Source organism: Symphalangus syndactylus, chromosome 12, assembly GCF_028878055.3.
Source record: "Symphalangus syndactylus isolate Jambi chromosome 12, NHGRI_mSymSyn1-v2.1_pri, whole genome shotgun sequence".
NCBI lineage: Eukaryota > Metazoa > Chordata > Mammalia > Primates > Hylobatidae > Symphalangus > Symphalangus syndactylus.
Window position 1 is genome coordinate 85586873 of NC_072441.2, and position 71127 is coordinate 85657999.

The 71127-nt window shown below is 48.4% G+C and overlaps 1 protein-coding gene across 1 annotated transcript; it reads left to right on the forward strand.

Moving 5' to 3' along the window:
• The first annotated feature begins 29481 nt into the window (after positions 1-29481).
• Positions 29482-50660, forward strand: LOC134734871 (uncharacterized). Its single transcript, XM_063628229.1, has 7 exons — positions 29482-29717; positions 30258-30458; positions 37629-37644; positions 37737-37823; positions 39108-39501; positions 41384-41677; positions 50000-50660. The coding sequence occupies exons 1-7, from the start codon at positions 29482-29484 to the stop codon at positions 50317-50319; spliced, it is 1548 nt and encodes a 515-aa protein (XP_063484299.1). The 3' UTR covers positions 50320-50660.
• The last annotated feature ends 20467 nt before the right edge of the window (positions 50661-71127 follow it).

Sequence of the window (71127 nt, forward strand, 5' to 3'; positions counted from 1 at the left end):
TGAATTCTATCTGTGCATTCCTTTAACAGATACTGGTTGCGCACCTACTATGAACCAGGCACAGTGCTTTTCTGGGGGTACACAGATGATTGAAACACTGGTCTCCACTTCAAAGAGCTAATGGGAGAGGTAGGCCTATAAGCAGACAACTGTGACTCAATGTGGGAGCAGAGTGCAACGGTTTGGTAACATACCCAGTAGTCATTCCCAACCCTTTCTGGCTTCCAGAGCCCTCTTCCCATTATAAAAGTGAGAATGCTTTCGTATCTTTCCTTGTAACCAGGAAAAGGGCAGGTTACCAAATCCTGGTCAGTCTACTGGAAGGATTTTAGCCAAGATTTTTCACCTGAAAACAGAGAGGAACTCCTATCCCCGAATCTCCTTCTGTTATGGGCTGAATCATATTCTCTTAGAATTCATATGTTCAAGTCCTAACTCCCAGGACCTCAGAATGTGACTGTATTTGGAAATAAGGTCTTTAAAGAGGTAATGAGGTTAAAATAAGGCCATTAGGGTGGACCCTAATCCAGTATGACTGGTGTTCTCATAGGAAGAGGACATTAGAATACAGACATTCAACAGAGGGAAGACCACGTCAGGACACAGTGAGAAGAGGCCATCTATAAGCCAAGGAGAGAGGCGTCCAAAAGAGCCAATCCTGCCAATACTTTGATCTTGGACTTCTAGCTTCCAGTATTGTGAGGAAATAAAATTCCTGTTACTTAAGTCACCCACTCTATGGTACTTTGTTATGGCAGCTTTGGCAAGTGAATATACCTTTCCTGGTTTTAAATGTTGTCACGTAAGTTTGGAACGGCTGCAGCCATCCTGCAAAAGGGCTGAGAGAATTGCAGAGGTGCTGACTTAGAACCCTGATATCACTAAGCCAACCCTGGAATCATCTACTTTCAGACTTCTTGTGAAGAGACAATAAGTCCCTATTGTTTCAGTTGCTTTAGGTGTGGGAGTTCTGTTACTCACAACCACAAGCATCCTAATTGATACAAGCAAGGATAGAGACATTGCGGTATCTCAGGGACACCAAGAAGAGATGTCTAGATGACAATTAAGCTTGGGTCTTTAAAGATGTTCAGCAATTAATCAAATAAAGAACTGGACAAAGGGCATTTCAGGCGGAGGGGATAATAACAAGTGCAGAGAACACCAGATACGTGACAGAAACTTAGTTACAAGCCTTTGGGTGCTGTAGGATTTCAAGTGTGGAGCCAAAAGTGGCAAGAAATGAGGCTGCAAAGATTGGCAGGAGCTGGATAGTGGAGTGAGGCCTCAGTTGCTGCTATGAAGCTGTGACTTTTTCCCTATTGGTTTGGTCAGAATTATGTGAATGGAAGATAAATTTAAGGGGTCAAAATTGGAGGCAGGATTCTAACCAGAACTTTTATGAGCATTCAGGAGAGAGAGGAGGGAACAGAATCAGGGCAGTAGAATAGAGAGAGCAGTGACCGATATTAGAAAATTCACAAGGCATATTTTAAAGATGTTGCATATCAATATTATTGTGCTGTATGGCAATTAGGTGTAAAAGGTAAAGGGCTATAATTTATAATGTAGCTGAGAACAGAAAGCTGAACTTTATCCTGAATGCCACACTATTTTTATAATTTTTAATGAAAACTTTACAAAAATATACTATCCACTTCCTTGTTTTCTTCCACACGGTTTACTAGACGTAAACTAACCTTTTCTTGATGACTCATGGTCATCATTATGAAAAAGGGAGGCATGATGGTGTAGAGGAAAGGGCAAAATCATGGTGTAGAGGAAAGGAGCTTGCATTAGACATCATGCAATCTGGGTTTATTCCCAGCTTTGCCACTCGCTAATCTGTATGGTCATGAAAAAGTCACTAAGGCTCTCTGAGTATTTGTTTCTTGCTTGGCTGCCTGTTTCACTGTGTGGGAAAGGGCTTGCTAAAGCACCAGGCACCATACAGTGAGATGTTAGGATAGTTTTTCTAAGATGAAGTGACATATAACACAATGCTTGTCTACTTTTGAGTCCTATTGTCCTTTGCTCCTAAAGCAAATCTTTGAGGTTGTTTGCTGTCTCTTTGTTCTCAAAATGCTTCCTTCTCTAGAAGGACTTTCACTCACACCCCACCTTGCTCTTCAAGGGCCATGGTCTGGGAAGCCAGAGGTCAAACTTCTTAAATATTTTTTCCAATGTAACCCAGTAAGGCTCCATGTGGAGGCCTAAGGACCTGGCTTTGGTTCAATTCATGTCAGTTATTTTTGGTGCTTAAAGGCCTTTTTCACTTCCGGATTTGGTGCTGCATTCCACAGAATTGAGGTTGTCAGAGCTTAACTTACAGTTAAGCGGGTGTGACTATGGTGATTTTATGCTGCCAAATGAACTATTCAGTTTTAATCCTTCCTGTTGAATTATCTCTTTTATCTCTCTGTAACCAGTTTTCTATGATATCATGGACAGATCTATCCTCACCACCACCCACACATCATGACATAAATTAAGACAAAAGTCTTGACCATAAGTTTTCGACAGAGATTTCTTGCGTTCCCTCTTTTAAGGATTTAGGGTCCCTGAGTTTCCTCCTCCCTTCCCCTGCAATCTAAAGAAGTCCTTGAAAGCATTTTGAGGGGCTTTCAGCCCCCCAACACTGCTTGTGGGAGCCTAGGCATAAGAACATGAGTAGTTCATCTAAATCATAGTAGATAATTACATGAGAAGATGTATAGCATCATGCTTAAAGCTTGGACTTTTGAATTGGACCACTTGAGCTTGGGTGTGTTGCATAAGGCTCTCTGGGTCTCAGTTTCCTCTTCTGTAAAATAAGAGTAATACTTTCTGGCAAGGAGTCAATGTAATAATGCATATAAAGCACTTAGCACAGACCCTGGTACAAAATAAGTGCCCCTTAAATGGAAGGTGACCATATTGGTTAGAGACACCAGTCATAGGAGATAGTAGGGCTTACAGGAGAAGGATCTGGATTCCTTCAGACAAAAGGAGAAGATGGAAGTTGTTTGGAGATGGAGAGAAGAGGATCTCAGAAGAGGGTTAGGTGTTTGGGTAGAATGGGTTCTAGACAACAGGCTAGATTTTGGATTATCCATTGAGGGTAATTTCTGGGTTCTGACCAGGCCAAGTTAGGTCTGGGATGTGCAAAGGAGAGATACCTTGGGAGACTGAGGTGTTCACTACCTTCTTTAGTGACCTCAGCCAAGTCTGAAACTTCAACCATCACATCAAGAAACTCTAGTCTTCATTACCCCAGGCATTCTCCTTTCTCTCTCATACATCTTTCCTTCTGAATCCCCAACAAGTTACCTTGTGTGGTAGGTTAAAGATGGCATAAATTCTTTGACATGCCTCCCTTGAGAGGTGGGATCTATATCCCCTTCTCCTGAATTTTGGCTGGCCTCTGACTGCTTTGGCCAGTAGAATACAGCAGAAGTGACATTGTATGAGTTCTGAGCCTAGACTTTAAGAGGATTTGCAGCTCCCACCTTGCTCTCTTGTAATTCTCTTCAGCTGCTAAGAAGTTTGATTTCTCTACTAGGGAAAGCACATACACAGACTCTGAGACTACATGGAAAGGGGAAAGTACCCAGCTGAGTCCAGCCTCTCGCCACTTTAGGCAAGGTGGAAGACATATAAGCAAAGCCATCTTGGGCTGTCCAGCCCAGCTGAGCCACCAGCTGAATACCACTGTGTTAGTCCAGTCAATGCCTCGTGGAACAGAAGAATCATCCAGCTGAGCCTTGTCCAAATTCCTGACCTACCAAATCATAATTTACAATAAACTGGTTCCTGTTTTAGGCAGCTAAATTTTGGGGTAGTTTATTATGTAGCTATAGATAACAGAGCAAAATGACAAAGTAAGGTTTATTTACAGTTTTTTGAGTGGGTACAAGGGAACTTCAGGGATAAAAAGGGCTCCCCATGATCTCCATCAAAATATTTTCAGAGATAATTATTGGAATGAGGAGTACAATCAATCACATCATTGTTACCAGTGAAAGACCCAACGTTCAACTGACCTGGGAAAGGCAATTGACTAAAACTTACCTCACTCCTATAAGAATGGATTCTACCCTTCAAATTATTTCATGTTTAAATGAAAAAATTTAGGAAAATATTTGGGGGGCCTCCTCCCACTGAATAATGGAAGGGGGTAGAAGGGATCTGGGATAAAAGAATTGAAAAGAGGACTGCAGAACAGTTTCCAGAACTTGACAGTTTTGCTTAGAACCAGAGCTCCATTTTCCTTCAATCATAAGTGGAAAAAAAATAAAATCTCTGCCCCAGGTATCTTGGAGGGGCCAGCCATATACACAGCCTGGGGTGATAGGCACTATCCTCAAAACTCAGAACCAAACTCAGAAAAACTGAATTTGGAGAAGTTCCTTGCTCAGGAGCTGGAAATCAGATGCCAGCTCTCCTGGCTCTTTTTCTGAGGGATTTTTCTATTGCATTGTGGTGTTTCCTTCACCCATGTTGCCAAAGACAGAAGTACTTATAAATAGTGATTATCTTGCAGTTTTCTGGAACTCCAGTTCTCAGAAGTTCAACCTTCTTCTCAGAGTGGTAACCTTCTGTCATTTTGAGAAGGTGAGAAAGGGCAGGTGTGTTCCATTATCTTTGATGAAGATGGAAACTAAACATGGAGACGTGGGCTTGAACACAGCTCATGCTTCGGAGAGAGGCGTACTGATGTGGCGGGCAGAATTTCAAAGGGTTCAGTTGTCTGTCCTCAGGCATTTACCTTCTAGATGGAGATATGGCATCTGCTCCCTCTAAGCAGGATCCAAGCAACTGCAGTATAATGCTGCTCCAGAATCAAGGAGAGATGGGGTAGAGAAGGTACTAGCCAAAGGTGGTCTCACAAAGGAGGTGATAGGCATGAGCTGGGAAGGAAGAGTAAGGAAGGATATTCTAGGAGGAAATGCTCTGTGCAAAGTTTCAGAAGCAGAGACAAGCAACGTTCATGTTCAAGACATGATAAGAAAATTGCCTGAGATACAGCACAGGCCCTGGCTGAGGAGGCAGGAGAGGTATGATTAGGAAATTAGAGGGAGGGAAAGAGTGATTAATAATAAAGGGAGGCCTGCACTCTTTGGGCCTGTTTCTTTCTGTGGATCTCTGGACCTCCAGTAAGAGTCCTTTGGTCTCAAGACTAAGCCTCTAGCTCTTCCCAGTTCCATTTACATTCCTAACTCCCATCTGTATCTCCTGTCTCAGCAGTGATCACCGTAGCACTCATAGTAGCCACCATCTGTGGAGTGCTAGGCACTGCACAAAGCTCTTTCTCTACATTTCTCTTTTGACCCTCCTGGAAGCACTAAAAGGGGGCCTGCACTTTATAGATGAGGAATCGGTGAGACTGAGACAGAGCTGGGAGCAGGTTGAGAGATTTGGTAACTTGCCCCACAAATCCCTCATCAATCATAAGTGGCAGAGCCAGGAAGGAGCCCAGGCTGTTCAACATCAGGCTGTGTTTTCACTGTAACCTATGTGGGCTTTGGCTTTGTGGATGTATGCAGGGCCAGTTACGTAATGTGTGGGGCCTAGTGCAAAATAAAAATCTGGGGCCCTTTGTTCAAAAATTATTAAGAATTTCAAGATGAAGACAGTAAGCACAGGTCTGAGTGCAGGACCTTGTATGACTGTATGGGTTGCTAGCACATGAGGCTGGGCCTGATTGTGTAGGTCACTGCAGAGACGCGGGAGGGTCAGACACACTGGGCTCAGTGCTGTCAGCAGCCCCTTATGCCCCAGCCCCACTACCGGCTCCCCTCTTCTTCCTACTGGTAAATCTCTCAGCACTCTCCTATACAGAGGATAGGAAGGAAGGAAGGCCAAGGAATGGGTACTGCCAGTGGGGAGGGGTGGGCACAGCAGCCCTTTGGCTGATCTGTCTTCAAAGGACCCTCAGTCCCAGAAGCCCAGCGGGGAACTGCCTTCAGCTCACGTTTATGCTGAATTCAGGGTAATATATTGTATAGATATGCATCCATATAATAAGATATGAGCATGATTAATAATCTGGGAATTCCTGGCTCTGTAATGCCCTTTAAGTCTCTATTTATCTAAGGCGACTGAGTGCTAGCACTCTGCTAAGTGTTGAGAGAAGGAGGCAAAATAAGTAAAGGGAAAGTCAAGGTTCTTGCCCTCAAATTTTTTGCACTCTGATTGGGGACACGAGATTCCTAAACATTAAATAATTAGAAGACAAAGCCAAATAATATTTAATTACACTGTCAATTAAATATGACCAAGTGCCAAAATATATGTCACTTGCTGAGTGCTGTCTGAAGGAAGAGAAGCCAGGGCTGGCTTGAACAGCATGCAGGCAGTGCTTTGTGAGAAGGTGGTATTTCAGCTGGGTCTTGAACAGTGGGTAGGAATTGGAAAGGGGGATGGGACAGTTCAGAGGTGGTGTGTAGAGTGGGTGGGAGTGTTAACAAAGCAAGAAGGCAGAACACAGGGTGATTGCATGAGTCTGGGAGGTGACTAGATGGGCTGAGCTGAGGGTGGATGCTGGGCAAAAGAGAGAACTCTGGAGTCAGATAGACTCAGGTTTAAGTCTGGCTTTGCAGAGAACTAGCTGCCCAAACTTTCACATTACTTAACCTTTCCGATCCTCAATTTCCTCACAATATAATAGTATTTGCCATTCAGGGAAGGATTAAATGCAAGTAAAGCAATCAACATAGAGCCAGGCACAAAGTATGTTAAAAAAAGTTAGCTATTTACAGTTATTTTGCAGATAAAATTCCACCGGTGAGTAGGATCAGATTATAAAACAACTATCTTGCATTAAATCCTGGCTCCAATCCTTATTAGGTGAGCTAGCTTGGGCAATGTATTTGACCTCTCCGAACCTCAGTTTCTTCATCTGAAAATAAGGATGATAATGTCACCTCCATTGTGGGGGTTGTTGAAAGGATTAAATGACACTATACATATAAAACACTTAGGACAGGCATTGGTACATAATGAGAGCTAATAAATTTTAGATATTATGACCGCCAATCCTCCCTAAATGCAGCAAGGATTTTTTTTTTTTTTTTTTTTTTTTTTATCATTCCCATATTGTTGTTGAGGAAACAAAGGCTCAGAGGTTGAGGAACTTGTCCAGGGCCACCCAGCCAGTCCCCAGAGAGCCACAGCTCCATTCCTTCCACAAAGGAGAAACAGAAACAATCCAGCCTTCCTTCTTCAGCCTTCAAATTGAAATCCATCCCTCTGGTTGCCAGAGCCCTCTGCGCTTCTAGAATAGCGCTTATTATGGCCTGACTTACGCTCTGATGAGTCCCTCTGGGGCAAGGCTGGTGTCTTACTCATCTTTTGTGTACCAGCACCTGACATCAGCCAGCCCCTGGAAGGTGCTGGGAAATGTTTGTTGACTTGAAATGAAATGAGGTGATTGGGGTCAGAGCCCCGGCAAAGGCAGGGCTTGATATGAGCCTGTATCTGATGTGTCAGAGTAAAGAGTCAAAGATGTCTGCAAGGTTTCAAGTCTGGGTGACAGGAAAATGGTAGAACTGTTGGCAGAGAATGGGAAGCTGGGAGAAGCAGATGGCCTGGGTTTGAGAAGAAAGTGGGGGGAGGGGTCATGCAAAGTTCAGATCCAGACAGGTTTTGATGGAGAGATGAGGGCCATGTAATCAGGATTCTGTACTGTAAACATCCACCTGGCAGTTCCCCACCCTGGCCTGTGTGCTGGCTTGTGACCTGACATTCAGGTCCCTGCCCTGGAGTTGCTCCTAATGGGAGAGACCTGAGCCACACCCAGGAAACCACAGCGCTTAGAACACTTACACAGCCACCTATCAATGCCCAGAACACAAAGAGTATTTGGTTATGGTGGTGAGGATGAGGAGCCCTGGAGTGAGTTGCGGGGAGGGTCAGTCTCGGAGAGCTTCTTGGAGGAGGAAGAGAAGGAGGGCTTGGCTTTGGCCAGGAAGGGAGCATTAGCAGCACAGGAACGGATGAGAATGAGGGTGGGGCTTGCTCACTGCAGGGAAGATGGGGCTTCCTGCCCTCGGCTGGGATTCTGGGCATGGTCCCCTAATCCATCAGCAGGAGTGCTGGAAGAGGAGTAGTCACAGCTGCTGCGAAGGGGCCTGTGATGAGATCTCTAGGGAAACGAGGACAAGAATAACTATTCTAATGCCCAGGATGGCTCCATAGCTCAGCTGCCTTCTTATCTCTGTGCCATGTGGACACCTCACACTCCCAGCCCCTTGTTCATCCATTTCCCTCCTTCCCACGCCCTCAGGCTGTGGGAGGAGAGCACTGCCACCTCCCAGCTGTGTGTGGGGACAGTGGGCCTGGCCACCTGTCTCCTCCTTCACCTCGGCCCCATCAGGGTCCCTTCCTTCTGGGCTGGCAGGGCCCATTCTGTTCCCGACAGACAAATCAGCAGCTTTCCCTGTCTCCCACCACCCCTCTCCCTCTGCTCTGCCCCCAGCCCTCACCCTCTCCCCTGAGCTGACTGATAGCGATAAAACCCTGATACTCAGGAAGAATGGAGAGGGTGAATGCTCTCTTGGGCTTCTGGCTCCCCTGTCTCATCCCCTGGTATCCCCCAGCCCCCTCCCCCACCTCCCAGCCCCTCCTCCTTGGTGGCCACAGCCCCAGCTCTTCCCTTGAGGCCCCTCAGCCCTGCCCTCCACCGCTACCCACCTCTGCCTGCAGGAGGGCACAGCAGCACTCCTGCCCTGGCCTGGGCAACCCTGTCCTTGGGGGCAGGGCAGCTCAGCTTCTGGGATTTCCCCAGCCTACAGCCAGAAGGAAGTCTGACTTGGAGAGGGGAAACCTTACTCTTGGCCTCTGTCCAGCTCCTGACAAGACCAAAGTTCAGGGGTGGAGCTGGTTTCCCTGGTCAGCTGGGGACTACCATTGACCTCTACTTATCGGGATTCGGGGTTTAGGTCTCTGAGCCTGTTGAGCAGGTCAGGGGCCGGGAAAAGAGGGGGAGGAGGGTGAGAGCTGGAGGGCAGTGTGGTGAAGGAGCTGCTGTGCCAAGGCCCCTGCCCACTTCCCCCAGGCCTGGCTTTTCCTGTCCCTGAACCCTGTTGAATGGTGGGGCGGGGGCTCTTGGGACTGTCTCCCTCTCCTGAGCTGGGCATGTGTGCAGGTGGGGCGTGGCTGGCTTCACAGTGTCTGCATCCTCAGGGCTGATAAGGGGCCTGCAGCAGCACCACCCTCTCCCGCCCTCTGGGGAACCCCAGCTGTGGCTCCGGAGAAGAGCGGGTTTGGGGCACAATGCACCCGTGGTCTCATTTCGAGACATACAGGGGCGGGAAAGGCGGGTGGCTGGAAGCTGGTCTTCACTGGTGCCTCAGTTTCCCATTCCCTGGGGCTGTTGCTGGGGGAAAGTGATAAATTCTATGAATGGGGTGGTGGAGGAACGGCCTCCTTTTCCAGGGGCTCTGGCCCAGCAAAGGCTTCACAGTCAACACGAGCTTCTCTATCTATCTCCTCGCTGAGTCTCTCCTCTGCCCTTACCCCTGGTTGCCCTGTTCACAGGCTCCAAATGGGCCCCTGGGGACCCCTCAGCAGCCAACACAACAGGGAACGAGCAAGAGCCAGCCTCCAGGGAGGACGGGCAGACAACACTGGTGACTCTGCACATTCCACACCCCGCCCACCCTGCCGCCGGGTCACCTTTCCCGTCCCCTGTCCTTCCTCTGTCCCTCAGACCCAGGCTGGGGTCCCTTTTTCAGGGCTCTTCTTGGGGGCCGGGCTCTCCCGCCTCATACTCAGGGCAGAGGGAAGAGAGAGAAACTGAGGCAAAAGGGGGCAAGCACGGGTGGGAAACACCGGGTGGGGTGGAGTCAGGGTCGGAGTCCGGTGGGGGCAGCAAGCACTCCAGAGCCGAGGAGCGGGAGTTTCTGGTGAGGGAGAAGCTGTGCAAGGGGCCAGCGCCCCTTGGTGGTAAGTGTTGTAGCGACAGCCACCGCATGCTGGATCGCCCAGGCTGGCTGTTGCGGTCACGGGGGCTGTCTTTCCTGGACACTTGGGGGTGGTATTAGTAGAGTCCAGAGGAAGGAGGAGCACAGCCTTGCACAGAGTCCAGGCAATATCCGCTTTAGCAAGAGTTGGATTTAAGAAGGACTGTCCAGGAGCCCTTTTCTATTCTGGTGCCCCTTGGGGGAAGTTCCTCTACCCTGCCCATTTCATTTTCTTTTTTTTTTTTTTTTTCTTTTTTTTACTTTTTTTTATTAATTTTTTTGCATACAAAAACAATAAACATTTTCTAAAAATACATACAAACAAAAAGATGCGTATCAAACATATTAGGAAGGTTGCACATGGGAAGTCGGGGAATAGAAATGGGGGGTGGGAGTTAAAATAAATGAGAGAGGGACTTTATATGGATCAGTGATAATAACTCAATCCTCTATTTGACAAAGAAGAGGGAGAAGGAAGAGGAAGAAAAAGAAAGTGGGATAAAGGATCAGAAAGGGAGGAAAATAGAAAAAATTAGAGTATGACTCCAGGGTAGACCTGTTTTGTTGTCACTGAGTTGGTTGGTTGGTTTGTCTGTTGTATTCTTCATGTTTCGCCAAGTTGGCCAGACTGGTCTCGAACTCCTAGCCCGAAGTGATCAACCCGCCTCACCCCCCAGAGTGCCGGGACCACAGGCGTGAGCCACCACGTCCAGCCCCCACATTGCTTCTGGCCTCCGTGGTAGACCTCCCAGACGGAGCGGCCAGGCAGAGGAGCTCCTCACTTCTACCCAGACACGGGGCGGCCGGGCAGAGGAGCTCCTCACTTCCCAGACGGGGCGGCCAGGCAGAGACGCTCCTCACTTCTTCCCAGACGATAGGTGGCCGGGCAGAGGCGCTCCTCACCTCCCAGACGATGGGTGGCCGGGCAGAGGCGCTCCTCACCTCCCAGACGATGGGTGGCCGGGCAGAGGCACTCCTCACTTCCCAGATGGGGCGGCCGGGCAGAGGCGCTCCTCACCTCCCAGACGATGGGTGGCCGGGCAGAGGCGCTCTTCACTTCCCAGACGATGGGTGGCCGGGCAGAGGCACTCCTCACCTCCCAGACGATGGGTGGCCGGGTAGAGGCGCTCCTCACCTCCCAGACGATGGGTGGCCGGGCAGAGGCGCTCCTCACTTCCTCCTGGACGGGGTGGCCGGGCAGAGGCGCTCCTCACCTCCCAGACGATGGGAGGCCGGGCAGAGGCGCTCCTCACTTCCCAGACGGGGCGGCCGGGCAGAGGCGCTCCTCACTTCTTCCCGGACGGGGCGGCCGGGCAGAGGCGCTCCTCACTTCTTCCCGGACGGGGCGGCCGGGCAGAGGCGCTCCTCACTTCTTCCCGGACGGGGCGGCCGGGCAGAGGCGCTCCTCACTTCCTCCCGGGCGGGGTGGCCGGGCAGAGGCGCTCCTCACCTCCCAGACGATGGGAGGCCGGGCAGAGGCGCTCCTCACTTCTTCCCGGACGGGGCGGCCGGGCAGAGGCGCTCCTCACTTCCTCCCGGACGGGGCGGCCGGGCAGAGGCGCTCCTCACTTCCTCCCGGACGGGGCGGCCGGGCAGAGGCGCTCCTCACTTCCTCCCGGATGGGGCGGCCGGGCAGAGGCGCTCCTCACTTCCCAGACGGTGGGTGGCCGGGCAGAGGCGCTCCTCACTTCCCAGACGGTGGGTGGCCGGGCAGAGGCGCTCCTCACCTCCCAGACGGGGCGGCCGGGCAGAGGCGCTTCCCACCTCCCAGATGGGGCGGCGGCCGGGCAGGGGCTGCAATCCCAGCACCCTGGTAGGCCAAGGTAGGCGGCGGGGGGGCGGGGGCTGCCGCGAGGCCAGACCACGCCACCGCGCTCCAGCCCGGGCAACACCGAGCACTGGGTGAGCGAGACTCCGTCTGCAGTCCCAGTACCTCGGGAGGCTGAGGCGGGCAGAGCACTCGGCGTCAGGAGCTGGCGACCAGCGTGGCCAAGATGGCGAACGCGTGCCTGCAGCGAAAAGGCAGGCGGTGGCGCGTGCCGGCAGTCCCAGGCAGTCCGCGGCGTGGGCAGCAGCAAGCCGAGTAGATTGCAGCCTGGGCCAGAGAGGGAAAAGAAGAAAGAAAGAAAGAAAGGAAGGAAGGAAGGAAGGAAGGAAGCGCCCATCTCATTTTCTTGTCTGTCCAGCGAGTGGTAGATTATCATGCCATCTCCAAGGCCCTTCTGGCTCTGGCATCTGGAGGTTCTAGGTCAGGAAGGAGCTGATGGTTTACGTGACCTCTCTGGTATGGGAATTTCCTTCCGCCGTGCTTGTGCTCACATCTGCTTCAGCCACACTGGCCTCCTGTTCCTGGAACACACCAGCATGTCCTGCCAGAGGGCCTTTACATAGGCTGATTTCTCTGCCCGGGAAGCTAGTCCTCAGATGCCTGCTTGGCCCTCGTTTACTTCCTTCCAGTTTTTTCCCTACTCTCCTTCTTCATGGAGACTGTTCTGACCATTTGATGTAAAATTGAAGCCACCCCTGGCTCCAGGTCCAGAACCTCACCACCATGTACCTTTTCCAGAGCCCTTGTCACATTCTAACATACTGTATCATTTCCTTATTTGTTAATTCTTTTAGATATGAGGTTTTGCTATGTTGCCCAGGCTGGTCTCAAACACATGGGCTCAAGCAATCCTCCTGCCTCTGCCTCCTGAAGTGCTGGGATTACAGGTTTGAGCCACCATGCCCACCTTCCTTATTTATTATGATTACAGTGAAGTTCTTTTCTCCTTCTAATAGGATGATCAGGGCAGGGAGTTTTGTAGGCTTCCTTTATAGATATATTCTAGGCACCTGGGACAGTGGCTGACACATAGTAGGAGCTCATTAGTTATATGTGGAGGGAATGAGTATATCACTGAAGAGGATCTGGGCTGGAGACAGACAGGCCCACCCTAATAGCTCATAGTTAGCGTGTAGGTATGATTGCACTACTGTGACACAAATGGGGTTTGATTGGAAGTGACCACATTGCTGATGAGGTAGGGCAAGTGAGAAGAAAGTGAGGGCGTGTAGAGGAGAGCAGAATATAGCTGGCTTCTGTCCTTTGCTGTATCAACAGACTGGCACCCAGTTTACTGAGACATTCTCAGCCTGATCCATGGACCATCAATTCTGAGAGATACTTCTTGAGAAAGGAGGAGAGAGGAAAGGTCAGATAAATTTGGAAAATGATACAGACCAGATCCTTTCTGAAATATTCATAGTCTCTAGTCCAGTAGGAAAATCAGCTTAAATTCTTTAATATGGTGTTTTGCAATATGTATGTCCACAGAGTTCTGCATTTCCACATTCCTTCCTTTCTTTTCTTTTTCTTTTTAAGCTGAGCTCCTGCTAAATTAGTGTTCTGACTCATCAGATACTTTGGGAAATGCTGACTTACAAGATGAGGCTTAACTCCCGAGCATGGCATTCAAAGCCGTCGTGGTTTCTTCCAGTGTCTCCAGACTAGTCTCAAACATGCCCGATGTTTTCCCCATCCCACACAGTTCCTATTTGTTCATGGTTCTTTCAGCGGCCCCCTGCAACTCCCACATCCCCGTCTCCAAAACTCCTTCCTGCCCCAGCTGGAGTGCCCCTTTCCCAACCCTGCCTGCGGGTATTGTCTACACCCCTCAGTGTGCTTTTCCCATCCCCCTGCTGGGTCCCAGTTGCTCTTTTTCCACTTTGGTTTGCTGCCTCCTGGAGCTGCTCCTTCCAGGCACGTGTGAGGTCTGCCCACTCTGCTTCCCCAGGGCCCACTCCTTGAGTGGCTTCAGTGGATGCAGGACCCACGCAGCTCTGTGGCTGCAGAGAGGGAAGGGACACCAGCTCATTGCCTCTCACACTCCAGAAGGGGGCCTTGCTGATACCTCTGTTAGCACTGACCTCTGAGTGTCTTTAGTATCTTCCTCTCTGTGGATCCTTCTGTCCTTTCAAAAGTGCTGAGCAGTTGCCATCCTAAACGTGACTGGATTTCTCCAATGGACAAATAGTCAATGGTATGTATAGATAATTCACAAAATTGAATACAACTAGTTGAACTTTTGAGAAAATGTTCTAACTTACCAGTAGTCATGGAAATACAAATTACATTTGATGCAACACTGTCAATAATGTGTACCAAGAACTGTAAGAATATGCAGGCCGGGCGCGGTGGCTCACGCTTGTAATCCCAGCACTTTGGGAAGCCGAGGCGGGCGGATCACGAGGTCAGGAGATCGAGACCACGGTGAAACCCCGTCTCTACTAAAAATACAAAAAATTAGCTGGGCGTGGTGGCGGGCGCCTGTAGTCCCAGCTACTCGGAGAGGCTGAGGCAGGAGAATGGCGTGAACCCGGGAGGCGGAGCTTGCAGTGAGCCGAGATTGCGCCACTGCACTCCAGCCTGGGTGACAGAGCGAGACTCCGTCTCAAAAAAAACAATATGCATACAATGTGCCTCAGTTACCCTCACTGTGAATAAATCCTAAGGAAGAAAACAAAAATATTGGGAACACAAGGCATTTTTAAAAGACCTTTTTAAATGTGAAAAATAACACACAGAAAAGTACATAATAAAACAAATGTAAAGCTTAATGAATTCTCATAAAGCAAACGCCCAACATAAGCACCACCACCTCACAAGATGGATACCACCAGCCCCTCGAGGCACCCTGTGTCTCTTGCCAATCATGAGGCCTCCCTGCCTCTGCCCTGAGAGAACCGCTGCTTGTTTTTGTTTAGAGTTTGACCCCTTTGGCACTCATCATGAACACGATGATTTGGCTTTGCATGTGTTTGGGATTCACACATACATGAAATCAAGTGTTTGTGTTCTTTTGTCTCCAGTTTCTTTCACTCAGCGTTACGGGAGCCTTTTCCACAAGTCCTGGGGTGCAGGTGCATTCTGCCAGTGAAGTTAGGGGTTGAATCGCCGAGTCACAGGGATTATTAGTGATCATGTGTATAAGCCCCTAACACAGTGCCCAGTAAGTGGTGGGCACTTACTACCTATTTCATTCTTTCCTCTCCCCTATGGAGGAGGGCCCATCTCCATCCCTGGAGCAGGCTCCTCCTGCTCCCATACCCAGTACTGACTGGCTTCCCTTCCTGCTTCCACCACTTCTTGCCCCCAACCTGGTATCCCAATCCTCTCTTCTCAGGCTGCTGAGGACAGGGCTCCAGTCAGTGTTTCATCCTCTCTCCTGTGTACACAGCTCAGCCACTCCTGCAAGGGCTCCTCATGATTTGCTTTCAGGGACAAGAAAAAGCCGACCCAGGATGTGCCCGCTCCTGTGCCTCCCACTCCTCATTCTGCAGAGGCCCTTTGTAGCAGAGACAATGGCTGCTTCAAATTTCAGTCCGTCTGTCTGTACAAACAAATGGGAACTGTTTAATATGTACTTCACAGGAAGATGAATACTCAGGCTTTTTTTTTTTTTTAATTTTGGAAAGAAGATGAGCCCAGGTGAGCTGTCCAGGGATGGGAAATGTAGGGGTGAGAGGCATGGAAGCTGCCTGGCTTGGGCAGGGGCAATGATGGGCAAGACAGGGGCCTGAGAAACAGCCTTGGTGCATTAATCCCCTCTTTCTTTCATGCTCTGCTCTTTTAAAAAAATCACCTTTTGTCTCCGATGCTCATTTTCTGTGTCTTGTGCCATTTTGCAAGATGGGTCTTTTTGTGAACACGGCTGTTGTGTCTCAGGTTCAGGAACAATTCCTGAAAATTTATATGGACTAAGGAACAGGCTTTATTGGGGAGGCTTACCAAGACAGGTTGGTAAGAAGAAAAGAGGACTGTGACCGTGCTCATGTCATCATGCCATGGAAAGGCTTGGCTGGGCCTTGGTGATTTGCTGGACGCACAGACAGTGGGCTAGGTTCCAGAGGAGGGACCCTGTTCCCAGGCTGCTCTCCTTTCTTACAGGGCCAAGGGTGACAGTAGCCTGTAAGTGTGTTAAGCCTTTTCTGTGTGTTATTTTTCACATTTAAAAAGGTCTTTTAAAAATACAATGGGCCGGGTGCGGTGGCTCATGCCTGTAATCCCAGCACTTTGGGAGGCCGAGGTGGGTGGATCACGAGGTCAGGAGATCGAGACCATCCTGGCTAAGACGGTGAAACCCCGTCTCTACTAGAAATACACAAAATTAGCCGGGTGTGGTGTCGGGGTCCTGTAGTCCCAGCTAGTCGGGAGGCTGAGGCAGGAGAATGGCGTGAACCCGGGAGGCGGAGCTTGCAGTGAGCCGAATTCGCGCCACAGCACTCCAGCCTGGGGGACAGAGCGAGACTGTCTCAAAAAAAAAAAAAAAAAAAAAAAGTGATGGATAACTTTTGAGCCTTGCATTTCCAGTATTTTTGTTTTCTTCCTTAGGATTTATTCGCAGTGAGGGTAACTGAGGCACACCATATGCATATTCTTACAGTTCTTGACACACATTATTGACAATGTTGCATCAAATGTAAATTGTATTTCTATGACTACTGGTAAGCTAGAACATTTTCTCAAAAGTTTAACTAGCTGTATTTCAATTTTCTGAATTATCTATACATATCACTGACTATTTGTCCACTGGAGAAATCCAGTCATGTTTAGGATGGCAACTACCCGGCAAAGGGACAGACAGATCACTGACTCCAAGAGTTCGAGTTCAGTGTCAGCAACTAATAAGGTGTCTGGGAGAACCACCTGCCCAGCACAAGGGACCTGGGGGCATTTTAAGTGCTCGGGCCTGGGGAATAGAGCTGATTATCTCATGGAAAGTTGTCTGTGGGTACAGACTCTCCCAGGAGAAGGAAGAAGCCCTAATACAAGTTGAGTGTGTCCGTGAACCCCAGATTGAGTTCCAGAGCCATTTGCTCCCAGTTCTGCTCCTGGCTCCCTAGGAGTGCTGGAGACGGGCAAGCATGTTTTTTGCATCTCTGGATGAGTCTGTGCGCTTGGGTTTGAGGGAAACATCAGGACACGCGGCCTGCAGTCCCTGTCCCCAGTCCTGATCCTGCACCAGGTTCTGGGTCTCCATGTGTTGGGGCAGGTGCCAGGGAAGGTGCTGACAAGCTTAGGTTGGAGTGGCGGGAGGAACCTTCTCTGTGACAGCCCAGCAGGTGTCGGGACCTCTGGGACCTGGGTGGTCAGAAGGCTGGGAGCAGAGTTCCAAGCAGGCAGAAGCCTCTGAAGATGTACCGGAACCTGGAATTCTTTCTGAGAGAAAAGTAAGCTCAGCCCCTTGTCTGCAGCGATGTCCTGTGGGAAGAATTTTCCTTGTTTGAGGGGCTGTGTCATCTGATGAGCTTGGTTTCTAGAGGAGAATTGTCTCAATTCTACAGGCTTCCACCCTTAAAGCCTTTGGGTGGTGTGTCGTGTCACCCCCTGCAAATGTTTACTTGGCACCTGCTACCTGAAGGGCCAGTAGGAAGCCTAAGACACAAAGTTGAAATGATTGTCCTTGGCCTCAGGGACTTCGTTTCCTATGGAGGCTACAGTCCCTGCCCCTAGCCTGATGGTGTCCAAAGTCGTGGTGGGAGGGGAGGTGTTAGTTTTGTGCTCTTTTGTATTTTCATCCTGCAGATCTGATCTGTGACACTGGGCTTCTGTCCCCATCCCTGGATCCTGGCTGGCCTTAACCCCAGTATGCTTGGCTGTGGCTGTGCCTCCCTGTGTCGGGGTGCACCTCTCTTCTCCATGCCCCTCTTTCCTGGCTTCATCTTGCTCTGAGTTGTCAATGAAAAGAATCAAACTCTGCAAAATATTGGAAGAGATTTGTTCTGAGCCAAATATGAAGACTGTGGCCTGTGACACAGCCCCAGGAGATCATGAGACCAGTGCCCAAGGTGGTTGGGCTACAGCTTGGTTTTATATGTTTTAGGAAGACATAAGACATCAATCAGTGCGTGTAAGATGTATACTGGTTCTGTCCAGAAAGGTAGGACAACTTGAAGCAGGGGCTTCCAGGTCATAGGTAGAGTCAAAGATTTTCTGATTGGCAAGTGGTTGAAAGAGTTATTATTTAAAGACCTGGAATCAATAGAAAGGAATGTCTGGATTAAGACAAGGGATTGTGGAGACCAAGGTTTTATCATGCAGATGAAGCCTCCACGGAGCAGGCATCAGAGCTCTTATCAAACCTAAAAAGGCGCCAGACTCTTAGTTAATTCGCTCCTGGATCAGGGAAAAGACCTGGAGAGGGAAGAGGACTCTCTACAGAATGGGAATTTTCCCCACAAGAGACAGCATTACAGGGCCATTTCAAAATATGTCAAAGAAATATATTTTGGGGTAAAATATTTCAGTTTCTTTCAAGGCCTGCTATCTGTCTCATGATGCTATACTGGAGTCAGGTTGGAATTTGGTGTCTTATTGCTACACAGAATCTGTTTTATCAGTCTTAAGATCTCTGTTTGAATGTTAATGCTGGTCAGCTGTGCCTGAATTCCAACGGGAGGAGGGTATAATGAGGCATGTCTAACCCCACCTCTTCCCATCATGGCCTGAACTAGATTTTCAGGTTTACATTGGAATGCCCTTGGCTGAGGGGGGAATCCATCAATTGGTTGGGGGCTTAGAGTTTTATTTTTGGGTTTCAGAGTGGATGCTCTACCAGAAACCTGCTGCTACTGCATTCTGCTCTCACCCTTTCCATCGGCTCCTGCTGCCAAACATCAGCCTCCTAGTGCCTGCCATGGGGCCCAGCAGCCCTCCCCGACCCACAGCAACCGTCTGGACACTGAATCATGCAAAATGGAAGGGGGTGGTGGTGGGAGTCAGTTCTCCCCTCCTCAATCCTGTTTGCTTCCATCTCCTGGGCTGAGACCCCCATCATTATGAAGGTGGATCTGGGGACAACCTCAGGCCATGGGCTCATCCAATTCCCTTTTGTCCTTCCCCCACCAGACTGTTATGCTACTGGTAAATTTTTAATGTATGAGAAGCTCATTCTGCCCTTTTTCTTTTTTTTTGCTTTCTTGAGACAGAGTCTCACTCTGTTGGCCAGGCTGAAGTGCAGTGGTGCGATCTCGGCTCATTTCAACCTCTGTTCCCCGGGCTCAAGCAATTCTCCTGCCTCAGCCTCTGGAGTAGCTGGGATTACAGGCATGTGCCACCGTGCCCTGCTAATTTTTGTATTTTTAGTAGAGATGGGGTTTCACCATGTTGGCCAGGCTGGTCTCAAACTCCTGACCTCAGGTAATCCACCCACATCAGCCTCCCAAAGTGTTGGGATTACAGGCATGAGCCACCACTTCTGGCCTGCTCTTTTTCTTTTTAGAATAATTCCAAGGCCGTTGCTTTGGCCAGCCTCCAACAGCCCTCAGGACACTCAGGTGCAGACTCAGGAGTGTTCACTCACACCCGTGGGATCGGCCCCTCCAGTTTACCCGTGCCTTAGCCTCCACTGGGGCAGAAACCTGGACCTCAGGGCCCCTGAGCTGCATTCCTTCCCATTCCTGCAGCCCCTTCCCCTCCTGGTGACCTGTGGGCTGCACCTGCCCCCTGCAGGTGATCCTGCTCTCCTCCTCCAAGATGCCTTCCTGCTTTATTATTTCTGTTTTCACATGGGCTGCTGTCACTCCCTGACAAAAGAAAATGCTTCTTAAGGGCCTCTGTACTGTAGCACTTACACCTGGCACTGACATTTCTGCTTCCACGTTCCCACTAGCCCCCGGGGTCTTTTCAAGGGCAACGACTCTGCATCTCGGTCTTTGCATCCTAGCGGTGCTGGCACACAGTAGGCGCTCATCACACGTTGGTGCTTTGCTGACCTGATGGCCGAAGGCCTCTTTGCAGGAAATTCCTAGCGGCAGTTTGGTCTTCAGCCACCAGGTGGCACTAGTGCGCAGGTGCTGCCAGGAGCAGGATTGGAGGTGGCTTTGAGGGAGGTTTGGGCAGGGGGTGCAGCAGTGCTGAGGGGTAGTGGAGTCTCTCCCTTTCTCTTTGGAGTGACCACAGGGCAGATAGGAGCGGTTAGAGCCAGAGAAACTGGGAGCGGGTGGCAGGTGGAAGGCTGGGGCAGCCGTCCCGGTGTAAACATGTGACCCTGAATTCAGTGATCAGGAGCCAATTTCCAGGGCGGAATGGGTTCAGGTGAGAATCACCGGTGGGATTCCGATGTAGGAGGGGTCTAGGCTCAGGATTAGGGTGGTGCTCCCGAGGTTCACGTCTGAGATTGGGCTGGGTGAGAATTATTTTGGGCTAGGAGTGAGTGGATTATCACTGGTGCGGGGAGTGGGGTCCCCTTGAGGGGGTCTGTGCCTCAGATTTGAGTTCTTGAGGTAAAACAGCCTCAAAGAGGAGAAGGGGGCAACCGTGCTCACCCTCACCCCCAAGACAGACTCTGGGAACTGGGGGCCGATTGCCTAGGGGAGGGAGGATGCAAGACAGGTGTTTTCCTGGGTCTGGGAGGCTCATTCAGGGAAAATGTCCAGCCCTGGGGAGGATTTTCAGTCCCGGGGTGCGGGTCCTGCTTTGAAGGACTGAGAAAGGATGCCCAAGCCAGTAGCAAAGCCAGCTCCCTTAGTTTTGTCTTCGGCACCGTTTCCACCCTCACTTCCGCACCCCTCGGAGCTGGTTTTCTTTTCTGTAAAGTGGGCATGGCCGTCCCTGCCTCTCAGCCTGAGGTGGTGGACGTGCGGCACTTTTGAACCTGGACGGACTTTTTGCCTGGCGGCTGCCTGCTGGAGTTAGAATCTTGGCTTCCTCTAGCTGGCTGTATGACCTTGGGTAAGTCAGCTAATCTCTCTGTTCCTCAGATCTCTTCCAAGTCCAAGGACGTTAGTAACAGCATGGACCTGAACAAGCCTCAACAAATAATAGCCATTTAAAAAATAATCTAACATTTATTAGTTTAAATCTCAAAAAATTAATGACACAAAGAAAACAAATTGTGCCAAGTATCTCTGGCTGATAACTCCTGATGACAAAAATCATGTAATACACATATGATTATAAAATTCAGACATGGTCCAGGCGTGTTGGCTCATGCCTGTAATCCTAGCAATTTGGGAGGCCGAGGCGGGTGGATTGCTTGAACTCAGGAGTTTGAGACCAGCCTGGGCAACATGGTGAAACCCTGTCTCTACAAAAATACAAAAAAATTAGACAGGCATAGCGGTGCACACCTGTGGTCCCAGCTACTTAAGGGGCTGAGGTGGGAGGATCTCTTGAATCTGAGAAGTCGAGGCTGCAGTGAGCGAGACTGAGCTACTACACTCCAGCTTGGGTGGCAGAGCGAGACCCTGTCTAAAAAAAAAAAAAAAAAAAAAAAATCGGACACATGTTCACTTGCTGCAATAAAATTTCCCTTCCCTCTTGTTTCCCATGGCCCCTCTCCTCAAGGATAACCTCTCTCTGTCTCTCTCTTTTTTTTTATGATTAATAGAAATGACTGCATTTCACCAAATCTAGTGTGTACCCTTGACATTATGTGATAAAATGGCACTACATCTCTGTTGTCTTTAAAAAACCCATACCATAGTCCGATCATGAGAGAAACATCAGACAAATCCCAACTGAGGGACATTTTCTGAAAGACCTGACCAGTACTCCTCAAAACTGTCAAGGTGATCAAAAACTCAAAATCCAGGAAAGTCTGAGAAACTGTCACCGCTAAGGGAGCCTCAAGAGACTAAATGTAATATGGCAGCCTGACTGGGATCCTAGAACAGAAACAGGACATTAGATTAAAACTAAGGACATCTGGGTAAAGTATGGGCTTTAGTTAATAGTAATGTATCAATATTGGTTCATTAATTCTGATGAATGTACCATAATGATATATTAATTGAGAAACTTCACAATTTTTCTGTAAATCTAAAACTGTGCTAGCAAGTCCATTAAATTTTTTTATTCTTTAAATTTTCTAAAAAAGTTCTATTCCATTACCACCTACAAAGGTCTGTTGAGATTAATGAAAGATTTGTAACCTAAAGTTGCAAAATGCTTCCACGAAATGAAAGACAAAGTAACTGGATCCAGAGTAGACACTGTGGGTGGACACTGGGTTTCATGCCCTTTGGCCTCAGCCTGACTCAGGTGGGCATTGCTAGCAGGAGTGAGCCTGTGGGGTGGACCCGCTCACCGTTCTCAGGTGTGTTCAGCCTGGGTGAGGTTTAGAGCAAATCAAGAGAGACCTGTGTGGAGAGAAGACAACTTCCTTGAGGCCTCTCCATCCCGCATCCTCATCCTCTACCTCTGTTCCTCCCACACACCCTGCATCCCCTACCATACTTTTTCCTATAAGCAGCAGCCTTCAATATATACATAGAGATTTTGATTGTAAAAATATTTGCCTGCCTGGATCCAGGGAAGCTGGACCCCAGGTACCACAGATATGAAGGGGACCAGGGCTTTTTCCCACCAGAAATGGTTTTATTCACAGGAAAAGTGTCAGATACCTTTTAAGTGGCCCTTCAAGATGGACTTCATAAACCGCTTTCATTTCGACGTGTCTGATGTTGTTCTTCTGGGGTGTTAGACTATGACAAGTGTGTATAGGTGGGGATACCGGTCAGCATCATCTCTACCACTCTGAGATATTACATTTGAAAGAAATCTCCTGGAAGGTATGATTACCTTGACCACACAAGGCCATGGAACACATCCAACTTCATGAGAAACACCTGCTAACTGGTGTGGATTTAGCATTAGGGGACTCCAGGGTCTGCTACACAGAGGCCTCTGATGTTGCCCAGATTCCACTTTAACCACTGATTCCTGCAGGCTAGTGGCAATATTTTTCAAGTCATTAGAGCTGAGATTCTTTCCTCTGACACGATGCCAGCAGACAGTGGCATGGAGCAGACGACCAGGAAATTGATTAGCATCATTGAAACCCCCCTTGGCAATAAGTCTTCAAATTCCCTAAAACATATTCTGGAAGAATTGCCCTCCAGAAACCAAAAAGGTGAGAGCCACAGTTGGAACTGAACCCCTAGGAATCTTCAAAGTGTGCGGGCAGGCATGACACTGCTGGAGCTTGGCTGCAGCTTGGGGGCTTCTAAGGGAGCTGGTGTGAGAGGTCTTGTCCTTTTATAAGGCCAAACAAAACAAAGCAGCCAAACAGGGCTCTTTCCACCTCTTTGCTGTACTGTGGTATCTGTCTCCCATCGTGACTTCAATGGACTGGGGTCCCAGAAGCACTTGCTTGCCACAGTTTCTTTTGTCTCTTGGTTGGATGGGACCCATGGCCTCCCCCCTGCCTAATAGCATCTCAGTGCAGCCATTCTTGCCTTTGGGACAAGCCTCAGTTCTTTATAAAGAGCCCTGGCTTCTATCTGAACAGACCATCCCACCCTGTGGGCTGCCCAGCAGGTAGATCTGCTACTGCCCTCTGGTCGTTAAGTGTTCAGGGGGACCTTCAATTGGGAAAGGCCTGAAGCTGGCCTCAGTGGCACAGTAGTCGGAGGCTCCCAGCAGCTGTGCAGACAATGCTGCACATTCCAGGGCAAGATACTTCATAGGAGCCTCCTCCTCTTGAAGCTGTGACACATGCCTGTCTTGTGGGCCAACAGCCCCCCTGCCTCACTGCACAGATTCCCTGACCACTGCTTGCTGTCCTTCTGCAAAATGTGGCTTCCCCATACAGTTCCCCATACAGCTGAGCACCACAAAAGTGACAGGGTCCTGCTAGTCCCTGGGGAGAAGCCGATGCTTAAGACGGAGGCACTGTGCCACCTGATGCATGTCCTTCCCACACATCGTCATCACCTGGCCCACCCTAAACTCAAAGTCGGCTTGCTAGAGCCATTCAAAGCCCCTGATGGGGGATGAGGAAGGAATAAACAAAGAAAAGAGTGTTCTGAACACATAGGGCAGACAGCTAATTTCTTTTTTTTTTTTTTTTGAGATGGAGTCTCACTCTGTCGCCCAGGCTGGAGTGCAGTGGCACAATCTCGGCTCACTGCAAGCTCCGCCTCCCGGGTTCACGCCATTCTCCTGCCTCAGCCTGTCCGAGTAGCTGGGACTACAGGCGCCTGCCACCACGCCCGGCTAATTTTTTTTTTTGTATTTTTAGTAGAGACGGGGTTTCACCGTGGTCTCGATCTCCTGACCTTGTGATTCGCCCACCTCGGCCTCCCAAAGTGCTGGGATTACAAGCGTGAGCCACCGCGCCTGGCCCAGACAGCTAATTTCTAATATACCAAAGCTCTTACAAATGAATAAGGAAAAGATTAACAGCGCCCTAGAAAAATGGGGAAAGACTGAAGACTCAAGAAATACAAATGGCCATTTAATATATAAGAGAATTGAAAGTTTGCTGATTGCTGTAGACCGAGTTTTCTATCCTCCCTTCTTTCATAGGTTGAAACCTAATCCCTGATGAGATGGTTCTTGGAGGCAATTTTGGGAGGTGATTAGGTCATGAGGGCAGAGCCTCATGGATGGAATTAGGGCCCTTAGGAAAGACGGCCCAGAGAACTTCCTTGGCCCTTCCCCGTTTCCTTGTTTAATGCCTCTCCCACACTTGACCGCACAGGGTGTAGGCAGGAGCACTCACGCCACGCTCATCCTGGTCCCCTGGCTGTGCCTGGCACAGAGGCTGTGCTCAGTGAGTATCTCAGGAATGGATGTGGAGTCAGCCCCCGTGAACCGAGACTCCAAACAGAGCCCAATCAGTTTTCGGTTCTGCTTTTGTAGAGTCAGTAGTGGGAACAGGGTTTTATTTGGAACGAGAGTTCCTGGGTAAGAGAGGGGAGAAGCCTCACACACAGACCTGGCCGGCCTCTGTGGAAATGATGTCTGGACATGCCTGAGTATCTGTCACGAACTGTGGTAACAAGAAGGAACATGGGCCTAGGAGTGGCAGCACTTTAAATAAAATAACCTTTATATTGTATAAACGTTTAACATTACAGAAAAATTAGGCAGATAGTACCGAGAGTCCCACAGACTCCACACCTAGTTTCACCTTTTATCAACATCTTATGCTGTTAACATCTGTTACAATTAATGAACTGATATGGATACATTCTTTTGAACTCAAGTCCATACTTTCTTCAGACGTCCTTAGTTTTTACGCGATGTCCTTTTCTGTTCCCAGATCCCATCCTACACATCTCTGTAGGCTCCTCTGGGCTGTGACAGCTACTCAGACTTTCCTTGTTTTCGCTGACATTCGTGAGGGGTACTGGTCAGGTGTTTTGAAGAATGTTCCTCAATTGGGATTTGCCTGATGTTTCTCTCATGATGAGACTTGGGTTTTGGGTCTTGGTTTTTGGGAGGAAGACCACAGAAGAAACACCATTTTCATCACGTTTTATCACAGTACATCCTATCAACAGGACTTAATCTTATGTTGATGTTGATCACCTGTCAAAGATCGTGTTTGGCAGGTTCATCCACTGTCAATTTACCCTTTCCCCTTCCTTTCCATATTGTATGCCTTGGAAAAAGTCACTTCATGGAGCCCACACTGCAGGAGTGAGAGTTAGGTGCCACCTTCTTGAGGGCAGAGTATCTTCATAAGGTTTGGAATTATTCTCCACAGGAGATTGTTTCTTCTTGTCTAATTATTGATTCATTCAATTATGCATTGATATCAGTAGGAACTCATTGATATTTATTTTATATTTTGGGTTATTAATCAATACTACTTTATTTTGTGGCTCAAATAGTTTCCCATTTTGGCCATTGGCCGCTCTGTAGCAGGCTCCTGTTGTGTCTTTTTGTTGTTGTTGAGCACTTCCTTATGTTCTGGTTCTGGCACTACAAGACGCTCTGAGCTCACACTGTATATTTTGTTTCAGTCCCAGAATCAACAATCAGCCGTTTCTCCAAAAAGGCCTAGTTCTTTTTGCAGGGATTGGCTTTACAAACCAAGATCTAGACACAAAGTGTGCTTGTCTTCGAGCAGTAGGAGTGGAGAGAGGGATTTCCCATCTACAGACACAGATGCCACCTAAGTCCATAAGGTCTTATCATTTGCCTGCTTTGTTGGACATGGGCAGACTTTAAGGGCACAGATGGGTCAGAAATTCATCACAAACATCTTTAGAAGGGAATGAGAATGGCTGAAGTAACAGCCACTGAAGGAAATGTTATTTGGTCCATCCAAAATATGAAAAAGTTAGTGAATTCAGCAAAGAAAACATAGAGTCTGTTGTTTGCTACCGGACAAGCTCAGTAATAGTTGTCCTAGCGCAGATGTTATTGTAAAGGTGCGTTGAGAAAAGCAATCAAGATAGTATTGGGAGTGTAGGACAAGAACAAGTGCTTTGGGGCCAGACTGACCTAGGTTTGAATCCTCACTGTTATTTATCTGCCTAGGACTTTGGACAAATCACTGCTTCTCTAAACCTCACGTTCTCACCTGTAAAGTAGACATAATGATCATAATGTTTGGGGTTTTGTACATAGCAGAGCAGCTCCTTTGCTGTGAGCTATTGAAAGTCAGCCCTTGACACAAGGGTTTGTAAAAGAAAAAAGAAGAAGCAAAATAATAGAGTTGTTTGAGGATTCATGAGACGCATATCAAGTGTGTAGCCTCAGCCCCTGGCACGTGGTAAGTGCTTAATAAATATCAACTCTCTGATATATGGCAGGGGGCTCCTAGGCAGGAAACACCTAAGCAGATGTCTGAGGCCCATAAGGCCTGTTGGACACCTGCACGTATTATATTAGAAGAACAGATTTTGGCTTTTGGTGGAGACTGCTTTAGGAGATGGCTCAAAACTAATTTAAGCCCAAATACAGGAACACCCAGGGAGAGCAATTAGCAGTAGATATTTTTCCTAGATTGGGGTGGGGATGCCACTCTATTGCTTAGATTCTGATAAATGGACCTGTTTGTTCCAGTCTTTTAGATAGAAATATATAATTTATTCTGCTTATCCATTTGCTTAGGTTTAATGACATTTCATTCTGATGAGTGAAGAATCTACCGAGTTTATGGAGGGAAAAATGCCTTATAGATATACATTTACATTTTTCTTTCATTGTAAATGGGTTTTAGTGGCTCATATTTTAAAATACAAAAGCGAGTTGGCTGAGGAATTAGTGGGGGTATCTCTCCTCAGGTGTCTCCTATCTTCAAGGAGAGGTTTTTTTTTTTAATTTAAAAATTTTAGGAAGGACAGGGTCTTGCTATGTTTCCCAGGCTGGCCTTGAACTCCTGGCCTCAAGCAGTGCTCCCGCCTCTGCCACCTAAAGTGCTGGAATTACAGGTGTGAGCCACCGAGCCGGCCAATAATTTTATTTTGAAATAAAATTTGGAAAACGCAGAGCCACGAGGGGGCGCCCTGGACCCTGGCCTGGTGGTAAAGCCAGCACCTTCATAAAGGAGGAAGGATCTCCTAGATGTGGGGTTCAGAATGAAATAGGAGCATTGGCTGAACATCTGCTGGGGACCTCACTGGGGACGCACAGGGCCTCACTTACTAAACGCAGACACTCCCTGAAGTGGGTGCTTGTGCCCCATCGTGATGAGCTCACAGGCTCAGGCAAGTTCAGCAATCTGTCCCGGGTCACTAAGGTAATAAGTGGGAAATGAGATTCAGACCCAATTCCGTGCAGTTCTAAAGCCCGGGATTTCCCAGGCCAGCTGACTAAGGCTTTCCCAGGCCAGCTGACTAAGGCTCGGGCCATGTGGGGAGGGCTTGATACCTGGAAAGTGCTGGTCAGCGCGGAAGTGAGGCTGGTGGGCGCGTGTCCTCGGGACGAGGGTCACAGGCATCTGCCAACCAGGGAGGTGTTTGCAGCCGGGGTTAGGGATCTCGGGATGCTCCTGAATGTGGGAGAAACAGTCTCTCTCCCTGACCATCTCGGAGTCTGTGGTTGGGAAGAGACTTTGTTAATGGGAAGAGGGTGTCTCTGGCTTGGTACCTGTCCCCAGAGATGGGTGACTTTTATTGTAAATGAGGGACTTAGCATTCTGCTTTGTATATAATCTGGACTTAATTTTGTCACCATGAATGTGTCACTAGGAATTATTAAATTTTGTAAGAATGTAAAGTTTTTGAGCCTGAAGTAATGAGGATAAGATGGTGGACTTTCAAAATCTTTCTCTGAGAGGTAAAGTGTCTTGGGGGAATTAGTGCTCCTGAAAACAAGGATGAGAAGCTGTGGCCCTGGGGAGCTAATGAAGGGGGTCAGGAATCAGGAAGGTGATGTTTATCAGGATGAGGAGAGAAGGCTGGAAGAGCATCAGGAGCAAGATAAGGGCAACAAACGCTTTCCGAGCATTAATCTGAGGTTAAAATTTTCCTCCCCATTTTACACATGATGAAACTGATGCTTAGAGAAGTTACATAATTTGATTAGGATCAAACAGCTAATATTTGGCAAGGCTGGGACCTGAACCTGGTTTTCCAGATGCCAGTGCCCAGTCACTTTCCATAATGCCAAATGGCTTCTCAGAAACTCAACACCTCTTCTCTAAGTGCTTTCCCTGTTTTCCTCAAATCCAGGAACTGTTGGTCTTTTGGGCAATTCTGAGCACAGCCACTAAGTGGCGACATTGCCTGACTATGGCTCAGCCCTGTTTCTCCGGGGAAGAATAGGGGAGGGGAGGGGAGGGGAGGGGAGGGAGTCGGAGTTGCCCTGTTGTGTGTTGTGCTGTGTATGGGGCTTTCTTCTACCTATTTAGTCCTCCCAGCAACCCTGCAAAGGAGGTATTATCTCATTTTCCAGATGAGGCCATTGAGGATCTGCTGGATGACAGAGCTTAGCGGTAGAGGCAGGAACGGAATCAACGTCCAGCTGGATTCCACGTCCTGTCTCCCAGCATGCTGGGCTCCCAAAGGAAAAGCCTTTCTGTGCCCTCAGACTACACAGTCTTGTGGGGAAGTGGACAGTGGGGACCCCACGTGAATTTTAGGCTGGGACAGCCTAGCAGTGAGGGAGGAGGCTGGGTGAGGAGTAACCAAGCCTTAGCTTTGGTGATTGATGGGAAGAATTGGGTTCTGAGGTGGAAATCAATTACAGTTACAATCTCCTGTGTGGATCCCCTAGAGCGCTGCTCTCCTGGAGACCGACATTCAATCCCTCAGCAAGTGTCTCCTTCTGCTTGGGAAGAGGCTGTGTTTTCTTCCCGATGAAATGGTTGGCTGGTGTTGCGGGGCCATGCTATGTGAAAAATGTGTCCTGCATATTTAATTATTAGATCCACCCACAGACAGTGTGTGCTGGAGCCAGCTGGAGCCGGCTTGTGAGCTGGTTTTGTGCATCTCCTCACAAATCTGTGTTCATAGTCACGATGTTGGTGGTTGGAATTAGAAAGAGTGGGAATATTTACACCATGGAAATTGGCAATTACTAGAAACCAGGGCTTTTTCCTCCTGTGGAGCCAGTGGTTAAACTGCTACCTGCCCACCACTGCCTACCAGGCAGCAGAAGGTGCACATCTGAGAGGCAGGTGAGAGCAGAGAGATGGACCAGGGGCGCCGTGGATTTGTGGCTCCCATGTCATACTCACTTTGGGATCTGAGTAGAATTGCTGTACATTTAAATGGATATTTTTCCATCTCTCATATTTTTTTGCTGAGGGCAAATAACTGCATTTGAGAAGTTCAACCTGCATTTGAGGCGCCTCCCCTGGCAAGCAAGATGGCTGACGCTGGAGTGTGTCTTGGGGCCAGCCCTGAGCTGGAGCCCTGCTGGCTCCTAAGGAGGTGGGCACCACACAGCCAGGGTGGGCTGCTGTGTCAGCGATGGAACAACAGTGCACACCTGACTGCTCAGGGCCGCCTGATAACATTTAAAGGAGAGGAGCTCTCCTTCATTTTACCACAGAACGTGGGCCCCTTGTGGGCCGAGATGGCTGTCAGAAGGGGAGGTGCTGGGTGAGGCTGTGCTCTCTTTGAAACACCTAGGAGCTCAGTGACAGCAGCAGGTGGTGACTGGACAGGAAGGGAAGTCTCCTCCAGTGCCAGGCTCAGGTGTGCTCAGTAAATATGTGCTGCATGACAAGCAGTCCAGGCTGCCACCTGTAGCCTACGTGGAAGCTGCTTGTCTTGTTCCAGAGCATACATGACACCCTCAGGGTCTCCATGGACAACAGCTAAGAGTGCTGGGAGAGCCCAGAGCACCTAATTCACCTGGGGCAGGTTGGGGACGGCTCCCCAGGGCCATGTGAGCTGCATGTGGAAGGGACAGCAGACGTTTGACAGGGGATGGCAGGGAAGGCTCTTACTCAGGTACTGAGTGCAGGTGGGCAGGCGGAAGGCTGACGGGGCATCCTTCTGTTGTCCATAAGGAATGGGGCTAACCCCTCTAAATGAAGAGTTGTTTTCCCAATGAACAGCTTCCGCTGGGCTCTCCCTCCCCTCTGTGCGCCATCGAGAGGGTGCTCAAAGGTCTGTGGGCACATTCTGGGGTTGCAGTTGGGATCTGCAGAGACCACAGGCTTCCCTGGGGGGGGTGGAGCAGCTGTGGCCTGAGTCCCTAGTGGGTTTGGAGGTTGGATTGGGTGACGTGGCCTATCCTCCTCCTCTGCTGGACGAAAGAGAGATTCTGGAAACCAAGAACCGAGAAGGAACTCTTGAGATAAAGGAAGTCCTGCAGAAAGGCACCTGTCTGCTGTGGTTGGAGTGCAAATGTCACCAACACACTGACGTTGGGCGGGAGCTGGCCCTACCTTAGGCCTGAGCCGTCTCTCCATCAGTGGGGCCTTTCCCAAGTTCAAAAGGTAACGTAGTTGGCATGATTGAGGTGGCGAAGACTAGGATGAAAACACGTTGTGAAATGAGACCATAAGCCCCAAGGGAGGAGGGCAGGGCTGGCCACCTCCACCTTAGAGTGTGAGGGTCCCCAGTGAGACCACCGAGGCTTCTCAGGCCAGCATGTGTGCAGGGCTGTGCTGGGTGTGAGGCAGTGCAGGCCTGTTTGTGACTGGCAGAGTGTAGAGGGAAGTGGCTGTGGTTGGTCCAGGGCTGCCTTGGGGCCCAGAGGCTCTGGAGATGCAGCCACAGGCCTTGGTTCCTCTTCCTGGGAGTGGTGTGAGGGAGGTGAGATGCCGCCTGGGACAGGCCTGGCCTCCCTCTCCCTTGGTGTGGCTCTTCAAGGTCTGAAGCCATCCTAGTGTGGGAGACTCACTTCGCTGAGAGGGGACTTGAATTAGGAAAGACCATTGGTTTGGGAGGCCAGGGACCTGGTCCTAGGCCTGGCTCTGCCAGTTACTCACTTTCCACACCTTGGGTTTACCAGTTCATCTCTTTGGAACCTCAGTTTCCTCATCTGTAAAATGAGAAGGTGATCATAATGATACCCATGTGCCCCTCACAGGTGACGAGCCCCAATGTGTCCATGGGTCAGACTCCTCCCAGCCTCACCCCGTGGAACTTAGTTCAGGGCAGGCACCTGTCTCATTGCCATGGGCACAGGGGCCCAGTTCAGTGACCTAAGCGTAGGACCTCTCATCTGCTGCCTTTGGGGGGCCCTGACCCCCAGAATATTTTTCTCTGGCTGCTCAGCTTCACGAAGTAAAGGTAGTTTCCAATTGTCTCACAAAGAATGGTGAGGCTTTTGACATTTTCTCTTTTTTGTTATAGTAAATAAGTTACATAAGATATATTAGTGCCTTATGGCCTTCATACCAACACAGATCAGATAGAGAATTTCATATTGGCCGTTTTTCATTAGATCTTTTAGTGGCAGATGACAGCATCTTCTTTAGCTTTTTTCTTTAGGAGAAAATGTGTTATGAAAACATACATTTTAGTTCCATGATTTTTTGTTAGAATGAAAGAAACAAACTCATGCCAGAGATTCCAGAAATGGTGTCCAGAGCCACAATGCAGAATTGGGCTGTGGAGAGAGCTGCCACCTGTGCCGTGGACAGAAAAGAAAACTGCAAGGTCAGGGCTGGGCGTGATGGCTCATGCCCATTATCCCAGCACCTTGGGATGCTGAGGCAGATGGGTCACCTGAAGTCAGGAGTTCGATACTAGCCTGACTAACATGGTGAAACCCTGTCTCTACTAAAAATACAAAAATTAGCTGGGCCTGCTGGTGGGCACCTGTAATCCCAGCTACTTGGGAGACTGAGGCAGGTGAATTGCTTGAACCCGGGAGGCAGAGGTTACAGTGAACTGAGGTTGCATCATTGCACTCCAGCCTGGGCAACAGAGTGAGGTCAGGAGCTGCTGGTTGTGACCATGCCATTGCTGCCAGCCTTCCTTGCCCAAAACATGGCCTGCACCTTGCCTCCACCCCCATGTAACTCAGTCTCAGTAAAAGTTCTGTGTATGTGAAATGACCTGTGGGACCTCAGCTGAAATGTGTCTGAAAAACGTAGTTTTGAGCTTTTCATCTCTTGCAGTACAGGAAGGCATCCTAGGTCAGGGGCATAATGGGTGTTGGATGAGCCTGTTTAGGAAATGTGCCAGTTTGCCCTCAGAGATCTGCCCGAGCTTGGTTTGATCCCTGGCCAGGGCTTGACACAATGAAGCCACCCTATGCTCCTGAAAATGTCCAACTTTACTGTCTCATAGTCCCCCACTTTCTTTCCCTCCCAGTCTAACCCTTCACACCTGCACCCACACCTGCTGTCTTGGCTCTGTTCTGCCCTGGTTTCCAAGAAAACACCCAGTGGATCCAAGAAGGTGCTTGGTCATTGACTTCACTGCAGCTCTGGGTCTATCTCAGGGAGGCATCAGATCTCACTGGCCATAGACAGGCTTCCCCTCTTTGCTGTCACTTTCATATCTGCCTCCTTCCACAGCCCGAGTCATGACACAGGACCACCCTCCTGCCTGTGATGCCCTCTGGGCTGGGTGACTCAGTGACCCTTCCTCTAATTAGTTCTCTGAGGGAGCAGCCCGGCCAGCCTTGGTCTCCATCACCCTGAGATCCTGAGGGTGAGCGCAGATGAACTGCCCAGATTTTGATTCCACATAAGAAGGAGATTCTAACTCTAGAACTCGTGGACTGCCTTTTGCAGTAACTTCCCCATTACCAGGTAGGGTAGTGAGAATCAAGCCAGTCTTGAATATCTTCTCTCCTGGGAATCTGTGGAGCAGTTCTAGGTGAGAGCACAGAGTGCACTCAAGGTGACGTGCTTGGGGACACACAGTGGGATGGGAGAGTGGCTGTGATGTCAGCGATGAGTCCTGAGCTTGTGGTCAGGAGTCCAGACCCTGTTCCTTGATTAGCTGTGTGACCTTTCACAGGTTCATAACCCCTCTGAGGTGTGGGTTTCACATCCGTTAAATGGATTTAATACCCAGAAACCTACCTTGAGGTGGTCATGGGGTCAGGCCTGCAGCTCCAGCCTTGGGGGTGTTCTGCCTGTGCAGCCATTGGGGAAGACCAGGTGGGGAAAAGGAGGCGGTGCCTTGGGGTTAGGAAGATGATACTGTTCCCCCAGGGTAATGGAAGGGGGAACTCGCAGATGTTATGGTGTATCTAGGTCTGGAGAGAAGTGGCTTAGCAGGAGGTGGAGAGTTTAAGGCAGCTGAGGCTGTGGCAGAGGGAGTATGCAGCTCTCTGTCCTGCAGGAGCAGGGCTGGGAGGAACTTACAGGGAAAGTCATGGTTCAATCCAGCCATGGCTGAATGGCTTTCTGTAGACTGTCAGCTTTTGTGGGGGTCTGTCCTTACCCTGAGTGTATAGAAAGGTGACTAGCACTAGTGGGAACTGAGAAACCATATGGCCACCAGCAAAAGGTGAATGCCAGGATTTGCAATGGGGATGTGGGGAGTTTACACTATCCACGAGAACTTTGTTCTTTTGCCCATAGCTTCTTACTTACGCAACTGACAGTTGAAGTTTTTGGAAAATCAAAACAGAAATCTGGCTGGACACGGTGGCTCATGCCTGTGATCCCAGCACTTTGGAAGGCCAAGAAAGGTGGATTGCTTGAGCTCAGGAGTTCAAGACCAGCCTGGGCCACATGGCAAAACCCCGTCTCTACAGAAATTAGCTGGGAGTGGTGGTGCCTCAGTTACTTGATGGGGCTGAGGGGGGAGGATCGATGGGCCCAGGAGGTTGAGGCTGCAATGAGCCAAGGTTGCGCTGCTGCACTCCAGTCTGGGTGACAAAGTGAGACCCTGTCTCAAAAAAATAAAAATAAAAAAAAAGAAATTTAATTTACTAAATAAGCCAGGGACAAACGAAAGCCACTGAACTCAGGAGTGGCATAGCCCAGCCTTTCTGTAAGAGGGTGACTTCTGTGCCTGGTCATAGGCTGACACTGGTCACCAGGGCCGCCTGGGGCAGAGCTGTGAACCCACAGTAAGCATCAGGGGAGGGTATGTGTGAGAACACCAAGCTGGCTGTGCCTGCAGGGACGGGACAGTCTGACACACTGCCAGGAACATCACAGAGTGAGGTTGTACTTTTATTTCTTCTGCAATTACTTATTGTGTGTGTGTGGTACTGTAGGGACTGGGAGGGGATGAAAGAGCTGAATGGCTTTCTCTCGACTGGTGGCTGTCTCCCCAGTAGTAACTTGCTAGCCCCACCCTTAAAGTGGGGAAGGGCTCCTGTGCTCAAACTTGTCCTTCCCTCTTGCCTTTGTTGCTTCCTATGTTTCTTCTGCAGCTGAACAAGTAGCAGGCAGCCTGCCATGGGGCCCTGCTCCGGGACCAGTCCCTGTGCTGGGACTCAGGGCTCCTGGGATTCATCAGTCTCCTCCTCAGTGAGTGCAGTTGGGAGGGAGGGCAGTTGGGTGGGGCTGGGCTAGCCGGGTCTGACCACTGGATGGGCTGTTCAGGTTCCAATGTCTTTGGGCAACAAAAAGAGAAAACCACTCTGTTATGATTTACAAATGCAGCATATTTGGTTGGAGCCCCAGGATGGAAATAACAAAAAGTCCTTTTGGTGGTGAGGAGGCTGGGAACCCTGAGCTGGGGCAGTCTTGGCAGTATTGAGGGAAACTCTACCAGGGAGGTGGGGCTGCTTCTGCTGCATTAGCAGGGCAGCCTGATACTGCCTGGAAAGAGGGATGGAGACAGACAAACTACCTGTCTCCTGGGGAAGAGAGGGTGGAAACAATACACTCCCAGCCAGGAACTCAGAGGTGTTCTGACAGTCTATGCAGCTGTCCTGTGGAGGAGGGGCAGAACTGGAACCCTTGTGTCTGAACTGGAAGAAGCTCCTCTGTCCTGGGCTTCTCCACTGAAAAAGGAGAGTGAACATGAACTCCCTTGCCTGGGCTTGGGGCTCACAGGTCATCACAAAGGAGAGGACACTTGGAGGTCTCAAGTTTATCTTAAAATTGTTTGTGTAATTTGCAATAGTTTTCTTTTCTTTTCTTTTCTTTTTTTTTTTTTTTTTTTGAGATACAGTCTCGCTCTCTCTCCAGGCTAGAGTGCAGTGGCGCCATCTTGGCTCACTGCAACCTCCGCCTCCTGGGTTCAAGAGATTCTCCTGCCTTAGCCTCCTGAGTAGCTGGGACTACAGGTGCGTGCCACCACACCCAGCTAATTTTTTTTTTGTATTTTTAGTAGAGACGGGGTTTCACCATGTTGGCCATGATGGTCTTGATCTCCCAACCTCGTGATCCGCCTGCCTCAGCCTCCCAAAGTCCTGGGATTACAGGTGTGAGCCACTGTGCCTGGCCAAATAGTTTTCATTTAAAATATTAACCAGCATTTATCTTTGCCTAAAATGAATAGCACAGGAGGATCCCTTTATTGTCCCTGAGAGTTGCCTTTCCCTCCACCCTGAAATGCTGCTCAGGTCCTGGAGGCCGCAGGTGAAACCATGTTTATCACAGCACTGTTGTAGGGAACAACCCTGGAAAAAAGAGGAGGTGCCCATCAATTCATGAATGATTGACCAAACTGAGGAGTATCTGTACCATGGAGTATTATGGAGGCTTACAAAAAGAAATAGTCCAGTTTCCTGGAAGGAGTTTTAAATTTTTTTGAAGTATGAGGTATGGAATCCTAGCAGCAAGTTCAGGAAATGAAACACAATGAAATCCTTACTTTATAAAAGGAAAAGCATCTTCCAAAATTTAAGGGTTTACATCTTTACGGTCACATGTTTTTAAGACTATATTGGCAATGTGGAAGGAATCAGTAGATTGCTAACATGGGCTACAACAGAGCATGAATTTGGGCAGGGAAAATGGAGGGAGAGAAAGCAGAGAACACAGGGCATTAAGCAAAAAAAGGAAACTGAAAGAAAGACTGTCCTAGTCTAGGCTGTATATCACATTTGTGACTCTATTGAAGATTATATGTTTGTATGTACAATGAAATTAGGTCAAAATTAATGACAAAATAAGACATAGTAAAGATGAATTTTCGTGAAAGTTTTATGGTTATAATTTTTTTGTTTTAATATTCCAGCCAATACTTGAACTTGCAGGGAATTATATGAAATTGAACAGATTAGAGAGCATTTGTAAAACAGGATGTCTTGAAAAAACATTGGGCTTAGAAATAGGGCTTACGTCCTCTTTACATAGTTAACCTTCTGTTGTCAGCAAAATACAGGCGTCTCCACTTCTACAGTGTTATTTACCTGGAAATATGTTCAGTTGTATAGAGTTTTCCATGTAGGCATGGGGGTTGGAAGATTCCTGAAGAAACAAAGAAAAATAAAGAAAGAATGGAAGGAAGGAAGGGAGGGAGAGAAAGAAGGAAAGGACTTAGAATTTCTCATTTTAGGGGTAGGAGATCTGTGTCCAGACAAAGAAAGTGATTCTCTCAGGGAATTACTGGGAAAGAATGAAATTGGTTGTCCCAGTGGTGTGGTACTGAATGAGACAAGCCCTCTTGCAGTGGAATTTGGTCAGAGGCTGTCCGCAGAAGGAACATCATTGTGAAATTGCTCTGCGTCCTTCCAGGAATCCTGAAGCTCCATAATTGGATGCATTTTTCCTTTGGTTTCTGGATAGTCCTTGTTCCAGTTCACCCTTGACCCAGGGAGAGAGATGGTGGTGAAGTAGTGATGATGTAGGTAGAAATGAGGAATTTGTCCTCATCATTCTTAAACTCTTACACCCTTCCTGAACATGTGTTTGGATGGGGGAGTGTGGAAGGGGAGGAGGGAGACTGAGGGTGGCTCAGCTCACATATAATTTCCCAGAGACAGAGGCAGCTGCAGGTGAGAGTGGTCCTCGACTTCTGGGGAGCCCCTGACCATAACAATTACAAGATTTACTGAATGCCCACGCCGTGTCTGCCAGCAGGGAGCTGGAGGAGAAAGTATCTCTGCATTAGGGGCTCCAGACAGAGACATGAGACAGTGGAGATGGCACCAAGAAGTGCAGTTTGGGCATCAAACATGAATTGTTGGTTTGTGAGTGTGCTGATGGGAGCTATGTCAGACAAATGGACTATATATATACATACATATATATATATATATATTTTTTTTCTTTTTTGAAACAGGGTCTCACTTTGTCTCCCAGGCTGGAGTGCAGTGGTGTGATCTTGGCTCACTGCAGCCTCGACCTCCTGGGCTCAAGTGATCCTCCAGCCTCAGCCCCACAAGTAGCTAGGACTACAGGTGTGCACTACCATGCCGGGATAAAAATGGGCAATCTTTTATGCTGATGATAGGATTTAAAATTTTATACAGTTTAGATGAATGTTTAACTCCACCTTGTAAATTTCCACCTGCTCCCTGGCTTGTTTTTTCTTCTTCAGGTTTAGCAACTCTGTAGATCAGAGAGCTCCTGCTGCCTTCCTTCCCTCTCTGAGTCTTCATCTTCCTCCCGGCTATGCTCATCATCCACCTTGTGGGGCAGATCCTCCCTGGCAGCCTGAGGGCTGAGCCTCCTCTCTTTCTGGTTCCAGTTCCCTCGTCCAGGAAGTGGGGTCTGTCCAGGCTGCCTGTTTAACCCTCTGCTAGCCAGAAGTCCCTGCTCTGCTCAGCCACTGAAAGTAGCTGCTTCCCCTTTTCAGGAGAGGGCAGTTGGGGTGGAGACCCCGGCAGCTGCTCAGGTCCTCGTGGGCTCAGACGACAGTGCAGCTGAGCTCCGGGGAGGGCAGGTGAGGGTGGAAGAGCTCATGGGCAGCATCCTGCAGGGGAGGCCCTGGGCTGGGGGAGGAAAGTGGGCTCCAGGTGTGGCTCTGCCCTGTGTGACTCAGGACAGGTCTACCCCCTAGAGAGCCCCTACTCTGTAATAAAAGCAGGAGTTTGGACAGATCATCCCTGAGTGCCCTCTCAGCAGTGAGGTTCTGGGATTTGGCGAGTCCTGTGGCTCTATCAAGGTCTCTGCTCTGTCTCCCTATCCTGTCCTATCCTGTGGCCTGATGGGCACTCACAGCCAGTGAGCCTGTTTCAGGCTTCTTCAGAGAGAAGACCCTGGGTGTCCCTGTGGCCACTTTCTCAGCCCTCAAGGGAGGAAGGGACTCCTCCTCTCTCAGCCCCCTCCACTTGACCCTCTGCTTTCTCTGCCTCTGCTCCTGAGAGGGGTCTTGGGGGTCAGCCTTCACTCAGGAAGGCCTGCTGCAGCTGTGGCATTTAGAAGCCACTAATACAATCCTCAGCCAGACCTTTTCAGTTTCTGTCTGCTCAGCAGAAAACACTAATTTCTTTTTCACTGGTTCCAGGCAATGCTGCAAGAAGTAAGACAAACACTGTTTTGGCCAGAATTATTCCTGAAAATCTCTTAGGAAAGTGCCATACAGGAGACTGGAGTGTTATCTCCCAGCAAGTCTAATGAATGGCTACATTTCTCCTGGTGGAAAAAATGGCTGTTTCTTTGAGTGAGCTTCAGATTAAATAGAACACCGTTATCATTATTATTATTATTTTTGAGATGGAATCTTGCTTGTTGTCCAGGCTGGAGTGCAGTGGCAAGATCTTGGCTCACTGCAACCTCTGCCTCCTGGGTTCAAGCGATTCTCCTGCCTCAGCCTCCTGAATAGCTGGGATCACAGGCACACACCACCATGCCTGGCTAATTTTTGTATTTTTAGTAGAGACAGTGTTTCACCATGTTGGCCAGCCTGGTCTCGAACTCCTGACCTCAGGCGATCCACCTGCCTCAGCCTCTTAAAGTGCTGGGATTACAGGCCTGAGCCACCATGTCTGGCCAGAACACTTATGTTTAGTGTCCATTTTTATACCAAAATTGTACAAAATACTTAAACATTGCACTCCACAAGAACCAGGACTTGATCTCAGAATTGCTTCAGATTTGTTGTACTAGCTTTATTCCTAAAATCAAGGGAGTATATTGGATAAATTTTATTAAAATAAAAAGTTCTGTGGTTCTCTCATTTGTTCTTGCTGAGGAAATACTCGTGTTTCCTGTTTCCATGCCCTAGGTGTCTGCAGCACAGCAGCCAACACTTCTGGAGCACATGGGCCCTGCAGTGAAGGATTCTGGAGCCCACATTCATCTGAAGGGGATCCGAGGAGGTTCCGTCTTGTTGAATGTGATTGAGAGGCTCAGAGTAGATCTAGGCACCAAGCTGGAGGAAGTTGTATGGACTTTGGGCAAGCTGTCAAATCATACACAGGTGCTGAGAGTCCACAGAGGGGCCGCCTCTCCAACCTGGGTCGGCCTTGAGGCCAAGTTCAAGCAGAGGGTCCATGTGCCCAGTGTGTTGTCTCTGAGGATTGAGAACCTGGCCCCTGAAGACAGTGGGCAGTACATGGCCATGATCTGCTTAACTGGGGGACAATTATCTGGCCAGGTTTTCTACCTCACTGTCTATGGTGAGTGACATCCCTCCCTCCCCCATCCTCTGGCTTACCTGCTTTTTTTGTCCCTAGAGTGTCACATAGGCCCCATGCAGGGTTCCATTCAGACACCAGCCTTCAGACTCCATTTTCTCCACTAAAATAAGGCACATGAGATCCCCAGAGATACAGAGCAGAGCTGAGATTCACACCAGGAAGAAAATCTCTTCAGTGTTTTGGGAGAGGAAATGGAAATTCAGCAAAATGGCAATTTTTCCAATAATATTAATCATCCTATATATGATTAACATTAATTTGTATAGTAGTTTTTTATCGCTGATGTAACAAACTACCAAAAATTGTTGGCTGAAAGCAACACAAATTTATTATCTCACTGTGCTGTAGGCTAGAGATGTGACACAAGTATCCATGAGCTAAAATGAAGGTGGTGGCAGGGCTGTGTTCTTTCTCAGGGCTCCGGGGAGAAGCCATTTTCTTGCGTTTTTCACCTGCCAGTGACTGCTGGCGTCCCATGGCTCATGGCCATCTTCCTGTATCTCCTAATAGAACACTGATGTTAGTGTTTGGGAATTCAGAATCATCTCCCTATTTTAAGGTCAGCTGATTAGCAACCTTAATTCCATCTGGGACCTTAATTCCCCTTGCCTCGTAGCCTAACCTATTTCCAGGTTACCAGGATGGGTCCTGGACATTTTGGAGGCCACTGTTCTGCCTACCACAGTTGGGAATCCCTGTGAATGGAGTCCTCCCAGTCCCCTCTCCTCTCACTCAGCCCCAGCCTGAGGTCGGACTCAGTCACACGAGCTGCCACAAATCTAGCTCTCAAAGCCTCCATCTGTGTAGGAGAAAGTTTACACCACAACACTTTTTAGGAAACTAATTTAGCCAACTCTTTCTTTCCCTAAAGTTCCTCTCTGCTTGGGGAAATATCCTGCCATGGAGAGAGTGGCTTTTGCAGCTTTAGGTTCCCGTGATTTCTCAGGCTGGCCTGTGAATCAGATTCTTTTCTTCTGCCCGCACCACAGGTTCAGTGGCATGTTCTTTTGTTGTTGTTGTTGTTGGTCTTGAGACAGGGCCTTACTTTGTCACCCAGGCTGGAAGGTTGGAACACAGTGGCATAAACACAGCTCACTGCAGTTTCAACTTTCTGGCTCAAGCGATCATACCACGTCTGCCCCCACAAGTAGCTGGGATTATAGGCGAGCACCACCACACCCGGCTCATTTTTGTATTTTTTCTAGAGACGGGGTTTTACCGTGTTGTCCAGGCTGGTTTCAAACTCCTAAGCTCAAGCAATTCGCCTGCCACGGCCTCCCAAAGTGCTGGGATTACAGGCATGAGCCACGGCTCCCAGATCCAGTGGCACTTTCTAACCACATTCAGAGTCATTTTTTCCAGTCATGACCACTGCATCTCCCACAGACATGTCCACTTTTGGGAGCATGGGCCTTTCTCTGGCCTCCCAGAGCTGACCTGATGTCCTGTCCCTCAAGGGTTGTGTGGTCCCCAGCTTGGCCTCAGCTGGGGATGCAGGTGAAGGAACCTGGGCCAGAATAAGCCCTTATATCCCAGACTTTTTCTTTCCTGGAAAGACCCTAATTAAAAAAAAAAAAAAAAAGAGGCCCTGAGAGGGTGGAGTCCAGCTTTTATTTTCTTTGGGACAGTTTAAGACCTATTCAATCTAGGAAACCAACATGGAGCTGAACTCAGTGGCTTCTCCTGTCATTTGCTCAGTATTTGGCCTTGAGCAAATTGTGTTTTATCTGTAGAATACACCCACACCCGCTTTTCCTATAGGGAGCATGCCATGGCTTTAATGAGAAAATGACAAGAAAGTGTGGTGTGCAGTGTTCTCCACAAATGTGAGGTTTCTTTCTTCTGTCTCCTTCTTCCCCAGAGCCTGTGCCTCATCCTGAGATCCTGACCGAGTCACTGTCTATCATACCAGGCTCGTGTAACATCACCGTGGAGTGTAGGGCTCCAGGAGCCACAGAGGACCTGAATGTGACTTGGGAGAGCAAGGGCCTCCTCGGAGAGCTGGAGCACAGAGAAACACCAGGACCAGCCCCCAACCCCTGGACCCTGGCTGTGAACCTGCCCCTGAGCCAGCGGAACAGCAATCTCACCTGTGTGGTCAGCAACCAGGTGGATCAGAAAGATGTGATTTTACCTTGGGGAAGCCTGTGTCAAGGTGAGTGGTGAGTGTAGCCTGCAGGATAGGAGGGGCTTCCGAGCTCAGGCAGCACTGGGGTTTAATGGTTCTGGGCTCTATTCCCCACCATGTGCATTAGCACCACCTTCCACCTGCTCACCACACACGGCAGTGTGGGAGTCACATCCACCTTGCTTCTGCCCGTAACCATCTCTCCCACCGATGCCCTCCTCCCCACAACCCCACCATGTCCTTGTTGGTAAAGGCAGCAGCCTTCCAGGAGCTCTCCCACCCCATCCATCCTCCACTGGGCATCCAGAGTGGGCTTTGGGAAAAGCAGGACGGCTTGTGCCATGGTCTGTGTCATCTGTGGGAACCTGATCCCAGCCACTCTCTGTATGATTCAGAGCTTAGATGCACCTCTGTCCGTGTTGCTAGCCTCATCTGCTCACTTCACACCAAACTGCTTGCTGTAGTTCTCTGAATGTATCCTGCTGTTGCAAGCTTCTGGGCTTCTGCACATGCTGGCTTTTCTGTATCAGCCATCCCAAGTCCTGTGTCCTTCACTTCTGCTTCATGGGATGAAGACCATGTAAAGGACCCATGTTTGGTTTAAAGTTCTGTTAATAAGTTTGAACAAGGGCTTCCTATTTTCATTCTGCATAGGGCCTTTTCAGTTATGTATCCAGTCCTGCACTTAGGCAGCAATCTTTTAGGGAGCGTCCATGGCACCCCACCCTGAATAGTAGTGGTGGGGTTATGTCTTTGCTCTGTAGACTGCAATGCCCTCAGGCAGAGGCCACCATCATGTTTTCCTTTGAATCCCTGTGCCAAGTACAGCTTCTGGCAAAGTTTGCTCACAATCGGTGTTCACTGGATGAATGAATTACTTGGTACCCTGGTGCAGTCACATCTTCTCTTAACCTTTCCTCCAGGAGCTGCTGGAGAGCTCTGATGTGTCAGCATCCCTTTAAACCACCCGTTACCTCCTCCCCTGTCCTCCATCCTGGAGTGTTCAGCACTTAGCGTGACAACAAGGCCCTCTGGGCACAGACTCCTGCCCGCTCTGACTCTCCTTGCCATGGCTCCTCCCTGCCTTGTTCCTCTCCTGCTGCAGTGTGGTGCCGGCAACTCCCAGGGCTGGTGTTTTGACACAGCAATTTCCTAAATGTGGTGCTCCTTCTTCCTGGAATGCCCCACCCTGAATATCTGAGAAACTCTTACTCCCGCCTCAAGCCTCAGTTTAGCCAGCACCTCCTCTGGGAGGCCCTCCCTGATGACCTTGTACAAGGTGTAAACCTCTATTGCAGCTGCGATGCCTCTGTCTGGCAGTTCATATTTTCTGTCTTCCTTCCTGTGTGCTGGGCTGCTGTGGACATCGTCTTGTGCATCTCAGCATTCCTGGCACCAAGCAACAGCTCCTAACCAGTTCAATGAATGGACTTGCCATGCTCCTCCCTCTGCAGCTTCTGCACTAGTCTCCTTGCCACTGCTCCACCTGCTTTCTCCCTCTGTCTCCTCTTGGCAACGGGTATGTCAAGTTATTTCCTGCCTTAGCCTTTTTCAATCTCTGTCTGGGGGAACAGGTTCATGTAGACTGGACATGGCTCTCCTTCTGTGAGATATTCTTGGAGTCATTGCATTTGTGCTGTTGATCCTGGGAGCTGGGCTGTACCTCTGGAAGAAACGTGGGAAGAAGAAGAAGAAAGATGAGGAGGAAGAAGAGGAGGAGGAGAGAAGGAGGAGGAAGAGGGGGAGGAGACAGGAATAGGCAGCTGGCATTTCTCCATCGAGGCCCAGATATCTCCGCTTCCCCACTAGAATCTGGGTTCTCTTTCTCCTGAAAGAATGTCATTGTTTAGCTGTATGAGTAACCCTAGATATAGCATCGAGTTAACATGTCCAAGATATTTGTTACTGGAAAAAACTGAACAGCAATGCATGGTATGATTTAATTTTTGTAAAAGTGTATAGATAGGTAGACAGATAAGCACAGAATAAAATCTATACTACATGACAGATTACCAACAGTGGCTCACTCAGAGGTGAGGAATTCCTCAAGGTTTGCTTCTTTTTAGTTTATATAATGTAATATTTTATGTTATTTGAATCTTTTACAATGCTCAGTCACTGTGAAGTCAAAGGAAACAATTAAGATGATTTTGTAGCTTAATTCCATTTAGCTAATTAATCCCCATCTCTGTGGATGCACCTCATCTTCTCTGCTGACTGTGACATGGGGTAAAGACCAAACTCCATTCCACCCCATGCAGACACCATATACCTTTCCAGTTGCCATGAACAAATGAGAACAAACTCATGTAAAACAAAGCGATTCGTTCTTTACACACACCTGGGAGGGAAAGCAGCTCCAGCAAAGGCCATCTCTCAGGATGAGGGCAAGGGTGGGATTTCCTATAGGAAAGCAACAAAGTTTCGGGAGGAACAGCAAATCAGTTAAATCAGTGCCTGATTTGTCAGAGAGCATTGGTTGATGTCTGACACTCAGCTTTAGGCATGGCGGAGCCCCAAGTACATTTGTGAAGTTTGGGCAGTTGTGTTCCCGTTCTCCATCAAGCTGTTGCTGTTGTCGTTGTTTTTATTCCCACCAATATCCAGAGCCCCAGGTGCCCTGGTTCCTTCTTGGGGCCTTGACTGCTTTATCCTTACCTTCCACATTTAATCTTCAGCAGCAGGCAAGTCCTCAGGCTGCAGCTCAGGGCTCAGGGGAAGTTTCCTCCCTCAGACCATGCCCAGGAGCCTACACCCACCCTGTACCTTTCCCCCAGGATAGCCCTTTCTGGAAAACCTTTCCCCCTACCTCCACTTTGGAATTAGAGTGCAATAAGACCACATACTTGCCACAAAAGGTATATAGTTTTTTAAATTGTACATATGAAGCAGCTTTTCTTTCCTTATTTTATTTGTATTGTGCAGTAGTTGTACATTTTTAAAAAGGAAAAATGGTGCAAAACAGCAATCCCTTGCCCTGCCTTCTCTACATCTAGACTGGCTCTCCAATGACCGTCACTTTCAACTATGGCCTTTACCTCCAAGTTTCTCAATAATGTGCTGATGTTACTATCTTCAGTTCAATTTTAGGCACTAACTATTGACTTTTCATTACGATAAATGAGGATTTTCCTCTCTCACATGTCTTCCCTCCTTTATCCTCCATCCAACTAATATAGATATGTGACATTTTTGGTTTAAATCAATAGTATTTATAGTCTACAATTCTACAAACAGCTAAAATTATTTAGCATTTTTATTGTAGGCCAGACACCATTCTAAGGTGCCTTACATCCAATTACTAATTTAACATGCCACCATCTCTATCATATATTATAATTATCTCCATTTTACAGATGAGGAAATTGAAACATCTCTTGGTAATTTGTGCAGCGTTCTGAATCTAGGAGGTGGCACAGTTGCTATTAGAAGCCAGGTAGTCCAGCTCCAGCATCCATGCTTTCAACTGCTAGACAATCCCCAAACTGAAGCCTGCTATTGGGAGCTTACTATTGTTCTTGCTGCTAGGGATACAGAAGTGAACAAGACAAATACCCAGCTCTCACAGAGCTTGCATTTCAGGAGGACACTGTAAATGAACAAATGCCCAAGTAGAGAAAGAAGGTCAGGTGGTGGCCAGTGGGTGGAGATGAAGCAGCAGAGGGAGGCAGGAGGGCAGCTCTTTTCCATGGATGCTCAGGGAAAGCCTCTTTGGAGAGGGAGCATTTTAGGCCTGAGTCGAGTGTGAGAACCATTTCAGTGAGCAGGAAGAGCCTTCCAGGCAGAGGAAAGGGCATGTGCAGACGCCTTCAGCTAAGCTGGGCTGAAGTGCTGCAGAAGCAGTCACAAGGTCCCCATGGCTGGAGTCAGTGATGAAGCAGACCTTGAACTGAGGTGGGAGAGTGGCCTGGGCCTTCCTGTATTAGGATCAGGGAACTGAGATAGCTGAGGTGGGAGAACGGCCTGGGCCTGACTGTGGTGGGGTCTGGGAAGCGGGAGAGCTGAGGTGGGAGAGAGGCCTGGGATCATATCTTGTTGGTCCTGGAACAAGGTAAGGACATGGATTTTTTTTTTTTTTTTGAGATGGAGCCTCTCCCTGTGACCCAGGCTGGAGTTCAGTGGCGCAGTCTCAGCTCACTGCAACCTCTGCCTCCTGGGTTCAAGCCATTCTCCTGCCTCAGCCTCCCTAGTACCTGGGACTACAGGCACACGCCACTGTGCCTGGCTAATTTTTGTATTTTTAGTTGAGACGGGGTTTCACCATGTTGGCCAGGCTGGTCTTGAACTCCCGACCTCGTGATCCACCCGCCTCCACCTCCCAAAGTGCTGGGATTACAGGCATGAGCCGCCATGCCCGGCCAAGGACATGGATTTTAATTCTCAGTGGGACGGGAGTGTTGACAGAGGATTGTGAGCAGCAGAGGAGGATAGTGTGACATTGATTTAAAGGCCCACACTTTTGGCGTGTGTTGAACCCACTGCATGGCATCCAGGCTGGAGCCAGGGAGGCAGCTGAGGAGGCCCAGCGGGAATCCAGGATGAGACACTGGTGGCTTGGCCTAGAGTGGAAGTGGTGAGAGGTGGACTAATTCATGACACATTCTGGAGAGTTGACAGGATTTGCTGTCGGGTTGGATGTGGAGTATGAGAGGACGAGGAGTCCAGAGCGACCCCAAGGATTGTGGCCTGAGCACTGGGGGGATGAGGTGCTGTTTACCGAGATGGGGAGTGCTGGGGAAGGAGCAGGTTGGAGCGAGACTTTGAGATGCACCGAGGCCTCCACGGGGACTGTGCAGGCATTTGGGCATACGAGTGTGGGCTTGCGGGAAGGCGAGCGTAGGCAGGGGAGTCCTGAGAGCAGGGCCCGGGTGCTGGAATGGTTAGAGGGTGGGAAGACAAGACTGAGAAGGAGCAATCAGTGACACAGGAGGAAAGTCAGGTGAGTCTGGCATCCTGGGAGACAAGTAAAGAGAGTTTTTCTTGAGGAATGGAGTGATGCATTGTGCCCGAGCTTGCTGAGGGTCCAGCAGGGTGACGTCTGAGAGCAGCCCGCTGGAGTCAGCTGGGGGAGCTCATGGGGACCTCCCAGTGGCCAGCAAATTCTGTGGCTTCAGCGTCATTCTCCTTCCTCAGAGAGGGCGTCCCTGATCCTTATGCCTCCTCCTCTGCCAGTATCTGCACTTTCCCCTCTCTCTATTTCTCATGATAGATAGAAATTTTGGCATTTCCTTGTTTAATGCCTCTCCTCCACTCGACCGCACATGGCATGGGCAGGAGCATGCACGCTGCACTCATCCGAGTCCCCAGTACCTAGTGCTGTGCTTGGCACACAGGCAGTGCTCAGTGAGTGTCTCAGGAATGGATGTGGAGTCAGCCCCCATGAACCGGGACTCTGAACAGAGCCCAATCAGTTTTCAGTTCTGCTTTCATAGAGTCAGCAGTGGGAACAGGGTTTCTGTTTGGGACCTAACATTCCTGGGTAAGAGAGGGGAGAAGCCTCACACACAGACCTGGCCGGCCTCTGTAGAAATGATGTCTGGACATGCCTGAGTATCTGACAGGAGCTGTGGTAACAAGAAAGAACATGGGCTCAGGAGTGGCAGCAGTTTAAATGAAATAAACTTTACATTTTATAAAAGTTTTTCATTTACAGAAACATTGGGCAGATAGTACAGAATCCCACAGACTCCACACCTAGTTTCACCTTTTATCAACATCTTATGCTATTAACATCTGTTACAATTAATGAACTGATATGGATACATTCTTATGAACTCAAGTCCATGCTTTCTTCAGACGTCCTTAATTTTTACACGATGTCCTTTTCTGTTCCCAGATCCCATCCTACACACCTCTTTAGGCTCCTCTGGGCTGTGACAGCTGCTCAGACTTTCCTTGTTTTCACTGACATTCGTGAGGGGTACTGGTCAGGTGTTTTAAAGAATGTTCCTCAATTGGGATTTGCCTGATGTTTCTCTCATAATGAGACTTGGAATTTGGGTTTTGGGGAGGAGGATGACAGAGGTAAAGTGCCATTTTCATCCCATCGTTTGAGGGCGCATGCTGTCATCATGACATCACTATTGAGGCTGACCTCGACTATCTTGACAAAGGTAAAGCTTGTCGAGTTTCATCCACTGTAAAGTGACTCCTTTTTCCCCTCTTCCATACTGTTCTCTTTGAAAAGAAGTCACTGTGTGCAGCCCAGACTTAAAGAGTGGGGAGTTAAACTTTACCTCCTCGAGAGTGGAATGTCTTCACACATTACTTGGAATTTTCTGCACGGAAGAATTTTTATCTATTTACTTGTTTCCCATTTATTTATTTATTCAATCAATCATTCTCCTTGTTTTCATTTATTTATTTCTTTGTTGAATCAATCATTTATTTGTATCAGTATAAACTCATTGATATATATTTTATACTTTGGGCTATAATCCAAAGCCACTATATTTATTTTGTAGCTCAGATTGTTCTAGTTTGGCCATTTGGTGCTGTGTTCTTTTGACACAGCCTCATCACTCACTGTATGCCTTTTTTTTTGAGCACTTTCTTACTTGGACTCTCCAAGATGCTCCAGGCCCATCTTGTATATTTCCTGCTTCAGTTCTAGAAGCAGCCATTTCTCCCAGGAGCTCTAGTTTGGTTTACTGAGGAATTGCTTTAGAAACCAAGATCTGGGGAAGAGGTGTCCTTATTTTCAAGCATTAAGAATGCAGACAGTGATTTCCCATCTACAGACACAGATTCCACCTAAGTCCATAAAGTCTTATCATTTGCCTGCTTTGCTGGACATGAACAGACTTCAAGGTCACAGATGGGTCAGAAATTCATCACAAACATCTTTAGAAGGGAATGAAGGTAGTTAAAATAAGTCTGCTAAAGGAAATGCCATCTGGGTCCCCAAAATATGAGCAAGTTGAAGTATTCGGCAAGGAAAACATAGGGAGGGTTTGTTGTTTGCTACTGGACAAGCTCAGTAATAGTTGTCCTAGTACAGATGTTATTGTAAAGGCCCGTTGATAAAAACAATCCAGATTGTATTGCAAGTGTAGGACAAGAACAAGTGCTTTGGGGCCAGATTGATTTGGATTTGAATCCTTTCTGTTATTTGTCTGCCTGGAAGCTTAGATAAGTCACTTTGCTTCTCTAAGCCTCACTTTCTCATCTGTAAAATGGATATACTGATCATGCCTACCTAATAGACTTGTTTGAGGATTCATGGGATGCATATCAAGTGTGTAGCCTCAGCCCCTGGCACATAGTAAGTGCTTAATAAATGTCATTTGCCTGAAATAAGCCAGGGAGCACCTGCCCAGGAAACACCTATAGCAGATCTGAGGCCACAGGGCCTATTGGACACCTATACATGTTAGAAGAGTAAATTTTGGCTTTTGGTGGTGATTGCTTTAGGAGATGGGTCGAAACTAATTTAAGCCCAAATATAGGAACACCCAAATATAGGCAGAGCAATTAGCAGTAGACAATTGGGGTGAGGATGCTGCTCTATTGCTTAGATTCTGATAAACAGGTCCCCCTGGATCTGCCCACCCTATAGAGAATGGGGACAGTGGACTGCCCTCTTTTCCTCTGCACATTCCCTGGGCAGAAGCTCCCGGGGAAAGAAGAAGTGGACAGAGAGCAGAGTGTTTACATGGGTGGGATAGGCAGAGGCCAGCTCTCCCTCCAGGTCAGGGTCTCCGTAGATGGAAGTGATCAGCCCAGGGGACAGCCACCTCTGTATGGGAGAGGTTCTTCCATCTCCTGTGTGGGGAGGTTTTGAGGAGTTTGGCAATAGTAGCCAACATCATTTGCGGGGTCCCACCAACTCTGATGGCCAGTGGAAGAGAATGCATCTACTCCTCAATGGAGCTGGCCCCCTCAAGTGAGGGTCCCGGCAAGAACAGGGCTGCGCTCTCTAAACAAATCCCAGCCAGGAGGGAGGGGCCTCTGCCTCATTATTAACCTGGTCTTATCTCTGATTGATATTTTGGTTGGTGAGGTACTTGGCATCATGCTGTGCATTTGAACTCCACCCCAGAGACTGCGACCCTGGGGCAAACATTCAGTTACCCCATGGTTTATTCTACTGCATGTGTGAATTAATTGCCTTTCTTGTTTTTGTGAGCGATTTGGTCCTCAAGTGTATAATTTACTCTGCTTATCCATTTGCACATGTTTAATGCTATTTCTTTCTGGTAAGTGAAGAATCACTGTGTTTGTGCCGGGGGCGGGCAAGTGTGTTAAAACTATATTTACATTTTTCTATATTGTAAATGGGTTTAAGTGGCTCATATTTTAAAACGTAGAAGTGAGTTGGCTGAGGGATTCGTGGGTATCTCTCCTCAGGACTCTCCTTTCCCCAAGGACAGTTTTATTTCGAAAGAAAAATTGGAAAATGCAGAGCCACGAGGGGGCGCCCTGGACTCTGGTCTGGTGGTAAAGCCAGCACCTTCGTAAAGCAAGCATCTCCGAGATGCCGGGTTCAGAATGAAATAGGAGCATTGGCTGAGCATCTGCCGGGGACCTCACTGGGCACGCACAGGGCCTCACTTACTCAACGCAGACACTCCCTGAAGTGGGTGCTTGTGCACCACTGTGATAAGCTCACAGGCTCAGGCAAGTTCAGCAATCTGTCCCTGGTCACTCAGGTAATAAGTGGAAAATGAGATTCAGGCCCAATTCTGTGTAGTTCTAAAGTCCCGGCTTTCCTAGACCAGCTGACTAAGGTTCATCTAGGGAGGGCTTGGTACTTGGAAGGTGCTGGTCAGCGCGGAAGCGAGGTTGGTGGGCGCCCGTGTCCTCGGGGCAGGGTCACAGGCATCTGCCCACAAGGGAGATGTTTCCAGCCAGGGTCACGGAGTCTCGGGATGTTCCTGAATGTGGGAGAAACAGTCCCTCACCCTGACCGTCTCGGAGTCTGTGTCCAGCAAGAGCCCTTGTGGTTGGGAAGAGACTTTGTTAATGGGAATGGGGTGTCTGGGTTGCTGGTTAGGTGCCTGTCCCCAGACACGGGTGTCTTTTATTTTAACATTATATAACATTATGTATTATATAATGTTAAATATACTGTATAATAACAGTATATATATACTGTTATATAACATATAATAACAGAGTATTATATACTGTTATATAACATATATAATAAGAGTATTATATATGTTATATAACATATAATAACAGAGTATTATATATGTGATATGATATATTGTGTATATATACAATAATATAATTATATATACAATTGTGAACATAATAAAATGTTTTCTATTTTTGGACTCGAAGTACTGAGGATTTCGAGAATATCTCTTAGGGATTTTAGGGGAATTCGTCAGTGCTCCTGAAAACAGGATTGAGAAGATGTGGTCCGGTCCCAGGCGTAACTACTGAGGGAGTCAGGAACCGGTAAGGGGATGATGGCAGCGGCGGGCGGTCCAAAGCGGCCTCTGCCAGGGCCCCCGCTGCGGTGGGGTGCGGGCGCGGTAGGTCCTTGGGTGCGGACGCCGAGGCAAAGGGTCCCCGGGGCCTGCCGCCCTGGAGCCCGCCCCTGGGAGCTGCTGCGGCTGGGCCGGGCGGGGTCAAACCACCCGCCGGCGGGGGGAGCTGCACAGTGGGGCACGGAGGGACCCCGAGGCGGAGCTGGGCCCAGGGCTGTGCCGCACTTGTGCACTGAGCACGGGGCCGGCACGAATCGCGGAGTGGTGGCCGCACTAAAGGGGCCCGGGGCTGAAAGCGGGAGGGGTGCCCACTTCCCGGACCTGGCCAGCGAGGCGGCCGCCTCGCCCACCCTGCTGACGGCGCCAGGTTCCTGCGCCTCCTGAGCTGGAGATTCAGCGCGCAGGGCACCTGAGGTTGCGTCCCCAGGATCCACCCCGCGTCTGGGTGACCGCCGAGCTAGGTGCTCCCGGCCGCCAGGTCCCGGGCTCGCAGTCCGCTCCTGAAAGCACCCCCGGCAGGGTCTCAAGCAGGACGAAGGGGAGCCCCAGGTCACCCTGAGCGCTGGGGCCGCAGGGGGAACTTGCGGCGATGTCACCCCTGCTCTGCATGCCAGCCCAGGCCTGGCGAAGGCCTGAGCCCCGCCCCAGGCTGCACAGCGCAGCAGGAGCGGCTGCGGGAGCAGCGGTGACGTCAGCGGGTCGCCTGTGCCCCATGTCCCCAAGGCAGCTGACTGTGCCATCCCCACTTTCGCAAGCCGGGCAGGACGAGCTCCCAGGCCGGGAGCCTTGGCTGCAGCCTCGATCTGGCTCCCTGCAGTGACCTGGGAGCCCAGGAACACCTGGCCAAAGGAGCAGCAGGGACTCGCGGGACTGGCCAGCGTGGGGTTCATTTGTGTGGGGTTGTTCTGGGCCACTATGCCACCTGCACCTAGCCTGCCTCAGCTGTGGGGAAACGCAGAGAAGGGGCACTGGGGTGGGGGTAGGGGGTTGCTGCACTCTGCAGAGCCAGGGACAGGTGGGAGTCCTGCCCCTCCGGAATCTGCAGGGTGGGAGCTCCCCAGGCCAGCTGCAACAGCCCAGGTTGTGGCTATGGGCCTGGGCATCATGGTGCTCTCCTCTCTAGCCTGTCCTCTCCCACTTCCTGGCACTGCTCTGATCTTGGAGCAGCTCCACAGGGTGCATGCTGGGGCAGTGCTGATGCCCTGACCCCCTGCTGCCTTCATCCCCCTCAGACTTTGGGTGCCAAGGAGCAGGGGAGGGAGGCTGAGATGGACAGCTAGGCATTGGCCTGAGGCCTCCTTGGCACCAGTGGCCTAGGTGCCATGGGTGGCTGCAGGAGGTAGACAGGCTCCTAGGCAGGAAGAGGCAGGTCTGGGTGAGGCCCCACTTTCAGGACAGGGAAGGCCTGAAGGCTGGCAGCTGGGTTGCCAGTCCCACTGACCAGAGTGGGGACTAGTGGTGCCTTGTCTGGGCTTCCCATTGCTCTCCATGGGCCAATTGGCATGCACTTCCTTCCCTCTGAGGCCCATAAAAGCTCAGGGCTCAGCCAGAGTAGAGAAGAGGATGGAGAGGCGAGGATGGAGAGACAACTAGATGACCAGCTACTCTTTGCAGGGCCTCCTCTTTGCTGAGAGCTGCAGATCGGGAGGACCAACTGCAGACCAGGAGCTACCCTCTCTGCTGAGAGCTGAGCACTTGTCCGGACGACCTGCTTACAGAGAAGAGCTACCCACTGCTGGTCTCTGAGGTCTCTGAGCTGTTCTAACACTTAATAAAGCTCCTCTTCCTATTGCTCACCCTCCACTTGTCTGCATACCTCATTCTTCCTGGATGCAAAACAAGCCCTCAAAGGCGCCACTGACCACAGAGGTTTCCAGCCAGAAAAAGCAACACCCCACAGAAAAAGCAACACCCCAAAGATCCTGTGACAGTGATATTTATCAAGATAGGGAGAGGGGGCTGGAGGAGGGGTCAAGAGCAATAAAAGGCAAAAAACACTGAGTGTTTATCTAATAATGTAGACGTTATTTCTCCCATTTTACATATGAGGAAACTGAGGTTTAGAGAAGTTACATAAGTTGGTTAGGGTTAAACAGGTAATATTAGGCAAAGCTGGGACCTAAACCTGGGATTTCAGAGGCCAGTGTCCAATCTTTCTTTATAATAGTGAGTGGCCTCTCAGAAAACATGGACTTGATTCTCACCAGAATCCCAACACCTCTTCTCTAAGTGCTTTCCCCGTTTTCCTCAAATCCAGGAACTGTTGGTCTTTTGGGCAATTCTGAGCACAGCCACTAAGTGGCGACATTGCTCGACTATGGCTGGGCCCTGTCTCTCCTGGGAAGAATGGGGGAAGGGAGGGAGTCGGAGTTGCCCTGTTGTGTGTTGTGCTGTGCGTGGAGCTTTCTTCTATCTATTTAGTCCTCCCAGCAACCCTGCAAAGGAGGTATTATCTCATTTCCCAGATGAGGCCATTGAGGATCTGCTGGATGACAGAGCTTAGTGGTAGAAGCAGGAATGGAATCAACGTCCAGCTGGATTCCAAGTCCTGTCTCCCAGCATGCTGGGCTCCCAAAGGAAAAGCCTTTCTGTGCCCTCAGACTACACAGTCTTGTGGGGAAGTGGACAGTGGGGACCCCATGTGAGTTTAGGCTGGGACAGCCTAGCAGTGAGGGAGGAGGCTGGGTGAGGAGTAACCAAGCCTTAGCTTTGGTGATTGATGGGAAGAATTGGGGTCTGAGGTGGAAATCAATTATAGTTACAATCTCCCGTATGGATCCCCTACAGTGCTGCTCTCCTGGAGACCGACATTCCATCCCTCAGCAAGTTTCTCCTTCTGCTTTGGAAGAGGCTGTGTTTTCTTCCCGATGAAATGGTTGGCTGGTGTTGAGCGGCTGCAAGCCGACTTGTGAGCTGGTTTTGTGCATCTCCTCCCAACCCTATGTTCACAGTCATGATGTTTGGTAGTTTGAAATTAGACAGAGTGGGAATATTTACACCATGGAAATTGGAAACACTAGAAACCAGGCCTTTTTCCTCCTGTAGAGCCAGTGGTTAAACTGCTACCTGATGACCGCTGCCCACCAGGTAGCAGGAGGCACACACCTGAGAGGCAGGTGAGAGCAGAGAGATGGACCAGGGGCACCCATGGATTTGTGGCTCCTATGTCATACTTACTTTGGGATCTGAGTAGAATTGCCGCACATTTAAATGGATATTTTTTCCCTCTCTCTCATTTTTTGTTGCCGAGGGCAAATAACTGCATTTGAGAAGTTCAACCTGCATCTGACGTGCTTCCCCTAGAAAACAAGATGGCTAAGATTGTGCTGTCTGTGAAGCCACCTAGTGGCTCAGTGACAGCAGCAGATGGTGACTGGGCAGGAAGGAACAGGCTCAGGTGTGCTCAGTGTGTTTCTTGGCAACAGTGAGTCTGCCACCTGTAGCTTAGCTGGAAGCTGCTTGTCTTGTTCCTGCATACTCCTGATGCCCCCAGGATGTTTACAGGCAGGGTTGGGACTGGGGTGGGGCAGCACGACCCCCACTCTCAGGTGCCTGCTCTGCGCCAGCATGAGTCTCAGGGTTTCGGGCTGAACTGTGTCCCTGCAGAATTCAACTGGGGATGGAAATTCTAACCCCCAGTACCTCTAAATGTGACTGTATTTGAGATGGGGCCTTTAAAGACATGAGGAAGGTAAACTGAAGTCAAATGGGTGGGTTCTAATTCAATACACCTGGTGTCCTTATAGGAAAAGGAGATTGGGAGATTAGGCAGGTGCACAGGAAGACTAGGTTAAGACGCAGGGGGAAGACAGCTGTATGCCAGCCAAAGAGAAAGGCCTCAGAAGAACCCACGCTGCCAGCACCTTAACCTTGTTCTTCTAGCTTCCAGAAGTGTGAGAAAATAAATTTATGTTGTTTAAGCTTCCTGGTGTGTGTTCTTTGCCATGGCAGCCGGAGCTGAGCTGACTAATATACTGAGAGTGAGGGCCTCCCCGCCTCACCTCTTCATGGGGCCTGGTCTTGCATCAGCAGGGGGTGGGCAGAACCATAGTACCTGGTTACATCACAGATGATTGACGACTTGCTAAGAGTGCTGGGAGAACCCAGAGCACCTAATTTACCTGGGACAGGTCAGGGCTGGCTCCCCAGGGCTACCTGAGCTGCATGCGGAAGGGGCAGCAATTTGACAGGGGATGGCAGGGAAGGGTCTTACTCAGGGAATGGGTGCAGATGGGCAGGCTGGAGGCTGACTGGTGTCCTTCTGAGGTCTGTAAGGGATGGGGCTGATCCCCATAAATGGGGCATTGTTTTCCTAATGAATGGCTTCTGCTGGGCTCTCCCTCTCCTCTGTGCCCCATTGAGAGGGCCCTCAAAGGTCTGTGGACACATTCTGGGGGCTGCAGGTGGGATTGCAGAGACCACAGGTTTCCCTGGGGGGGTGGAGCAGCTGTGGCCTGTGCCTGGTGATTTGGAGGTTGTGTTGGATGATGTGGTCTGTCCTTCCCTGCTGGACAAAAGAGAGATGCTGGGAACCAAGAACCCAGAGGGAGCTGTCATAATAAAGGAAGGCCTTTCCATAATAAAGGAAAGGCGCCTGTCTGCTGTGGTTGGGTGTGAATGTCACTGACACACTGAGGCCAGGCAGGAGCCCTGGCTGGGAGCTGGGCCTTAGCACAGGCCTGAGCCTTATTTCTCAGGCTGCGAGAACAGCTGAGGTTTCTCAGACCAGCATGTGTGCAGGGCTGGGCTGGACGCGAGGCAGTGCAGGCCTGTTTGTGACTCACAGAGTGTAGAGATGCAGCCACATCTCTGGATGTGGTTCCTCTTCCTGGGGGTGGTGTGAGGGAGGTGAGATGCCGCCTGGGACAGGCCTGGCCTCCCTCTCCCTTGGTGTGGCTCCTCAAGGTCTGAAGCCATCGTAGTGTGAGAGACTCACTTCACTGAGAAGGGACTTGAATTTGGAAAGACCATTGGTTTGGGAGGCCAGGGACCTGATCCTAGGCCTGGCTCTGCCAGTTACTCACTTTCCACACCTTGGGTTTACCAGTGCATCTCTTTGGAACCTCAGTTTCCTCATCTGTAAAATAAGAAGGTGATCATAATGATACCCATGTGCCCCTCACAGGTGACGAGCCCCAATGTGTCCATGGGTCAGACTCCTCCCAGCCTCACCCCGTGGAACTTAGTTCAGGGAAAGCTCCTGTCTCATTGCCATGGGCACAGGGGACCAGTTCAGTGACCTGAGTACAGCACCTTCCATCACCCACCTTTGAGATCTCCTCCCCATCAGAATAGTCTCAGGCTACCCACCTTCACAAAATAGAGATGGTCTCCAATTGTCTCACACAAAACAGTGAGGCTTTGTCTTTTGATATTATAGAAAATAAGTAAGACATGCTAGCAGATCATATATATGATCTATATTACAATTTTTAAAAAAACCCTACAAGCAAAAGACCTAAAAAGTTCAATGAAGTGTGATCCACCCATGGGTCCTCTGTGAGTCTCCTGAGACTGTGCATATATGGAATATTTTACCTCCGCTCAGTCAGTTTTGTTGAGTTGAGATGAAGGTTACCCGATGGAGTGTTCCCATCTCCCCTGCTGCTCGGCCTCATCCTGATCCCTTGTGGTGGTTGGTGTATGTAAGGTGCAGCTCTGAGCCCCGGCCACAGAGGAAGGTCACCACCTCCTTGAGAATGAGGTCTGTTCCAACATCCTGGAGCCCTTCTCTGGAGGGGCCAGAATTGTCCTGGCTCTTCTGGTCAACCTCAGGCCGTGGGCTTGGAAATGTCATGTTAGGACTGGAGAATGGAGACAGAAGGCATGGGGTGGGGGAGGAAAGAGGTGGCCCAAATGGACTCAGTGTAACCCCACTGCTGAAGCCCATGACAGATGCAGGCCCTGGGTGTGCTCCTAGCAGGAGACGTTCTTCAGTGTTTGTTAATGATGAATAGTTCCTGCCTTTGGGTCACTTCCCCACTTATTTCCACCTCTTTTGAACTCTTGCGCTGCATTTCCAACCATTGGTGGTCTCAAAGGCACCTCACACCCAGGCCCCTTAGACTAACCATCCTCTTTCCCCCTAGAATTGTTAAAGGCCCAGAACCCTCTCATCTTGATAGCTGGATGTCCTCCTTGCCTTTACCCTCATAACCAATCCTCTGCCGGGTGATCCTGCTGCAGCAACATCTCATTCTCTGTCCCCTCACCTCTGCCTCCATTGCTGCCCTCACTTAGTCCCTCATCTCTTGCCTGGATTGTTACAGTGTCTCCTGTCTGATCCTATGGCTCAAGCATCTCCCAAAAAGCCAGGCTGCACTGAACAAACCACCTAAAGCATCCTCTGATCCTGCCTCACCCCTGTTCAAACAAAGTAAGCAATTTCCAGTTATCCACAGAATGTATTCTAGATGTCTCAGCCTGGCATTTAGCAACATTTACAGCCTTGCTACTCAGAGTGTGCTCCTCACACCAGCAGCATCAGCGTCATCCAGGACCTTATAATAAATGCAGAATCTTAGCCCCCGGCAGAGGATTGGTTTAGTCCGAATGACTAAATCAGAATTGCATCTTTTAGAAAATTGCCAAGTGAATTGTATACACATTCAAGTTTGATGAATGCTGCCTTACAGTCTGATTTCTTCTTTTAAAATATGTACATATGTAATCATATATATATGATTATGTACATATTTAGTCATATATATGATTATATATGAATATGTACATATGTAATCATATATATATGATTATATATATGAATTTTCAGTATGTTTTTAAAACCACATATATATATACACAAAGTCATACATGTATGTGGTTTTTAAAAACATACTGAAAATTCTCAGTCTCCTGCTGGTCCCAGTTTCTCTCCCCAGAGGCAACCGCTTCTGTTATTATTTCTGCCTTTAGTTTTTCTATGGGCATTTCTCTGTTTCTAGGTAATACTTTTAAGGCTGTTTCAGGAGTTTTCAATTTGAAATATCATCCAGTGCCCTCCTGCTATTCCAAGAGGCACTGGGCTCAATCTCATTACCCCCACACCCCTTCTACTCAGCTCTGGAAGTGGAATTGTTCCTGACTGCCAGTTTTTCTCACCTGTCTGGTGATCTTTGGTCGTCCTCTTATGTCTAAATAGAGCCAGGTTGTTCTGTCAGGCTCCACTTTAGGGGGTGGGGCAGGGAGCTGGCGATTATGCTGGGGATCCCCTAAATGTCAGAATGAAGAGTTGATTCTAAATCCTGGCTATTGTGAATAGCGCTGCCGTAAACATGGGCATTGCAGATATCTCTCAACATACTGATTTCATTTCGTCTGGATATGTACCCAGAAGTGGGATTGTTGGATCATATGGTAGTTCTGCTTTTCATTTTTCTGAGGAATCTCCACACTGTTCTCCATAGTGGCTGTACTAATTTACATTTCCACCAACAGTGTAGAAGAGATGGATGCCCCAATTACACGAACGTAATGATTACACATTGTATGCCTGTATCAAAACATCCCATGTATCTCATAATTACATACACCTATTGTGTACTCATAATAATTAAAAAAAAAAAAACATTTAAACAACGAGGGGGGCTTTCCTGAGTCTCCATTACCCACACCAGCTGTCTGAGTTCTCTCCACTGTACATTCAGGGATTTTTTCCTTTTTGTGTTTGAAGAGCCCTCCGTTGTTGGTGTCTGAGGAGGAAACGCCTGGCTTCTGGAAGGTCGGTGTCTGGAGCTGGTGGTGGGTGGGGGTTGACTACATCATACATGGACCTCCCACAAATCTCCCTGTCTCAGCCCCACTTCTCACCCAACCCTGCATCCCACCTGGCCTCTCTGAGCTCAGAATCCCTGTGGGTTCCTTTGGGCAGACAGCTCCAATCCCTGCCACGCCCCTATTTGTGCCCCTATTCTAAGTCAGTGATTCTCAAACTTAGCTGTGCACTGGGCACACTGGGCTCCCATGGGTCCTTAAAGGAAAACTGTTCCCTGGAAGCCACCCCAGAGATTCTGATGTGGTTGGTCCAGAGTCTGGCACTGTCTTTCCAAGCCACCTCTTCCATGTCTCTCTGAGGTTCCAGGACTCTCTGGTTTGCTCATTAGCTGCCAACCAGTCTCGCCTTCACGTTGTTATTTAAAAACTAAAACAACATAGATGTACTGTATTATTTTTAGGGAGCTTGAGGAAGGATGAGAGACACATGCCTGTGCTTAGAATTAAGCCTGGTAGGTGGTTGAGCTCGAGAAAGGTTTCCTTCCCTTTCCACCACTCACCTCCACACTGCAGCTGACCCTTAATCTTGTATCTGCAGACCTTATGCTTTCCCATAGTCAAGGGCCACACCTCTCTATTCTTGGGTAGTGTTTTGGGCTGGGCTGCGACTTCCTAAAAGTCCTCCATCCAAGGCTTATTTTTCTCAGGACCCCCCAGGACCCTGGGAAATTATCTCTGTTCCTTGACCGTCCAGATATAGGTTCTGCCTGACCATGGGTGTTCCCTAACAGGGATTAAGTGGGTCACAGGTCAGAGGTCAGAAGTCTGCCTGATCACCGAAGCGTTCACCTTTCATACTTTGATGTTTGAATGAGTCAATATTTATACCTGTAGAGGAAGCCACGGGAGCAGGTCATGCTGCCTTGCTGTCTCCGTGGGATGAGATAGGAAGACCTGGGGCTCTGGTCTCAGCTCCACATTAAGGAAGGATGTCTGAGGACCCCGGGGTGAAGGGTGGCATGGAAAGATCTTACCAAGTCCCCTCATTGCCCCAGTGTCTTCACGGTCTAGGCATGCCCCGGAGCTCTGGGCTTGTCCGGATCTTGTCATACACAGTGTGGACTGCTGGAGCCAGCATGGGGCTCTGTGCATGGCAACGTCTCTTCTCCATGTTGTTCTACAATTCTGGTGGGGTCGAGGAGTGGGCTTGGTCAGCTTCTAAGAATTATGCAGAGGAGCCAGTCAGGCTCTTCTGTACTGTAAGTTCCTTGAGGACAGGGGCTTGTTTGATTTTTCACTCCCCTGCTGCCATCCCCAGCACATGGTAGGCACTCAGTGCAAGTATATGGGTTGAGTGCTGAGTGGGGGAGTGACTAAAGAAATGACAATGTAGAAACTGTTCAGAAGACAGCCACCAAGTGAGCAGGAGGAGCTCAGGAGAGCACTGTGGAACATTTATGTGCAGATTGGTGACTATAACTCCTGTTTCAAACCAGGTGTTCCTGCTGTGTGGTCCTGGGAAAGGAAGAAGGTTGATATTTTATGAAACCAGGGCCTGAGGATGCAGCTCCTTTGTAAGAGTCCCCTCTCCCTGACCCACCCTGTATAGTCCCTTCTATGGGTGAGCCCTTAGGCTGACAGGGAAGCATGATAAATGGCAGTAGTGACCACAGGTGTTCATCCTTCTCATAGGAAGCTGACCGTGGATTATGTACTCAGAGGTGGTAATCATCTGCAGAAAGGGGATGTCTGGCATGCAGAAAAAAAACAATAGACATCCATCAGCCTGCATGGGCCATGCATGTCCAGCCCATCCAGGGAGGGAATCTGCGTCTGGGGAGGCAAGCACTCCAGGGCTGGGGGGTGTCCTGAGGGTTTATCAGGCCTCACTCCTCAAGTCATCCTCCCCTGCTTGGATTCTGATGAGCAATCCAGCTTCCCAGGCTCTTTGATGCTGGAAACAGGGTATCCAAGTGCCAGTCCCACATTTATGTCTCGTACAGTGTGGCCATCCCCAAATATTGGCCCAACTTCTGGACTTGCAGTTTTGAAGACTGTAACAAGGATATGGTTGTTCACTGAGGTGGAGACCTTCTGATTGCACCACATTAACAGCCTTAGTGTTCCTCAGTTCCGTCACTTTCCTGAGTCCTCCCAGTCTTGCCCCTACCCCATTCTCTTTTTTTTTGAGACGGAGTCTCGCTTTTTCACCCAGGCTGGAGTGCAGTGGCTCAATCTCGGCTCACTGCAAGCTCTGCCTCCCGGGTTCACGCCATTCTCCTGCCTCAGCCTCTCTGAGTAGCTGGGACTACAGGCGCCCGCCACCACACCCGGCTAATTTTTTGTATTTTTAGTAGAGACGAGGTTTCACCGTGGTCTCGATCTCCTGACCTCGTGATCTGCCTGCCTCGGCCTCCCAAAGTGCTGGGATTACAAGCGTGAGCCACCGCGCCCGGCCTCCCCTACCCCATTCTCTGCCATTCCATTTCCATCACTCTTCCTGGGAGATCACACCCCTCTAAGGACAGATACTTTCTAGTTCAAAGGTTGCATTCTGGTCTGCAGGGTTGCTCACTATACAGGTGAGGTGACCTTTCAGCTGGGTCGGAGGAAGGCTCAAGCTTAGCTTCCTGGAGTTGGGGGCTGGCACAAGTGTCCCTCTCTGCTCCACCTTCCTTGGGAGGACCTTGCTCAGCCAGGTCACAGTTAGGTTCTCTGTGGCCCCTGGAGGCCCACACTCCAGGCTGATATGGCACCAACCTGATGTATTGGATGATGAATTAATCAGAATTTGGGGATTAGGTATGGGTTCTGGGGCAAGAAAGGAAAAGGAGAAATGGAGCTTCAGGATTGGAGGCTCACCTGAGTATCTCACCCACTCTCACCTATGTGAAGCAGCAACGTGAGGCTGCCCATTCTCTAAACGTAGGCCTGGGGAAGGAACCAATCGTCCTGGCCCAGGGGTTCTGACTCTCAGCCCAGGGGCAGATGGTTGAGGCCCTTCCTACTCAGAGAGGGGACCCGGAGCACCTCACCACCCATCTACTCTAAGGAGCAAGGTAAGCATCACTTCCTGGACTTTCCCCAGGTTGCCCTGGCCCCTCATTGCACCTCCCAGGCCTCCTTGGCTATTCAAATTTCCCTACTCAGAGGTTTTCCATGACCTCTGTGGGAGATTTGAACCTGGAATGCATACCCTTCCCAGCAAGCATTTAACTAAAAGGGTAAAACAAAGACACTTTAAAACATGCTAGTAATTACAAAGTTAATCACCTGTCTAAAGGAAACTCAAAGATGTTCAGAAAAATTTTTTTAATGAATTCAAGAACAAGGAAGAAATAAGATATAGCAATGATCAAAGAAATAAGTGAAACTTATGGTTCAATATAGATCATAAATATATATGATTATCTATATCTACATATCTACCTATAGCTATATCTCTATATGCAGTGACTACAATATGGATGGGTTGAAAACACAGTCTAAAAACATCTCAAAGTTCTTGTTTTGTTCAGAGAAAGAAAAAAACTGATTATCTTTAAATGCTAAAGTAAAAATTTCATTTTAGTTAACTAGTAGGATAAAAGTACAAGATTGTATAACTTCTAAACTGCTGGAGAAGTTTAGATAGAAGAAAACTCTATTAATATAACAAAAGGCAAGGAAAAAATAAGTATATTAAATAGAAAACATTAAATAAGATGCCAGGAGTAGGTCCACACATGAAAGAAACTGAAATACATTTGAATGCATTATATTTCCCTACTAAAAGGCCAAGACTTGCGGATTAGATAAACCTAGTGTGTGCCATATGCATTATCTGATGACAAAGAATGATTCAAAAGAGAGCAATAGAAAATGATAGATTAGAAAAATGTCAGCAAAGATTGTAAGTGTGGCACTAGTCACTACAGATCAAACAAAATTTGGGATTAAAAAAACATTAAGTGGGCCAAAGAGAAATATTTGAGCTTATTATGTACCTAACAACATAGTTTGGAAATGTATTTAATAAAAATGTCACAAAGCAAAACAAAACAGAGACAAACAAACAAAAAAGCTACTGGAAATACAATGATAAATCACCAAATCCACTACCACTACGGTGAATTATTTTACTATGCTGGATAGACCTAAATAGACTATAGGGGAGGCTGTAATACAAGTAAGAATAGACATTAATGGCCAGGTGGCCCATCTGCTAGGTAGCTCACTCCACACTCATGTCCAGTCCCTGCTCTGTCCTTGCATTTATCTATGATGGAGTCTGGAAGGTTAAATCCTCAGTTTCTCAGTCTTTCTTGAAGTTGGAGTTCTGATCAATGAAGTAAGGGGAGCAGCCATCTTGAGATTCCGAGGCCACAAGCACGAGGATAAGTGTCTGTGTGCCCAGGACAGCAGAGCAGCAAGACGGAGCGAGCTTGCGTCCCCGACCACAGGGCTGAGCAGCTCAGCCAATGCCAGCAGATGCTGTCTCTCGACTTCTTGTGGGAGAAAAATAAACCCCTACTTGCTTAAGCCTTTGAAAATCAAGTTTTATGTTAATTGCAGTCAAACATATTCCTCACATATACATATAGATAATAATAAAAAAGAAGTATTCAATCAGCAAAATGAAAAGTTGATTTCTTAAAAAAGACTAATGAAAAGAAAAAATATTGATACATCTGACTAAAAAATCAAAATCATAAGTAAATGACATTAGGAATGAGAACTGGGACATAACCACACATATAGAAAAGATATTACAAGTAAGAAAACAGGCTGGGCACAGTGGCTCATACCTGCAATTCCAGCACTTTAGGAGGCCATGGCAGGAGAATTACTTAAGATTAGGAATTTGAGGCCAGTCTGGGCAACATAGTGAGATCTTGTCTCTACTAAATAAATAAATAAAATTAAATAAAAATTAGCTGAGCATGGTGGTGTGCGCCTGTAGTCTCAGCTACTCTGGAGGCTGAGGCCAAATCACTTGAGCTATGGCTGGGTTTGGATCAGCACTCAGGGATCCAGGGCCCTGGTCAGCCTCTGGCTTCCCTTAACCTCTGCTCTGAGATGGTTCTCACAGTTCAAAGCACCACATTCTCACACAGCCACATGCAGAGGCAGAAGCCTGAGGGCAGTGTGGGGCCAGATTTTCTCTCCACCCTCTGCTTTGGTTTTAATTGTCCCACAAATTTCATGTGTTGAAACTTAATCCCCAATGTGGCAGTATTAAAAGGTGGAACCTTTAATAGGTGATTGGGTCATAAGAATGCTGCCCTCATGAATGGATTAGTCCATTCACGGATCAGTGGATTAAGGGGTGTTAAAGTAAGTTTAGCCTAAAGCTTTCTCCTTACATATTTTAGGTTCAGCTGAAAGGTTTCTCCACACATGGTGAAATGTAACCTAGCTGGCTGTGTAAACAAACTAGAACCTACTCTTGTACCAATCACAGAGTTTTGGCCAATCACAGATAGTCAACTCCTCAAACTGTGTTCATACAAGTGGGTATTAAGCTGCTTATTTGAACACGATAGGTTACAGCTTAAACAATCCAGCTGTTTCTGTACCTCCCTGTCTATCACTTTCCTGTTTTGGTCCATAAATATTATCCAATCATCTGGCAGCCCCAGAGCAGCTCTGAACCTATTCTGGTTCTGGGGACTATCTAATTGTCAATGGTTCTTTGCTCAGTTAAATTCTGTTAAATGTAATTTGTCCAAAGTTTTCTTTTATGATGGGTTAATGGATTAATGGATGATCATGGGAGTGGAACTGATGGCTTTATAAGAGGAAGAGAGGCCTGAGCAAGTACACTAGTAGCTCACACTCAGGCCTCTTAGACTAAGGCTCCCCTTCCTTCCTAGGGTATTTAAAGCCCCAGCACCCTCCCAGCTTCATAGCTGGATGTCCTTCTTGTCTTTACCCTCATAGCAAATCCTTTGCCAAGTGATGCTGCTGCCCCAAGATTTGCCATGTGATAGCCTGTGCCACCTCAGGACATGACACAGGATCCCCACCAGCAAGAAGGCTCTCACCCAGTGTGCCCCCTTGACCTTGGACTTCCAAGCCTCCATAACTGTAAGAAGATAAATTTCTCTTCTCTATAAATTACCTAGTTTCAGGTATTATGTTAAGAGCAACATCCTGATAAGAGGAAGGAGGGTGTCTTAGTCCATTTTCTATTGCTTTTAACACTATGGACTGATGAGGGAGATCAAATACATGGGTAACTAGTGTCCCCAAAAAAGAGATAAAAAATATGGAGAGGAGAAAATATAGTAATCAATACCATCAATTTCTTCCCCCAATGGCATTCCCCTTCTTACTGATAGAATCCTTACTGGTTCAGGTGTCAAGAAGAGATACCTGGTATCAGGGATGAGGTGGGCATGTGACACTAGTCTGGCCCACCTATTTCTTACAAAAGTTTGTAAGAAAAAGTTTACTCAGGGCTGCTTTGAGCACTTGCAAATGCCAGCACCATTCTAAGTACTGTCAGTGTATTAACTCATTGTCTTGTTCAACAGCTCTATGCTGGAAGGCATTCTAGTTACTCCCATTTTCATAGATAAAGACACTGAGGCACTGGGAGGCTAAGTGCCTGTTCAAGAGTCTGCACAGCCAGAAACTGGAGTTAGGATTGTAACACAGACAGCTTAGCCCCAAAGTCAAATTTCTTATCCATTAAGCTGTAAGGCTCACATCAATTTGCCCAAAGGTCAACTCATCTAAAACCAATTTGCTGAAAGACAGTTTACCAGAGAATCTATTTCATGAATGAGCAAATCACTGACTGACCCATTTGCTAAATTTATAAAATATTTATTTCTATCAATAACTGATAAAGTTTAGAATGATTTGAATCAGATACGTTATAAGACCTTTGGGAAGAAAATGTTCTGGCTTTAGACTTCTTCTCTGGCTGCCATTCACCCCACCTCCTCCCTGTCAGTCTCCTCCTCCCTCTGCCCCTCAGTTCCCCACTTTCAGGAATCAGCAACTCCAGCTTCTTATGAACTAACTTGTCTTTCTTTCTCTTAGCAGGGAGCTGGGTAGAGAAAAATCAAAGTGCTTAAGGTGCTCTTAGGAAGAAACAATGAAAACCTGTCAACTGAAATAACACAGAAATCTTTAAAAGCTGTTTAAACCATCCTGTACAATAACAATTGCTTTAAGCTTTATTCATAGTTAGAAGACAGAATTTTGGGTAAATGGATAGCTTTGATAATTTTGATGACTTGATCATTTTCTGACTTGGTGCCTGGCAAATTGGCTCACTTCTGTCCTACAGCACCTCTAAAACAGGCATGTCAAATCCAAAAGTCCCTGCTCCATAGCTGACAGGAACATATCTGACTTTCAAGCAGAGGTATGAGATTCTATTTTTGTGGTAACCACTTGCAATAGTTGATTAGCAGTAACTCAGTAAATACTCACTATGGTAGCAAACACCCAGGGAATAACTTTTTTGTTCTATGATTCTACTAATAAGTGGATAATATGCATGGATTGGAGATTTCAATAATGCTGAAAGGTTAATTTTTTTCAGATTAAAAAAAAACAATTTTACAGATCTATTAGTTGTTACCTGGCAGCCTTTTGGTTAAGAATAAGGTTAACTGTACTGAACTAGTAAACAAAGGCTTTAAATTAATCAAGTGTTGTACATTTTCATTACATGAAACTTAGTTTAGCTTGATATGAAATTCTAGGTTGAAAATTCTTTTTTTTTTTTTTTAAAGAATATTGAATATTTGCCCCCAATCTCTTCTGGCTTGTAGAGTTTCCACTGAGAGGTCTGCTGTTAGTCTGATGGGCTTCCTTTTATAAGTGACCTGGCCTTTCTCTCTGGCTGCCCTTAACATTTTTTCCTTCATTTCGACCTTGGAAAATCTGCTGATTATGTTTCTTGGAGTTGATCTTCTTGTGGAGTATCTTACCGGGGTTGTCTGAATTTTCTGAATTTGAATGTTGGCCTGTCTTGCTAGGTTGGGACAATTCTCCTGGACGATATCCTAAAATGTGTTTTCCAACTTGGTTCCATTCTCTACTTCTCTGTCAGGTATCCCTATCAGATGTAGGTTTGATTTTTTAACATAATCCCATAGTTCTCAGAGATTCTGTTCATTCCTTTTCATTCTTTTTTCTCTAATTTTGTCTGCCTGCCTTATTTCAGCAAGACAGTCTTCAAGCTCTGATACCCTTTCTTCTGCTTGGTCTATTTGGCTATTGAGACTTGTGCTTGCATGGTGAAGTTCTTGTGTTGTGTTTTTCAGCTCCATCAGGCCATTTAAGTTCCTCTCTAAACTGGTTATTCTGGTTAACAGCTCCTGTAGTGTTTTATCATGGTTCTTAGTTTATTTGCAATGAATTAGAACATACTTCTTTAGCTCAGAAGTTCATTATTATCCATCTTCTAAAACCTACTTCTGTCAATTCATCCATCTCATCCTCAGCCCTGTTCTGTGCCCTTGCTGGAGATGTGTTGTGATCATTTGGAGGAGAAGAGACACTCTGGCTTTTTAAATTTTCAGCACTATTACATTGATTTTTTTCTCATCTTCATGAGTTTATCTACCTTTGATCTTTGAGGCTGCTGACCTTTGGATGGGGTTTTTGTGCGGTCTTTTTTGTTGATGTTGTTGTTGCTGTTGCTTTCTGTTTATTTTTCTTTTAGCAGTCAGGCCTCTCTTCTATAGGGCTGCTGCAGTTTGCTGGGGGTCTAGTTCAGACCATATTCACCTGGGTCCACCCCGCCCCTGGAGGTATCACCAGAAGAGGCTGCAGACTAACAAAGATGGCCGCCTGCTCCTTCCTCTGTGTTACAGAGGGGCACCGAACTGATGCCCACAGGAGCGCTCCTGTGTGAGGTGTCTGGAGAATCCTGTTGGGAGGTCTCACCCAGTCAGGAGGAGCAGGATCAGAGACACTTAAATAAGCAGTCTGGCTGCCCCTTGGTGGAGTGGGTGTGCTGCACTGGGAGGAATTTCCCCCCATCTGGGCTGCCCTGACTCTCCAGAGCCAGCAGGCAGAAAAGACTAAGACCACTGATCCATTATACCACTGCCATTCCTTCTAGGGGCTCCCCTCAGGGATATCACAGTTGTGTTCATAAACCCCTGGCTGGGGATGCAGAAACTCCCACACAGAGGCCGTGCCCAGTGAGGAGACGTGGATCAGGATCCTTCCTAAAGAAGTAGTCTGGCCAGGAGCTGACCCAGTTGCTGTGCTGCACTGTGGGGAATTGCTCCCAGTTCAAACCACCCAGTCTCACTGGCACCGGCGGCAGGAGAAAATGGCTGACTGGAGCCTTAGTGATGGGAGCCATCCCTCCCACTGGGAACTTGGTCTTTTTAGGTAGTGTCCAGACTGCTGCAGTAATTTCAAGCCAGTGGGTTTTAGCTTGTGGGGTTTCATGGGAGTGAGGCCGCTTGGCTCCCTGGCTTTAGACCCCTTCCCGCAGGAGTGGATGGATCCCCTACTTCACTGGAGTTCCCAGAGCCAGAGTATGCGTCTGTGTCTCAGTGCCTGCTCATGTGGCCACCTACCTGAGTAGCTGCCATGAGTCTGCACAGCTCTGTGCTTGGGACCCAAGGCCCTGGTGCCACGGGCTCACGAGGGGACCTCCTGATCTGTGAGTTGCAGGGATCCGTGGGAAAAGCTTGGTTTTCAGGAAAGGATAGCACAATCCCTCATTGCCTCCCTTGTCTGGGAAAGGGAGCTCCCTTTGCCCCATCAGCTCCTGGATGGGCCCTCACTCCACCCTGCTTTTCCTTGCTCTCCATGGGTCACACCAACCTCCTAGTCAGTCCCAATGAGAGAACTTTGATACCTCAACTGAAAACGCAGAATTCACTCGCTATTTTCATCCTTCTCCATGGAAGCCACAGAGCAGAGCTGTTTCTATCTGGCCATCTTAGCTGTTCCCTCCATACTTTCTTAACATGATAAAATATATATGACTTAACCCCAAACCAATATCATGCTTAGTGGGGAGACACTGGAAGTGTTTGTGTTAAAGTTAGGAACAAAACAAAGGTATATTTTATCATCATTATTATTTAGCATGGTTTTGGAGTTATTAACCAATGTAATTACATAAGAGAAAGAAATGAGGAATGAAAATCAGAAAGAAAGAGCAAAAATTGTAATTATTTATTGATAATATGGTTATTTAATCAGAAATTCAAGTGGATGAAATGACAAATGATTAAAATGGTAGACTTTAGTATGTGGCTTAATATAAGTTATGCATGTGGGAAAAAGACCATATGTACAACAGCAATAAACTTGATACAAGATCGTAATTTCAATAGGAGATGCTTTTTGACTTACGTACTGTATGCATATGTTACATAATAAAAGTAAGATGGTCTGTGAATTACTTGAATTTTGAGAAATCTTGAGATGATACATGTCCTGTGCTTAGAATTAAGCCTGGTGGGTGATAGAGCTTGAGAAACATTTTCTTCCCTTTCCACCACTCACTTCCACACTGCAGCTGACCCTTAATCTTGTATCTGCAGGCCTCATGCTTTCCCAAAGTCAAGGGCCACACCTCTCTATTTTGGGGTAGTGTTTTGGGCTGGGTTGTGACATCCTAAAGATTCTTCACCCAAGACTCATCTTTCTCAAAAGCCCCAGGACCCTCCATATACTGGGAAATTAACACTATTCCTTGACCATCCTGATACAGGTCCTGCCTGACCATGGGTGTTCCACTAACAGGGATTAAGTGGGTCACTGGTCAACAAAAGTCATCAGTCTGGCTGATCACTAAAGAGTTCACCTTTCATACTTTGATGTTTGAGTAAGAGTTACTGTTCCTACCTGTGGGGGAACCCATGGGAGCGGCTCATGCTGCCTTGCTGTCTCCGTGGGATGAGGCAGGAAGACCTGGGGCTCTGGTCTCAGCTTCACATTAAGGAAGGATGTCTGAGGACCCTGGGGTGAAGGGTGGCATGGGGAAGATCTTACCAAGTCCCCTCATTGCCCCTGTGTCTTCATGGTCTAGGCACACCCTGGAGCTCTGGGCTTGTCCAGATCTTGTCATACACAGTGTGGACTGCTGGAGCCAGCATGGGGCTCTGTGCATGGCAGCTTCTCTTCTCCATGTCCTTCTGCAATTCTGGTGGGATTGAGGAGCGGGCTTGGTCAGATTCTAAGAATTACGTAGAGGAAGCAGCCAGGCTACCTCTCTTCCTGTGCTTGTTGTCCTCAACCAGCTAGTTCTGGCTATCAAGCTTGATATCTCCCCATAATATAGCTTCAACTGAGACCCCTCTCAAGCTTCGTACACCCTGTAGAGTCTTTGCACTTGTTCTGTCCTCTGCCTAGGACGCTATTCTTCTCCCACCACACAAACCTCCACATTATTCACGCCCTCATCTCATCCAAGCTTTCTTTTCTCAGTGAGGCTTTCCCTGACAGACAACCTTAGTTAAAGTTACATCCCCATCATGTTCCTTATTTCCCTTCCCTGCTTTATTTTCTCTTGAGCATTTGTCATTCTCTAACACTTTGTATTTTTTTTTTGTCATTCTCTCTACCCCATCTCTACCTGCATTAGAATGTATATTCTGTGGGGAAAGGATTCTTATTCTTTTGTATTTTTTGATCTGGACCTCTGTAACCTAGATGAGAACAATTCTAGGAACACAGTAGGAATTCCATAAATATTTCTTGGACAAAGTTGTAAATTGCTGTGACTACTGTCATTGAAAAGTTGCTTTGGAAAACTACAAAGCACAAGCTAAATGTAAGGTACTATTATTTTAATCCATATTATACAAAAGAGGAAACTGAGACCCAGGGAGGTAAAGGAAACTTTCTAAGGTTGAACAAGAAGTCAGGATCAGAGCTGGGTCACACATCCATCTCTCCTGGCACTGTATCTTCATGCCACTCTCACCTCTGTGCTCCTCTCCCTGTATCCCAGGAAGTATTCATTTTCTCCAGCAGCCTGGGAGCTCCTCCAGGACAGGCACTGAGGTAGCAGGGGGCTTCAGAATAGGACTGAGTATCTGGGTCGAACGTCACTTGATTCATTTCTCTATCTCAGACCCATATTCTGCTCCCTTGTGTTAAAATCACACCCCTCCCCCACCTCTGTGTTTCTCTAATTGGGGGTAGTGGGGCTTGGGTTCCAAAGAGTTATATTCTGAGATCCCTGAAGCCCAAGACAGATGAGGACATAAATGAGAAGGGCCGAGTTGGGGAGGCACAATGTGACAGGCACTGAGGCAGGTGGGGACAGTGGACAGAGAATTGGATTGGGAGTGAGGAGGCCCCGTCCTGCCTCGTGCTTGCCGTGGTTCTCTGGGTAAGCCCCAG

Bases quoted from the DNA above. Each gene is read 5' to 3' on its own strand.
- LOC134734871 (XM_063628229.1), top strand. From the start codon at position 29,482: ATGGCTGACGCTGGAGTGTGTCTTGGGGCCAGCCCTGAGCTGGAGCCC. The intron at 37,824-39,107 runs GTGAGGGTGGAA...TCCATGCCCTAG, and splicing joins CTGAGCTCCGGGGAGGGCAG to GTGTCTGCAGCACAGCAGCC. The intron at 41,678-49,999 runs GTGAGTGGTGAG...ATCTCTCCTCAG, and splicing joins TTGGGGAAGCCTGTGTCAAG to GACTCTCCTTTCCCCAAGGA.